Source organism: Amborella trichopoda, chromosome 4 (assembly GCF_054954075.1).
Source record: "Amborella trichopoda isolate Santa Cruz 75 chromosome 4, AtrichopodaSantaCruz75HAP2 v2.0, whole genome shotgun sequence".
Taxonomy (NCBI): Eukaryota; Viridiplantae; Streptophyta; class Magnoliopsida; order Amborellales; family Amborellaceae; genus Amborella; species Amborella trichopoda.
In genome coordinates this window covers 57,097,857-57,150,940 of record NC_142339.1, presented here as the reverse complement: position 1 = coordinate 57,150,940, position 53,084 = coordinate 57,097,857, and the positions used below count along the sequence as shown (strand labels likewise).

Sequence of the window (53,084 nt, the reverse complement as noted above, 5' to 3'; positions counted from 1 at the left end):
ATGTAAAATGTTTTTAGGATTATTTCAAAATCTATTTTTATACCTAATTATAAAATTTTAAATTTCAAAAATGGTTAAAAATCAAGTAGATCTATAAACATATGAAAATCTTGAAAATAGATGGTGTAGATAATATATTGTAAAATGCACTATTTCAGAGACTTAAAATCTTTTTATTTTTCACAATCGTACATCTCGATGTCGAGACCATCAGTCGAAAGGTTTTTCAATATTAAAACTACCGTTTCCGATGAATTTTTGAGGGGCATCCATAGTTCTACATTATAAGGTAGCATCCTTGTATAAACTTTGTCCTTTCATTAAAACATATAACGAATATGAAGGGAGCAACGGTCCAAAACAACCGATTGTGAAAAATTAGTAGCAATAAAAAATTAGCTATCATCTTCTAGGAACTTTTATCCTCAAATTTCATGAAGTTCCACCAGATGCCTGTGAAGATTTCAAGAGTTTCTCAAGCAAAGCGTCGTTGGCATATGGCATATGAAACTTGGATGGGCTTTTGAAATTTGCTGAACTTGCAGTTAGTTGATTCCTTTGGCGTGCAAACCCAATAATTTATTGATAGCCATCATAGTAGAAGGCTTTAAATTGAAGAACCTGTACTTTTGCTTGAGATCCCAATTTAGGAATCAAATGCGACCATGGATCTTGATAGAGTAGAATGACGGATCGTGATTCATGTAGCAATTCTAAATAGTTTGGAAAAGGTTTTGAGATGATGTTATTAGATCTTGGTTATTGTCAAGTACTCCTTCCTAAAGAATTGGATTGTAGACTAGGGAATGAACTATAACGAATGGAAGCAAACTAAAGTATAAGAAAAGAGATTGTATGGTATGAGACCATTTACTTTTGTCACAAGGTCATGACTACTCCTAGCTATCAGATGTAAAATTGGACAATTGAGGGTATATGACAAATTTGGAGAATTTTTGCCGAATTGAGTCTAATCAATGACACGTTGACAGCTATCCAATTTAAAATCCGAATGATTACAATTATTATGACTTCCTCGTACTAAAAATAAATGTTTTCTTTGTATATATTTCCATCAAAAGAACTAGCTACGTACGCCCTAAGATAACTAATACGACACTTCCAACTCCAGACAGGCATGTAGTGTTACTATTCTCAGGGTTTAGGTATTTAGCATCTAGGATTGGCACTTAAGGCACAAGTATCAGTATTCTAAAATCCACATGTTTTAATCCATTACAAAACAGTTTTAAATTGCTTAGATTAGATGTTAGCGGAAAGGACCACCATGCCAGTGCTTGGAGTTTAAAATTTCAATTGAAGAAAACCCAAAGTAGTTTGGGCACCTTTTGGGGCATCTCAGCTCCCATTGATAAGCTAACCCCCTAATAAGAAGGTATCAATTCATATTTAATAGATAAAAGTTCAAAGCAACAGATCATCTATTTTTAGTTCTGAAAATTTAAGACAATTCAATCCTGAAAGGCTTATTTGATGCATCTTCAAAAGAAGAACTAGTTTTTTACTTCCAAAGCATGATTCACAAGCCCAAGGTTGAGGAAAAGAATCCCAAACCACTAACTACAAATAAGAGATTTACAAGTTACCAAGAATGATTGCCAGTAGAAAGAAGCCCAAAGACTCAGACTAATAGAAAAATGCGCATCTCCTTGCATTTCCATTAAAAGAACTCACATATTCATTTAAAAAAGAATACAAAGTGAGCATGAATCCAAAACAGCTTATTATGAAAAATTACCAGCAAGAATAAATTTGTTGTTATCATTAAAGAAACCTTTGTCCTCAAATTTTACGAAGTTCCAGCCGATTCCTGTGAAGGTTTCTTCAAGAGTTTCTCTAGCAAAAGGCGGTTTGCATATGAACCTTTGAAGGGAAATTCAAGACACAATAAGTTCTCAGATTCACTTCTAGGCATGGTAGAATCCAGCCTATGTAGTGGACCCATATATTTTAATTGCTTTCCAAATTTTTCTGTTTCTTTAAAAGACCCAAATATATTAGATATATTAACTATAAATTTGAAAACTTATGCATTTAATATGATACATGGTTCTCAAAATTTAGCAATAGTATACCGAATGTATTATAAAGTAATGAATACTCTCTGTCCTAATATTATGCAAGCTGATAAAAAGGATCAAACTATATTATTTCAAACAAATGTAGAAAAATCAAATACGATTGTACCAAAAACCATTACTTGGTCCGATATTATTCTACCTCAATCATGGGCATTGCAAAATGCACACCAGCCCAGGGAAGTCCCTGTGAATAATAATCCAAACCAAATAATAGAACATCAGGATGGAAATATTGAAATAAAATTCCAACAACCTATCGTACAGGATGATATATATATATATATATATATATATATATATATATATATATATATATATATATATATATATATATATATATATATATATATATATATATATATATATATATATATATATATATATATATATATATATATATGGAAAAAGGTGGGGTTAGCCCTCTAGTTCATATGAACATATGAGCCCAACAATTTGGGCCGATCCGACGATCACAGATGTCCGGTAGTGTTTGAATTTTTTTTTTTTCTACAAATCCAAATCCCTTGAAATTTTAAATGTATGTTCATCAAAAATAGGTGAATCTTCGAAAAATATCAAAAAAATATTTTACATGAAATAAATTGACCAAAATGCCCCTGAAAAATTTTGAGGGGTATTTTTGTCATTTTGCTTTTGGAAAATAATTTTTTTATATTTTTATTAGATGCGCCTTGATGAAAAAAACATACAATTAAAATTTCAATTGATTTGGATTTGTAAAAAATAAAATAAAATTCAAGCACTACCAGACATACGTGATCATTAGATCTGCCCAGATTCAATCACGGCCGTTGGGCTCATATGTTCATATGAGCTAGTGGGCTAATCCCAACATTTTACTATATATATATATATATATTGTCTGATGCATTTCAGAGTCTACAAACAAAATTTGCTCAACATAATACTTGCACTAACCTAGATGAGTACCATCTCTACTTCATGGCAATATATCAAATCCCTTGGATTCTCAAATGAGAATACTCCATTTCTGAAAATAATACTAACAACTATGAGTATATTCCCCAATTAGGCAAAACCTTGAAAGTCAAATGGTGGGACATTTTCAGTACCAATCCTGCCACACTACCTTTGAAACGAATGCCTCCACAACCTGCAACCTTCAATCCAGTGTCAAATAATACAGTCAGTCTTCCTACATTTTCAGCGTACCTCAAAAAGCTGAAACAATCACATCCCAATGCTACGTTTGACGAAATAGAGCAAACACTACTCCATGTGTTGCTCCCGATACAACTATGCCAGCAACTTCAGAAGAAACAGTCCAATCAGGTAATCCCCTATTGGATGATTTCAGCCAGAAGCCTACAGACTGAATGACCCGACCCAACGGTTCGATTCCCTTCTTCAACACCGATATGACTGCTACAGCATAAAGAAAGATAAAGTATTCCTTTTTCCAAATAAGACAAAATAAAGACACGACATTGCACAGGAAAGATTCCCTTTTCATATGAAGACAATTCCACGTTGCATAAAGGACAAATCATAAAGCAACATCGCCCCTTCACAAAGATGTTCCTCACCGACGTGACCAATATGGGGTCACATCAGCGCATATCAACGGCTCCCTTTCCTTCTTCTCCCGCACAAACGATACTTACCTACCGACGATCGCACGAATTTCCACTATGCAAGATTCCTCCATCACTTCATCAGCCACCAGCATACCAGAGCTCGCCACGTCTCCCTCATCGACATGACATGTCCCCTCTTCGTACTATCTTCTTATCCTGAAGAATCCTTCTCCAGCAAGCTATCCATTTTCGATCACAACTTCCTTCCACCAATCCCACACTTTTCTTCATCAGCAAGCTACTGATTTTAGCCACTCGTCTAAGTTACAGCCCTCTATAAATACCTCTTCATTCAAGCAAAGAAGGCAGAGCATATTCAAGGAAAGACCAGCAGCAGCAGCAGCAACCAAAGTTCTTCTCAAATAGTTCTCAATAGTTCTCTTCTCTTCTCAGATTCTCTTCTCTTCTTTTCCCTCAGATAGCTTTCTTTCTCAATTAAGCTTTCTCTATCTTCAACCTTTTGTACATCAGTCAAAGTCGGTAACGTCCCTCTGGCTTTGTTTATTATACATGTGTGATTGTCATCTTTCTGATTTACCTTCTTATTATCCTTACGAATGGCGAAAGTTTGCAAGTCTTTATATCTGTAACCAGTAAGTCATTTTGTAATCAGCTCTGTAATAAATAGTGATGCAATTTAAATTTGTATTTACATTCAAAATCCAAGAGTATACTCATACTTCGTGGATTATATTTGATATTTCTGTGCTTCCTATTTTCATTATTATCTTCGTGTTTTTATATTATGTCACTATCTTACAAAAATTAATAAATGCTAACTCTGTAATTTTTCAATATCTTCTGTAACTTTCTGTAACTTCTAGAAATAAGTACAGTAATTCTAGCAAAATTCATAGAGTAGATCTTAGGCGTAAAGATCTACCCTATGACTTTTGCTAGAATTACTGTACTTATTTCTAGAAGTTACAGAAAATTACAGAAGATATTGAAAAATTACGGAGTTAGCATTTATTAATTTTTGTAAGATAGTGACATAATATAAAAACACGAAGATAATAATGAAAATAGGAAGCACAGAAATATCGAATATAATCCACGAAGTATGAGTATACTCTTGGATTTTGAATGTAAATACAAATTTAAATTGCATCACTATTTATTACAGAACTGATTACAAAATGACTTACTGGTTACAGATATAAAGACTTGCAAACTTTCGCCATTCATAAGGATAATAAGAAGGTAAATCAGAAAGATGACAATCACACATGTATAATAAACAAAGCCAGAGGGACGTTACCGACTTTGACTGATGTACAAAAGGTTGAAGATAGAGAAAGCTTAATTGAGAAAGAAAGCTATCTGAGGGAAAAGAAGAGAAGAGAATCTGAGAAGAGAAGAGAACTATTGAGAACTATTTGAGAAGAACTTTGGTTGCTGCTGCTGCTGCTGGTCTTTCCTTGAATATGCTCTGCCTTCTTTGCTTGAATGAAGAGGTATTTATAGAGGGTTGTACCTTAGACGAGTGGCTGAAATCAATAGCTTGCTGATGAAGGAAAGTGTGGGATTGGTGGAAGGAAGTTGTGATCGAAAATGGATAGCTTGCTGGAGAAGGATTCTTCAGGATAAGAAGATAGTACGAAGAGGGGACATGTCATGTCGATGAGGGAGACGTGGCGAGCTCTGGTATGCTGGTGGCTGATGAAGTGATGGAGGAATCTTGCATAGTGGAGATTCGTGCGATCGTCGGTAGGTAAGTATCGTTTGTGCGGGAGAAGAAGGAAAGGGAGCCGTTGATATGCGCTGATGTGACCCCAAATTAGTCACGTCGGTGAGGAGCATCTTTGCGAAGGGGCGATGTTGCTTTATGATTTGTCCTTTATGCAACGTGGATTTGTCTTCATATAAAAAGGGAACCTTTCCTGTGCAATGTCGTGTCTTTATTTTGTCTTATTTGGAAAAGGGAATATTTTATCTTTCTTTATGCTGTAGCAGTCATATCGGTGCTGAAGAAGGGAATCGAACCGTTGAGTCGGGTCATTCAGTCTGTAGGCTTTTGGCTGAAATCATCCAATAGGGGATTACCTGATTGGACTGTTTCTTCTGAAGTTGCTGGCATAGTTGTATCAGGAGCAAAAACATGGAGTAGTGTTTGCTCTATTTCGTCAAAAGTAGCATTGGGATGTGATTGTTTCAGCTTTTTGAAGTAGGCTGAAAATGTAGGAAGACTGACTGTATTATTTGACACTGGATTGAAGGTTGCAGGTTGTGGAGGCATTCGTTTCAAAGGTAGTGTGGCAGGATTGGTACTGAAAATGTCCCACCATTTGACTTTCAAGGTTTTGCCTAATTGGGGAATATACTCATAGTTGTTAGTATTATTTTCAGAAATGGAGTATTCCCATTTGAGAATCCAAGGGATTTGATATATTGCCATGAAGTAGAGATGGTAATCATCTAGGTTAGTGCAAGTATTATGTTGAGCAAATTTTGTTTGTAGACTCTGAAATGCATCAGGCAATATTTGGGTTTGAGATCCCCATAACAAAAACCAATGGCGAAACCAACTAGGGAATCTTTCTAAGACAAGGAGTTTGAATTGGATATACCAGGAATGAGTATTATTTGGATTTTGGTAAGCAAATACTTTATGCCATGCTTCAATGTATTCAGAATATTTATAAGATTTACATTGGAATTCTGGATTTAGTAACCTTTTTCCCTGGAGGGGATTACATCCCCAATCCTCGTAAGAAAGCAATTTTTTGATTTGGAATTTCGAGTATGCGTATAATTTAGTAGTACCTTGGTAGAAGTGAACAATAGAAGCTGAACCAGTTTCCATGAGAATGGCTTCATACCATTCACGGGTTTTAATGCCATAAGATGGATTCAAGTGATTTGCAAGGTAGAGGGGAGCTATTTTATATGGGTCGAGTTGTGCATGAGCATCAGAAATGGTTATATCTGGTAAGAAAGCAGTATCTATGTAAACGGATTTGGCAGAGGTTGAGGTTTGTTTATGTGGGTATGATGCCGGGGAAAACGCCGGACTTGGAGCAGATATTGGACTCTGCGGAGGAGTCTGTATTAAGTATTTTGGTACATTCGAGGATCGAAGGGGTGACATGAGTGTCAGGTTAAGAGAGGAATGGGTGGGCATTAGAGGCCCATACCTATTACTTGGGACTAAATCCATTGGATGTTTTCCTTTGGTATCTGGAGATTGAGGATTCATATTGATATTCTTATTTGAGAAAAAGAGTTGCAAACCGTATGTTCATATGAGCTAGTGGGCTAATCCCAGCATTTTACTATATATATATATATATATATATATATATAGTAAAATGCTGGGATTAGCCCACTAGCTCATATGAACATATGTGTTCATATGAGCCCAATAGCCCAGATTGAATCTAGGCCGATCTGACAGTCACGACCTCATTCGTATTTGAATTTTAATTTTTTTCTATGAATCCAAATAAGTTGAAATTTTAGGCGTATATTCTTCAAAAATAGGAGAATCTAATAAAATTATCAAAAAATAATTTGCAAGAAATAAATTGATCAAAATACCCCTGAAACGTTTCGGTAGTATATTGATTAATTTATTTTTTACGAATTATTTTTAAAATATTTTTATTAGATGTGCCTTGATGAGATGAATTGATGCCTAAAATTTCAAGTTATTTGGAGGCGTAGAAAAAAGATTAAAATTCAAACATGAAATGAGTCATGACCGTCAGATCGGCCCATATTCAATCTGGGCCATTGGGCTCATATGTTCATAGGAGCTAGTGGGCTAATCTCAGCATTTTCCATATATATATATATATATATATATATATATATATATATATATATATATATATATATATATATATATATATATATATATATATATATATATTTATATATATATTCTAGCTAAAGAAACCATATCAATCTGTGATGCGTAAAGAGGAATTCTCAAACCCTATCAGTCTGTCACAATTAAAATGGACAATAACCACGCATCTAAAATACCTAAGATTCAATAACCACGCATCTAAAATACCTAAGATTGGATGATATTGGAGGTTGTAAACTTGTTATTATCGTCTAATAGTTGGCTTAGATTATCGGGAAGATTTGTTGTCTTGCACCCCAGTATTATATGATTTTGTCAAAGACAATCGCCTTAAGTGTTGCATTGGCAGCCTAGACATCATCCATGGTTTGCTAAATCATGAGGAGGACTGAACTATGTGAGCCTCGACATCACCCATAGTTTGCTAATTAATTTGTCAAACCCCATATCCTAAGTGTCGCATTGCAGCCTTAATATCATTCATAGTTTGCCAAATCATGAGTCTAACTGTGCCAAGTCCAGTAAATTGTGTGAGTTACAGAGGTATGCTGATTAATTTTTGAGAGATATATATTCTTATATATTTTTACTCAAGGTTAGTAAAACTCTGGGTATGCTGTGTGAGGAAGTGTGTTTTTAAAAACCTTACAGAAAATTGACTCCGATCATAAGGAAAACCAAAGCATGCACACAAGAAAGAACTCACAGAATGCTCATAAAGTTTTATGGATTCGGGGACGAGAACCAGGTTGCTCATGAGCAGCCCGTTACAGTTTATAGCCACGAGCTTTTACCAAGTGGAACACCCTTCATGGCGCTTTCAAGCAGTATAAAAAAAATCGAACCGGAACGGTTAACTAGATGTGGGGCCCGAAGCGGTTATGCGATATTAACCGGTAAACCAGCCAGTTCAACCGCCCTAACCGGGCAAGTCCTGGGTGATCAAAAAAGTGTTGAAAAATAAAAAAATACCAAAAAAATCTAATAAAATATGAAAAATATATTTAAAGCATGATAAAACAAAGCACATCCAAAAGAAGTTGAAAATTAATGAAAAACATGGGATTTTAAAGATTCGACTTGTGCCCAAGGGTATTTTTTAAATTTTCTAAAAAAAGATGGGAAAATGTAAAAATAAGTATTAATGGCCAAAAAATTTCCAATTTTTGCTAAAATATGAAAACATTAAAAACTGCATTACAAACAAAATTCCTTATTTGTTGTGATTTTATGTAATTTTTTTAAAAAAATTTTAGAATACCCAGCCGGTTCACCAAAACCGGCCGAAACCGGAACTGTCCTATCCGGGCAGTTCCGGTTTGAACTGCCCGATTTTTCCTGCATTGCTTTCAACACAGTACACTTAGACTAGATTGGAAGGTTTAGAGTATAAAACATGGACTTAGATAGAACCCGACAAATTATATGGCTCCATTTGCTCTTGTGGATATAAGAACATGAGGGGGACTGTGCACTTCTACCGTTCTCTCCTCCTCTTTCTCCTTCCTGCTCAAAATGGGCTGAGTATGTAACTGCCCTTCTTGGCTAGATGATAATCTCAAGAGGTGAATTCACAAAGTGAATATCTTCAGCCTCGATCCCTTCACTTACCTCTGATCTTTTTGTAGAAATCTTTATTTTCCTCAAACTATCTCTGTGCTCCCAATTTGAGTAAAATTTCCACTCCAAATTCATTCCTCTCTCTCTCTCAGCACTTACTCTCCACCTCAAGGCTTCAAGATATGAAGAAGCTCTCCAAATGGATAAAGCATGGGGTATTTATGAGCCAAGAGTGACAGCTAGGGGGTCTTTCCACTCAAGATAAGCAAGGAAAAATTTGGATGGAATTTGGGCAGACTGCCCTAGATAATACATAAGTTGAGTGGTGTCTCAATCCACTGGCAGGGTAACAAGAACTGATATTTTGCGGTCATTTCACCCCACATTTTGATGTCTTTTCGTGGCTTCTTATCAAACTCCCTTTCGTGGGTTGATAGGGCATTGAATCTGGGGTCCTTGTGACTTAATTTCCAATAGAACACCTTAAAAATGGAATCCCGGGCCAATCATGATCGATGGCTCATGTGATGGTTATATGCAGCAGCCTTTTTAATAACCTATGATCTATGGCTCAAACCGCTTTCCAATCTGGATTTCATATATTTGAGCTCTTGTGTAATCTCGTATGGCATTGAGGAAGATTATTTTGGAAAACATTTCAGCTCGAGAGGCCCACAGATGAGGGAGAAACCATGAACAAAAGCCTCAGAATTCCTGTAATCTAATCCCAAGTAGTCCTCTCTGATTCATTCTAGGATCTTGGAATTATTGCCTAAAACATGCATACGATCTTATCAGGCAGAAAGTGAGGACAGAACCATCCAAATTTGAGCTTGGATAGGCTTTCATAAAATGGATAAAAAAGGACAGGTGGCCAGGTGGTCAGTCCGTCTACTGATGAATAGGGGGTATTTCAAGCCACCAGCAGGGTGTTTGATCCACTGGTGGCAACTCTATTCTAGCCCCAGGACATGGTATTATTAGAAGCTGGGTAAAACAGGGTCCAAATGATTAGAGTTTGGAGAGTCGATTTGAGACTTGCCATATTAAAATCCCACAAAATTTCACCCTGGTTAAAGATCGTTTCAATCAAAGACCCATTTTCCGGTGATTTTATCTCATCATTTACGTTTGACTATCAATCATTTTATATTCTGATACTACTGTACCTCTAACTTTCCAAATAAATTTTTGTTTCTTCATTTTAAGTGAATTCAAATTCAGTTTATCTACCTTCTATTTCCAGTACATGTTAATCTATTTCTTGGTGGTTTGCCTACTCTATGTTATGGCTGCTAGGAATTCTTATTTTTCATTTGTTTTTATTTTTAGCCTTGATTTTTAATTTATGGATTTTTTTTCTAGTTATAGTGCTTAATTATATTTTTAAGTTTTAACATTTTTATTTTCGACATAAAAGGACAAAGAACAAACAGCTTGGGGTTTCCGATTCCACAAATTTAAAGGCTAACACAATGCACCATTCACCATAAACATCTTGATTATTTAAAAAAATAAAGGAAAAATAAAATAAATCTAAGCTTAGTTAGCCTAGATTGTCCTTGCCAAGAATCAGTGTGCATCTCATCATCATTCAAGGCAATGATAGCAAAACTACGCATAACGGCTGATTGCTGACATTTTTAACCAAAATTTTCTTTTCAGAAAAGTAACTAGACAGGGATTTTTCAGCTCCCATATTTTAAAAGGTTAGCCTAGTTAAATATTGGCCTTGAAAACCCAGTATACTGCAAATATGACCGAAATGTTATTGGCCTAGTGCATCGTTGATCAGGAAAAGCGAGGATTTCAGCCAACTTAAACTGCAGCTCATGAAAACTGATCATGATCAAAATTCCCAATGAAAATTCACCTAATTATAAACCAAAAAAAAAACAGAACAGGGTTTCAGATTCCACCAGTTGAAATTCTAAGCCAGTGAAGACCGCTGTAAAGATCTACTGTTTTTAAATATAACCCAAGTGGTAAACACCTGGTTCATCTTTGTCAAGGAGAAAATTGACCACGATTTAGAAAAATTAGAAGACATGCATATCAAAGTTGCAAAAAAGAGCGAAGACACAACTGAAGTCGATAACGAATACATCAAAACAGCAAATGAGAAACTCACCCTCGAAAATCACTGAATTTCCAACCAGAGAGGTAACCTGTCTTCTGCAAGAAAAACTTCCACTCTTCTTTTTGCATAGATTTCTCAGCCTCCTCGAAAGGAGACCTGAAGACACCCTGCTCTGTTCTTCTAACCTCTGAGGGCCTCACATCATAAAATATTGGAATCATATGAACCTTGCTTTGATGCATCAGCCTCAGCTCTTCAAGACAAAGGGCGTAATTCGCAAAATCCCTTGTTAAATTACTATACAAACAGTTGCCTCATTAATGGCCTCCCCATTGGGGATCGAACAATCCCTACTGCAAAGAGTGGAGATATTGAGTTTCTGAAGGTGTAAGAGAAGGTCCTTTGCAAAGCCATTTTGGACCACGAGAAAAGGGGAATGACATATGAAAATCTCACAATTCGTCGAATCCACATTACATTTATTCACTTCCATTGTTGAAGTATCTGGCCCGAACCAGCGAGAGAAAAGCTTCCGCGTTCGTGAAGAAGAAATTCTCGGCATCTTTTATCGAAAATTTTCTCAGAATATGAGATAAATACGTCGAGAGCTGCAGAGCTAAGGCTTTTGCAGAAGAATGTGTTGAAAGTTGCAGAGCTAGGGTGTCTTTTGTACTAAATGGAATGGAAGGGGAAAGTGGATTCATCAAAATTGAAGGATTAGGGCTTTGAAGAGGCAATGGTGGAAAAGTCAATGATATCAGAAAATGATCCATTTTTTATATATTAGGATTCCGATGAAGAAGAGGAGTTTTGTGCTAAGGTTGAGAGCAAGTGGGAATAGAGAGAGATTTTGGAAGAATAGAAGAATGGTAGAGAGAGAAACAAAGAGATTTGCAATAGAAACAATGGCGGGTTTGAGTTTTGAACCAGAACGAGCCAAATGTTTGCACGTCTTCAATTTTGAAAGGAACAAAGGTTCGAAAAATACCTAGGCCTTATGGGAATGGGTGCAGTTTGTATACAGCCAAGGCTCTAAACACTCAAAGTAAAGCACAACTTCAAGTGCCGAGAAATGGGGTTTTAATAGTCAAAATTTTTGTGATAGTGTAGATCCAGCAAATCTATGAAAATATTGAAAATTAACAATTCAAAATATACTATTTTAAAAACTTGAAATCTATTTTTTTTTCATGTTTATGAATATCGATGTCGAGATAATCAATTTGAAGATAGTAAATCTTCAAAACAACCTCTTCTAATGAATTTCTTGGGTGGGCTCTAATTTGATTGTTTAGAGCCTTGCCTTTATATAAACTTTTTCCTAGATAAAGCCTAAGCTTCAAAAAATTATCGAATATTGCAGCGACGGAAAAACCTTCGGATAGCCCTTGACTTTTGTCGAGTATAATGATTGCGTCAACCTTGACTTTTATCGACTATTATGAATGCGTCGACCTTGACGTTTATCAACTATTATGATTGCGTCGACCTTGACATGTACCGACAATTATGATTGCGTAAATTAAATGAAGTTTCTGTAAGACTTAGGCTTTATGAAACATAATAAAGCCTCACCTCAAGTCCTTATCTAAAAAGCACTTTCAACAATGGAAATCTCCATGATGGGTCTAAATCAATTTCCAGTATTGACAATAAAATTTTGAAACTCAAAAAAAAGTACAGATCTTGTCGCTCCATGAACACTTATTTTTAGTGTGAAATAGATGGTCTAAATAATTTGTTACAATAAACACAATTTTTAGGGCTTAACATCCTAGTTTTTTTCACAACTAATATGTTCGGGCTGAGATGGTCAATGTAATGGTTTTTCCAATGCTTGAATTGTAATTTTCGATGAATTATGAGGTGAGGCTTTACTTGGTTTCGTAGGGTTGCAACCCATCAAACCATCTTCCTAAAAAGAAATGTATAATTCAAGCCCCAAAAAATAATGTATATTGTAAAACATGATCTAGATCATTCGTTTCAATTACTACAAATCTGCAAAATATATACTTTTTTTTTATATTCAAATTTTATAGTTGGTATTGGAAATTAATTTTAGAGCTATTATACATATTTTCGATGCTCAAAAGTACTTTCTCAATGAAGATTCGAAGTGAGGCTTTACTTTGTTTTCATAAAGCCTTGGTATTATATAAACTGAATAGGTTTTAAAAAGCTTCCCTTGTTTTGGAGTCTCTCCATCTAAATCTGTAAATTATTGATACTTATGGCACCTAGGGCCGTCTGTGGGCTCACCAACCAAGCAATGTCATGAAAATCTTTTGTCACCCCTATTTATAAATTTAGAGTTCCAAATATGGTGCCAATCATGCACATCTATATACTTGATAATCTTGAAAATAGATGGTCCATATATTGTTTTAGAAGATCATTTTCATATCAATGAATCTCGAAATCGAGATGATCAATTAAAGAGCCTTCCAGCATAGAAAGAACTTCTTAGAAGATCATTTTCATATCAATGAATCTTAAAATCGAGATAATCAATTAAAGGGCCGTCCAGCTTAGAAAGAACCTCGTCCAATGGTTGTTTGGGTGCACCTTTCTTCTACATTATACAATTGATCGCATTATATAAATTTCTTCCCCAAAAAATGTACTCCTATATTTAGACAAGCTATCTACATTGAATTTTATTTTTAAATTCTAAAACCCTAGAGCACATTATCCTAATACACTATAGGACACTCTCAACCATAGTCCACACTCAAACCAATGTCGAGCTAGAATATTTCGTGAATATACCATATATCCTAAATAGATATCCCAAATATCCTAATTTAGGAAATTAAATAATTTTCAAATATTCCCTAAAATATCCCTTAGATATTTATCATATCCTCCATATCTAAGTTAGGAAGCCAAATATTCTCAACTCCTAAGATGGGTAGATCAATATTATTAAATCTCCAAGTGAAAAAACCAATACCCAAAATAGGCAATTTCAATAACCAGAAAAAAAAAAAAAAAACTGATAGGCCGCGACTTTAAAGAAGTATCTAATTTCAATCAAACCACCACTAATGAACTCAACGCAATCTCTGGAATAAGCTTGTAAAGGTCCAAGAAGGAAATATTTCTCACCGTATGACGTGAAATTTATCTATCGTACGCCATATATTGTGACGCAATCCACATGTCACCTCTGATTTGCTCCACACTACCGCCTTCCAATTTTGGGTCTATTTTTCTTATAAAAGAGCATTTTTCCGATCTTTTTAAGAGAGCTTGATACGAACAAAAACCCTAACCCTAATTGCTAGTCACAATAACCTACAACCCTCAAGCCCTAACTTAAGCCATTCAAGCCCTAGATCTAGGACCCTGATTCAACCAATTATGGATACAAAAAGTAGCTCTTTTAAGTCATTTAAAAAGCCATAGAGGTAAATTCTAGGTATCTCTCTTCTCCAAAGTGCATTCAATTAGGGGTGGCAATGGACTTAGACCAGACTTGAGAACCAATACCTGACACGGCTTCAGGTATGGGTCCAACATTTGGACCCAGTGGATCCGGTGCTCGGGTCCAAAGTCCCTACCCATACCCATAAACTATTAGAGATAAAATAATTCAAGCTCTATTCATTTGGGTGTATTAAGGATCATATACAATAAGAACTCCTAGTCATCTTTTAACTTATAAATAAATTAGATGGCTTGAAATCTAATGGGGGGCGATTGTGTTCTTGTTGTCAATAATATGAGTATATGATAGTAAAAAAAAAGGCTTATAGTGAGCGTGTTAATGGACCTGATTAGACCCGAGACCCGATTTTGGACCCTAAATTCGAATACTATTCGGGTTTTGGTCCAGGTCCCAATCGGACCCAACTCATATCCGACCCGTTGCTACGCCTACATTCAATCATCTGGGATCCGCAATCTCGAAGACAAAGAAGTAAGAATTTCAACTTCACCATATGATTTGGGCCCAACTCAGGGGATCATGCCTAAGGGTTTGGACTTCCAAGTCCTTTCTTTCTTTTCTGATTTATTTTATTTTTAATTTGTTGTGCTTTATTATTTTCTTTAATTGTTTTGTTTATCTTCTAGTTAATTTGTCATATCTACTATTCCTTTCATTTCACTTATTCCTTTTGTTAGTTTTTTTAATTTAATTGTGGGATTGTATACAATGAAACCATTTACCTTTGGTACAATCAGATCACAATTACATACAAATATCCGATGTAAAATCTGATAGTTTAGGTGTATCACAAAGTTTGAAAAAATTTATTTTGAACTTCTAGCTTGGTCAATAGAATAAAGGCACGTTTGGTTGATGCATAAATATTTCCCCAAAAAAAATTTACATATGTATACACTTTACAGGAAAAACTTTTGCAAACTTTATTTTCACCATATTTGTTAATACATTTAAAAAACATTGTGTAATGAATTGCATATGTTTGGTAACTTGTTTGGTATCTCAATATATTTTGTAAATATATTAAATTTATACATGTAATATTTAAATACTATAACTAAATATATATAATTATATTTATTTTATAGTTTATTTTTAAAATATATTATAAATAAAAAATATTATAATATTATATTATACTAATATATTATCTATTTTATATAATTTAGTGTAATCTAAAATAATATATTACTTATATAAAATGTTATTCATATATTATATATTATATATTATTGAAATATCATTCATATATTAAATATATGGGAAATTTTCGTTCAGAACCTAATTTCCTCATCTTATTTCATTGTAGACCCTCTTTCTATTTTCTTTCAAGTGGCATAAACGAATCCTTAAAGATTTCACTATACCCCATCATCTATTATATCCCTTATTTATTCACTTTTGACCATAAAAATTAGTCACAACAAATCTTTTTATACCATTTCAACCAAAAAACGTTCAAAAAACGTTTCAAAAAAGTATAGAATAAATAGAATGAGACTATTTACCTTATGTACAAGGTGGTCACAATTAATCTTGGCCATTGGATGTGAAATTGGGCAGATGTATTTATTCCATTGACCAAGCTCAAACTTCAAATGAAATTTTTTCGAACTTTGTGACATACCCAAGCTATCAAATTTCACATCATATGGTTGTAAGTAATTGTGACCACCTTGTATCAAAAGTAAATGGTATCATTATATACAATCCCATAAACAAAATATTATGTAATATATAATTTATCATAAATAGTGAATAATGGGTCCACATGTGAAAATAAAGCACGGGGAATGTTTCTCCACGGGTGAGGTTTTGCTTTACCATGAATTAAACCATTTCAGGGTAAATTTTTTTACCACATGATTTATTTGCATATGCATTTCGCATCAAACAAATATATGAAACAAATTTTCATGTGAAAATGTTTTTTGGAAAATATTTATGCACTAACCAAAAGTGCCCTAAATACAACCACCTAATTTCACATCGACTAGTCAAAGATTAATTGTGATATCGATGTACCAGCAATAAATGGTATCATTATATGCTTTTCTTTCAATTATTATTTGTATTATTTTCATTGACATTCGTCTTCATTCCTTTTAGTAGATCTCCATTGCTTGTTTGCTCTTTTATTTATGATGTTCTTCTTTTTGTTTCTTTAGGATCTCATGCTAACTAAGCCGGCTCTACCGCAAATAGGGCTGCCAATTGTCCTGTCGGGACCAGAACTTTGGGCCAATTGTAGGCTTCGGGCCCGGGCCAGGAAAGGGCATCCTTTTCGGGCTAGGTCGGGCATTTGCCGAGTCAACCCAAAAAGCCCAGAACCCTCCTTACCCGTCCCCCAATATTCTCTGGCTCCCCCTGCCGGAAGCCCTCTACTCTCTATCTTCTCTCTCTCTCTATGGAAACAAGAGAAGTAGGTCTCTCTCTCCATGGGAACAAGAGAAGTGGATCTCTCTCTCCGTCTCTGTGGGAACAGGAGAAGTGGTTCTCTTTCTCTGCATCTCTCTTTCTACCTCTCTCTTCCATCCGCCATTTCTTACTGCAACTCTTCCATACGCATTTGCTTTGCTTGGTCCCACTATTCCATGGAATGGTGCCCCAAACACGTAAGACGAGAGAGAGGAGAAACGAGGAGAGAATGTAGTCATAGAGAGAGAAAGATGGTAGACATAGGAGAAAGAAATGAGAAGCGGTAGACAGAGAGACAGAGTGGACCATTAGTGACCGAATGAGGAAACTATTTTCACATTAATGGCAGGCTCTCTGCAATTGTGTAGAAGAAAACTAGAGAGAAAATGGGTTTTGGAGAGAGAGATAACGAAGCTTTAAAAATAAGCTTTTTAGAGAGAGAATAGCTGGGTTTTGGAGAGAGAGATAAGGAAGTTTCAAAAATAAGTTTTTTAGGGAAAGAGAATGGATTATTAGAAAGAGAAAGAGAGAGGGCGCCGTGGGGTGAGAGAGGGGGGAGGGTTGGGGTGGGGAATGAGGTGAGTGAATGGCCATCCAACCCCTCTTCCCAATTCTTTTCATTTCCCAATGTCATTTTAGGTTTTTAAATTTTTCTACAAACTATTTTAGCATAAGTTTTTATAGAAAAATATTGTTTTAAGCTCACAAACAAACAAAAAAGTTTGAAGAGAGCTTTTTAAAAAAAAAAAAAAACAAATAAATAAATAAAAAGGCTTTTAATTGGGCTGGGCAGGCACATATTTGGGCCAGCCCAAAACCACACTTCCGGGCTGGGATGCAGGTCGGGCCGGTCCGACCCCCGTCCGATAGCAGCCCTAACCAAATATTTGCAAAGAATAGGTCTTTTAAGGTTGATTTCTCTGTAGATCTGAATTTGATGGGATCCAGACTCTTTAAATCTTCAGGTTAAACACATCTTAGACAGATCTGCCTTTAGTTAGTCTTGTAGGTCTTGGAATCACACGTAAATACTATACAAGAACACAATTTGCACAAGGTTGCAGTTTTACAACGAAAAGCAATGCCACGCATCATAACTTCACTGGAAAATGTAATACTAACATGTAACAAAGTTGAACATCAAAACCTCAATAGAAAATGTAGTTGTGGAAATGACGCAGATAATAATACCAATAATAATCTGCTACTTCTTATAGCTAATTTGTTGCAAAGCGTCGAGATGCTTCATATCATTGTAGGGTCATGTGCATGCTTACTTTGCAGTTCCAGGAGGGAATAACTGTTACCTTTCAAAATTGCAGTCACGTAAAGAGGTAATTGTGGTTTATCTGAATTCAGACAAAGGACAGCAGTTGTTGGGAGGGTCAAGATCGAGTGTAGACCACTCATTCTTGTGGAAGCCAGGGTATGTTTACTGCTGGATTGGTCTATAAGAGAGAGAGAGAGAGAGGGTATTATGCAAAGTATATTATACACAGATCATATAGGAAAACTAAACACAAGATATGGTATATAGACTTTTTGTATCGAGAAATGGGTTGACACAATGCTCTTTACTTCCAAATTTACAAATTGCATGACACTCAGTTATATGCATTGTCATTCTTTAGAAGATAATCCTTCCCAAACTGCACTTTTTGCTCACTCCCAACCCAAAATCTATTCCCCTTTCTGAATGAGCATCCATTCATCTGCATATGCTTCGTCTGGTTGGCCTTCTATTACTCAATAACGATCTTCGTTTTGAAGAGAAACTGAAAAGTCAGATTTTTTTAGTTTTGTAAATGTATGAATTCTTGGTAGCTGCTACTTGTTAAGCAGCATGGTCGTTGACTATCAAATTAATTGGGTCTGTGGCTTTTTCGGTTGTTTTACTCAATTGCTTCTCATTCGTCATGTAAATTCTGATAAACTATTTATATGAAACGGATTGTAAATGGTATTACCAGAACATCAGAATCTGATAGCATGCATTGGATAATTGCAGATAGATGATTCAGAAAACCAAATACAGCATCCTCTTACAGAATGGAAAAAGTGTTGGTTTAGTATGTCCATTCCAAGGTTAGTTGACCCTGTGAATTACCAATTGAGTTTCCGTTAAGAGTAAAGTTGAGCACGAATGAGAGAGAGAGAGAGAGAGAGAGAGCTGTTCCATTTGGATTTCTATTTGCTCTCACGAATGCGAGAGAGAGAGAGAGAGAGAGAGAGAGGTTCCATTTGGATTTCTATTTGCTCTTAGTGGACTGTCCATGTTTGTGCAGTTGGCAAGCATGATAGGTCAGCTATACCTGTAATAACATTAAAAGTCAGCGACAAGGTTCTTTTGAGATTACAAGGTGGCACATGATACGCATTGAAATTAAGAAGTTCCTCATAGAGAAGTAAATCTTCTTTAGAGCTTGAGAGAAGATTCCAGGTTTGAATCGTTATGAAAGAGACAAGTAGCAAAGAAAGTTAGCATGAGCTAGAGATCCTAAGCGGCATCATGTTTGAAGAGAAGAGAAAGAGCCAATCCTCTTTTCTATTCTTTTTTATGCCATTCTCCTTTTTATTTATTCTAAACTCGTGCACTGGAAACTAATGATAACAACCATACAAGGTACAGCTCTCTAGGATCATTGTACAGCCTTGGCTGAAGCTTTTTCTGGTCATAATGGAAAAAGCATGTGGGTATGGTGATCACCTACTGCAGCAAAGGATCAAGTGTAGTTCGATCATTTTATAAACAATTTTAAAAGGTTCCAATCCTAAAAATGAATATAATTAGTGTTAGTCAATCTGAAAAATTTAAACATTAATATTATTATTATATATGGGGTAGATAACTCAAAGTCGAGCATGTGACTTCAAGCTTGCAGTATTTATCTTCAGGTTGAACTATGGGCTAAGCGCAACTATTATTGATAGTGGTCATGGTAGATGGCTTTAAATTGAATACCCTAGACTCATGCTTGAGATCAGTTTAGGTATCATATGTTACCATAGATCTTAATAGAGTAGAATAGCGGACCAAGATTCGTGTTACGACCCTAAATAGTAGGGAAAAGGCTCTGATGATGATGATGTCATTGGATCTTGGTTTAAATGTATCTTTGCTAAGCTACATTGCGTTAATCTTGTAAAGAACTCCCTCCTAAAGAATTGGATTGTAGGCCAGGTAATGAACTAAAACTAATGCAAGCAAACTAAAGTATAAGAAAAGGTCACAACTACCCCTAGCTATCATATGTCAAATTGGGCAACTTAGGGTAAGTGACAAAGTTCGATTTTTTTTTCGAATTGAGCCCAATAAATGACACATTGACAGTCACCCAATACAAAATCCAGCTGATCACAGTTATTATGATCTCCTTATACTAAAAGTAAATGTTCTCTTTGTATACATTTCCATAAGAAAAACTAGCTCTTCCCTCATCTAGATAACTAATACGACACTTCCAACTCCTGACAGGCAAGTAGCATTCCTATTCTTGGGGTTTAGGTGTTTAGCATCTAGGATTGGCACTTAGGACACAAGGACCAACATTCTAAACTACACAGGTTTAAAAACTTGATGTTCTCTTTGTATACATTTCCATAAGAAAAACTAGCTCTTCTGTCATCTAGATAACTAATAGGACACTTCCAACTCCAGACAGGAACGTAGCATTACTATTCTTGGGTTTAGGTGTTTAGCATCTAGGATTGGAGCTTAGGGCCCAAGTACCAACCTTCTAAACTCCATAGGTTTAAATCCAAGCTTTTATCAGACAGTTTCGGATTTAGCTGCTTGGATTAGATAGCGCAAAGGACCACCATACTAGTGCTTGGAGTGTAAAATTTGAATTGATGAAAACCGAAAGTAGTTTAGCCACCTTCGGGGCATCTCAGTTCCCATTGATAAGCTACCCCCATAATAAGAAGGTACATATTAATATTTAATAGACAAAGTTCAAGGCAACAGATCAACAATGTTCAGTGCTGAATATTTAAGACAATTCAATCCTGAAAGGCTCATCTGATGCATCTCCAAAGAATAACCACTTTTTTAATTCCAAAGCATGAGTCACAAGCCCAAGGTTGAGGAAAAGAATTCCGAACCACTAACTACAAAGAAGATATTTACACATTACCAAGAATGATTGCCAGTAGAAAGAAGCCCAAGGACCTAGACTAATAGAAAAATGCTCATCTCCATGCATTTTCATTAAAAGAACTTACATATTCATTTAAAAAAGAATATGAAGGGAGCATGAATCCAGAACAGCTTATTGTGAAAAATTACCAGCAAGAATAAATTTGTTGTTATCATCAAAGGAACCTTTGTCCTCAAATTTTACGAAGTTCCAGCCGATGCCTGTGAAGGTCTAAATAGTTTCTCAAGCAAAAGGAGGTTTGTATATGAACCTTTGAAGGGCAATTCAAATTTGCTGAACTTGAAGTTAGTTGATCGCTCCTGTGTACAAACCCAATAGTTTATCACATAGTTGTCCGTTGCAGGCTCCTCAATCAATTTTAGGCAGCTACTGCTTAGTTGAAGGTCTAGATGAGGCAACTTGTTTATGCCAGGGAAAAAAAGCTGGCGTCGCTTGAACCATCTAAAGGGTCCTAAGAACTCTTCCTGCCATATCATAATGTAAAACCAATAGAAGGTATAAATAGTAAGAACCAATGATTCAAAAAATGGATTAGTGGGGTGGATCCCCTACCAACCAATCCCAATCCAGATCGGTCGAATCGGCAATTCGAATTGTCTGGATTGGCGATCCGGAAAAATACATAATAAATAATAAATAATAAAATATATAATTTATATTCGTCAAAATATTGTCATAAATGCTTCAACGCAACATGTAGGCTAGACTTTGCGCATTAGAAGCGCAATGGGCAAGGTCAAGGCATGAATCCCCCACTGTTTTTTTTCTTTTAACTTTAAAAAAAGGCTCCTAAAAACAGAGCTCCTTAAATTTCTTTAAAAGGAGATTTGGATATAACGAAGCTGCTAAAACTTAGCTGTCCTACAATTAAATAACATATTCGATGTAAAATCAAACCTAGGCCGCTTTAAAAAAGTGGCACTCGGAAAACCTCTTGTAAAATATGAGTACATTATATGTTATTTTCTATATTGCACCACACTATATACATATATAAATAGAATCGCTGATTGCAACATTATATGTTATTTTCTTTATTGCACCACACTATATACATATATAAATAGAATCGCTGATTGCGATTCTGATTGGGAACAGACAGTCTCCGCCCCAATCCAGATAAGTGATTTCTTATCTGAATCAAGATTTTTCGAAGTTGGTTATAACTACCACCAACAGTTACGAGTCTTTTAGATTAGGAAAGTTGAATGCGGAAATAATATCACTATCAGTTGCCAACTAATGTAAATCTATATAGGATTATGCTGAAGAGATATTATCGAGTGTCAAGTCCAACTTAAAAACTTTCTAATATTTAGTGATTTAAAAGCTGGACTTATTAGATTCAAACTCGGGTGAAGATAAGCCCAATAAAATCGCCATCACTTTTATTAATCATCATAAAGGTGAATCATAAGGTCAATGCAAACATAGCCCTTATAGCCATTGGCATCCATAGAGATGATGGATGGTGATGGATAGAGGGTGGGCCCAGGTTCCATCAAAAGTCCCTCGTTTATTAACAGGGATGACCCTGAGGACTATGATCAGTCTTTAGAAGTTCTCATTGAATGTCAGGTTCTTCAGGATTATAGTTTACTATCCCCTCACTGAAAGGTCTTCACTCATAGGCCCTAAGGAATACCATTTCGACAAGCCTGCCAAGCCAATAGTAAAGAAATAGTTGAAAATCTTTGATGTAAGACTTGCTGCATATGAGTTATGAGATACCAACAGGTTTATCACTCTCTAGCTTCTTAAAATTGGACCAATGAAAATTTTCCTAGTGGCATGAGAAAGAACAATTCAGCTCATTCTCTCAAAAAACATAACATTTCTTCTGCTATAACTGTAATCTGGTAAGCCACGGATCAAAAAACAAAAGAACTTACTAATTGTATATTGGAATTTTGTCAAGTGTAAACTCTAATTTCACATCCACTAATTGATCCTCCCATGATAGCCAAAGTAGACAAATAAGTCAACAGACGGCCAATAGTACGTTCCATATAACAAACCTTAGAGCAGCAACTTGCACTCAGACATTGGCCTGTAACTATGCAGCCAGAAAGGACATTCAGATTTCAGAGCACATTAGTCACCTACCAAGAACCTAGAGCTCCAAATTTATCCCCAGAAAGAACAAGAAAAGTAAGGTAACTATGATTAACCTCTGGTGGCTACAATACTTATTATCACTGTCAATGTTCGAAAATTCGCCCGACCAGCCGTCTAGGCAGAAAAATTTCAAAAACGCCTAGACACAAGTTAGGGGGGACTATTAGGAGTCCTGCATCTAGCGCCCACCTAAAACCGTGCCTTTTAGAGAGAAAAAAACTCCCCAAATTTTTTTTGTTTGTGATTTATCAAAATATCGATAAATTTTTTATTTTTCGATTTCTTCCCAAAACAATGGCCTCAGTTCGTGGGTTTTTTTGGAACTTCTAGTAGTCAATTTTGAGGACTTTTGGTGACCCAATAGACGAGGTTTGTACCAACATCGATTTGATTGTGATATTTTAAAAGTATTATCATATTTGAATAAGGGTTTTGATTTGATTTTGCTATAATGTATTATGTTGTGAATCATTAGTTTTTTTTCTTTTACTTTTTTTTTCTTTTACGATATATTTATATGTTTGTAGTTGAAAGATTGATTTTTTTGTGATTTATTGAATTTTTTCTCATTTGGACGATGAAATTGCGCTTTTGTAAATGGTCTTAAACTTTGGATGAAATTGATGTTTTGTGAACATTTGATATCCAAAACCAAACCTTATTGAAAATAATTAATAAATAATAATTATAATATAAATTTCATCTTAGTTAATAGTCCACCCATTTGTGTTCTTGGCGAGCGCCCGGATGCCTAGGCAGCCAGGACCCCAAAACACCTAGGCGGGCGCCTATGCCTTTTCGAACATTGATCACTGTGCACTGCAATATACCAAATAACAAGTTGGGCATAATTGTATTATGTAATTACTAATGTCATTTCCAATTTGATGTTTACTTAAAATGGGCAAAAAGAAATTCCAGTTCTGAAGATGCCTGCAATAATAATGTTAATTGTTGTATTACCATGGCATGCCTCATGCTTTGACCTTAAAAGTTAATGACAGAAAGAAGTTTCGTAGCTTTGCATTTCTGACATTCTATTCACATGACTGAGGTTGCAGTCAATTCTATAAGAAGTCCTACACAGAAGGCACATCCTTTTCCGTAATTCCCATAAAAATGTTAGCTGCAATTGAAACAAATAGCGATCAATCAATCACCCGTAGCGCAAAGAAAAGACTAAATTGGACTATCCAACCAACATCCAACTAGAAATCTAAGTCTTTGAATGCCAATACACTTAAGATGTCAAGGCAAATTTATATTTTCCCGATAAATGGAGAATTTGAAAAACCGAACTAGGGATTCACCAAAATACCAAGATATTTTCTTTAGCAGTTCTGAAAGAAACAGGGACAAAACACCCAATATCACTGATTTCCAGAACCTAATTGATTCATCAACAAGTACAGAGCATCAATAACTAACTGATAGGATTTGTCCAACAAATTAATTTTCAACTATGGACTAACTTTTGATGGAATTGACATATTTTGCAAATCATAATACATGCAAAAGTTAAAATATGCATCCAAGTTGAAGCGAGACCATTTAAACTCACATATATAGAAGTATTGCGCAACATGTAGGTCCGCTGTATAACGAAGTTTGCAATGTCGAGAGCATAGACAGTATGCAAATCCATATCGAACACCAAATTTTGGACTCTCTCCCCTAGCTTCTTCTTCTCCACCTCCTCCCTCTCTACATAATTCTTATCATTTTTCTTATGAATGTTGAGCATATTAATTTGCCTAGAAATGATTTCACTGTCCAAATGCTTTTCACTCACTGGAAGCAAACAGGCCCATGCTCCATATATAAGATCAGAGCTTCCAGTGGAAAGGACAAGTTCACTTTCCTCTGCCAACATCTCCATCACCGTATACTCATCCGTGAAGATACCAATATGGAAAAATGTTCCTGAATCGTACACTCTGTACTCGCTTATTTGAATTTTGTTGGCACCATTTACCAAGTGCAAATTGATCGGCCTGTAAAATACATCTTTCATCCCACTGTTAGGCCCAATCAATATGTTTTCAGACTTCGAATGTTGACATATAAAGCATATCATGATGGTGCCCATCATGCTTCGAATTGGAGGTAGTCTGAACTTGAACTCGGATGAAGAACGCCCAAACATTTGCAGGAAATATGGGTGGATGTCTAGGTTGCTAGTCTGCAAATTTACCTCTGCAGATAAGTGTGTAGCTTGTGGTTGCTTGTTCCTGAGAAATTTCTGCAAATAAAATATTTATAACTTTAACAAATAAAATAAGTACAAAACTTTGAGGAGTTTCCAAGCAATAGGTGCATGAGCTGTGGCTCAAGTGATTATGTCCATAATGTTTTAATTTGAAAGCTCCAAAGGCACTACCACATTTTTCAAGGCAAACAAAATTTTTGAAATTCTTGCTAGATTAAAGTGTCTATTGGCTGACAACCGCACAACTGAAACAAGTATGCAACTAAAACAGGATTGCCTCATTATAGAGCATTTAAGGTCATCAAGAAACCAGAAGAATACAACTAATACAAGATTGGCTCGTTGTAGAGCATTTAAGGTCATCACAAAAGCAGAAGAGACAATTAATACAAGATCGGCTAGTTATAGAGCATATATGGTCATCACAAGAGCAGAAAAAGTTCATTTAATCATAGCGCACAATCTAATTCATAGGCACCTCTGATTGAGAATGATGAATGTAATATTTATACACTGAGTCTTTTAATTAAGTATGCCAGCCTGGAGAGTTTTGTTTATGACGTCCAAACCAGGCAACAAAAGTAAGCTGATAACCCAACCTGGTTCACACCTGTAAGTGCCATATCACCCAAACTGCTACGTGCCAAGTTTCAATGTTATTCGTTATTCTGCCATTGATCTTTTGTAAGTCTGTCCCAATTCCACCCAACTACTACCACCAAGCTGCATAATCATACTCTCGATAGTGTTGAAAACTAAGTAAAATGGATGGAGCATCAATATATAGAAGAAATTTTATCACGACACAAGATAATTCATAGGCATTTCTGATTGAGAATGATGAATGTAATATTCATACACTGAGTCTTTTAATTAAGCATGTCAGTCAGCCTGGAGAGTTTTGTTTATGAGGTCCAAACCAGGCAACAAAAGTAAGCTGATAATCCAACCTGGTTTGCACCTCTAAGTTGCATATCACCCAAACTGCTACGTGCCAAGTTTCGATGTTATTCGTTATTCTGCCATCGATCTATTGCAAGTCTCTCCCAATTCCACCCAACCACTACCACCAAGCTGCATAATCATACTCTCGATAGTGTTGAAAACTAAGTAAAATGGATGGAGCATCAATATATAGAAGAAATTTTATCACGACTGGACAATTAATTGAACTAGTGACCGACCAGTTCACTGGTTAGACCAGTTTAGAATATACCTGAACAACCAAAACTGATATGACCAGCCAGTACAACTGGTTCAACTTGCCAGTTTAGACCAGTTTGACCAACTGCCAATTCTGTGATAAGACCAGACTGGTTCCAAGTTGGTTCCCACTCTGCTCAGGTCTTAATAGTGTTGTTTAGAAGGATTAGGGTACGAATCCGCTTAGGAATGAGTCTGAGCAAAAGCAGGATCATGATCCTGGTGTGGGTTTTCCAGCCACCATATAAGGTAATGCAGCCTGGGGCTGCAAGGTCTAGCGCATAATCACTCAACCAGCTTGTGGTGGATCACTCGAAGCCGGGTAGGAGGTCCCCCTAGACTACAACTGCAGCAAAGAAGTTCTTGCTAACCAAATAAATTTTCGGATTCAAAAACCTCTTTTTCTTTCATCTCTTCTTGGATATTTATATAATTACAAAAGACACTTGGCAAACAAAAGCACCCTCAAAAAACCATGTGTTCAAGAGTCTTGTTATTTGCCCATACATTGGCAAACAAAAGCACCCTCAAACCACTCAACATACTAACAAAATACACAAGAAAGTAAGCAAATAATAAATCTTAATCAAAATACTAATCTTGTAACTATTACTCATCTAAATCTCCAACAAAAAGACTGTTAATACTTCCACAACTACCCAATAAATATTACTTGTTCTCCAAGAAAACCCAAAAACTACACTTCCACAACTATACCTTAACAAGTTGAAACTAGACCAAACTATCCCACTCGAGCCTACCACCGTCAGAACTTTCCAAACTCCCCTTGTTCGGTGAACTCGCCTTCTAACGTGGAACTTAAATTCCTAATTTCTTCTTCAATGAATCTACGGAGAGGATCAATCACAGGGGCATCCTGCTTGCTTGTGCATCACACTCCATTGGTTGGACAAAACTCATCCTTGAGTATTGAAGCAGGTTAAGATGGGCTCCATGGCAAATTCACAATCTCCATCAACCTTTTTCTTTGGTGGGCTTTAAAAGAATTAAGCGCAACATGAATAACTTACGAAATAGATCTTGATATATCAATGGAGGAATTGATTCAAACTACGGTTTAAAAAAATGGTGATCCAAATAGGAATCGAACAATCCATATTAGGATTCAGTTGGGCCGATCTGGATCCCGTAAAATATCAGGAATCAGCCGGTTCGTACCGATTTTTTGACAAAACTGGCCGGTTGTATCTAAGAAACAATACGAACCTGCTCAAAAAATTTTGAACTTTTTTTAATCGTTGAACCAGCCAGAACCGGCTCCACTTAATTTTTTTTAACTTTTTAGTTTTTTCCGGATCATAGATCCAGATCGCCGATCTACCGAACCGGATCAGAAATCTAGAGGGGCGATTCGGGTCACCAATCTGTTTTCCAAAACCTTGATTCAAACATTTAGGCGTTTTCTATTGATTATCTCAAAATCCAACCTCACAAAGTCTGACCTAAAATCAAATTCTTTGCAAACCCTAATCATCATCTGGGTACACATTAAAGATTGGTGGCAATTCCCAATCTACAAGTTCTAAATTTTGTGAAAAGGAAGATGAAAAGAAAGGTTCTCCTTGGGCTCCTCTTTCTTTATTTTTCTTTTTCTTGTTTTTCTTTGATAAAAGATTCTCCTACTTGGGCTCTAGCAGCCATAGTGCACAGTTGCTCAGATACAATTTGATGCAGGCTGGGATCTACAAGGTGTAACTGAGAAACCTCATCCAGTTTGTGGCGGAATCACTCGACTCTGGGTAAGAGGACTCAATCCTCTCCAAGAGCAACAAAGAAGTTCATGAAAACAGAACAAAATTTCTAACCCAAAAGGCCTCTCTTAGTTTCCATTTCTCTTGGGAATTTACACGATTACAAATAAACTTACAGTTAAGACTCTCTTTATAACCATATTTTCAAGATTCAAAACCATGTTTTCAAGACTCTTGTTTTTTACCCATACATTTGGGGGGGCGGGGGGGGGGATGTGGAGAGAGAGGAATTCACCCTCAAAAACTCAAAACTTGATTACAAACATATTGAAACTAAGCAAATGATAACTTTTTTTTGCAGGTAAATAAGCGAAAGATAACTCTTGACAAAAATCCACTCGAAGACTATTAAATACTTCCAAGGCGACCCCTTAACAAGTTCAAACAAGACCAGACCACCCAACTGGAGCTAACTATGGTCAGAACTTGCTGAACTGCCCTTTTCAGTGAACTCACCTTCCACGGCGAAAATTGAATAATGCCTAATGTCTTCATCTGTGAATCCTCAAAGAGGATTGATAAAGGGGAGGTCCTACGTGCTCCTGCATCATAAAGTTGTTGCAACCAAGGAGATATGGACCCTAGCCATGCTCTATGAACAATGTCATTTCTTCAAGGAGGCTATTGAGCTACATAGAGACTACTCTTGAGGAGATGATTAAGGACAAAAAAGAACAGCTAACTATGTTGTATATCTTGGACCCAAATAGCTCCCATGCTAGACAACATGGGTTCTAGGGACAGTTAAAACAAGCACTGCACATAATGTGACAATATGTTGCACCTACAATAGGAGATATCAAGCACACATTCAGTAAAATAAGGTATGATATTACCATATGGAATGGAAGACACATATCCACGACGAAGGAGTGTACTCATATGAATCCCCCTCAAATGAAGCCCAAATTATTCAAGTGGAACACGAATAAAAAGAATGACATATGAAAATAGGAGTGCTCACAAGCTTCCTGTTTATATAAATAAATTCTTTTGGAGACACTAATGAGATGATGACATGGTGCATCACTTATTTCAATATTCAGTGCGTCCACTTCAATAAATTACCATGTACATCCAAGTAATCATTCAAACCAAGAAGTAAACAATCGGACATGCACACGCACAAGAGCACAAGCATACACATGCATGCCCAGATCTGAACATGGGTGAAACTACATAGATAAAGAGGAGTAAAAAATAACAAAATGAGAAAAAAACTGAATGAAGGAAAATCTTAATAACTTTGAAACCACAATAACTGGAATAAGATCTTCCAGAACTCTCTTTCAAGTCCAAGAGTATTAAGAGCAGATAAACAATCTAAAAGAAGCATCCCCAGTAATACTAACCAGAACTCTCTTTCAAGTCCCAGAGTATTAAGAGCAGATAAACAATCTATAAGAAGCATCCCCAGTAATACTAACCTGTAACCAATCTACCTTTTCCTTTTCTTGATTGCTGCCCTCCAAAAGATACTTATCCGACAAAAACAAATGAAACTCAGTCAATTTGTTCAGCTTCTCAAGATTTTCAATGGATTGCAGATCAAAACAACCTTCAAAATTTAGATATTCCAAACTATGCAGATTTTCAATGGAGCAAACGTCAACTAGATGCTTGCAGTGACCCACATACAATGTCTGTAACTTCATAGACAACTTAGAAGCAATTATTTTCTTCAGTCCTGGGCAGTCCTTTATTTGAAGTGACTTGAATGCTCCAACTATTTCAAACTCCTTGATATTTGAGCAGGACAATATTGATACAGATTGGAGATTAGCAGGATACTTTCCAATACCAAGCATATTGGGTAGCCTTAAATTTTTAAGTTCCAATTCCTCAAGGGAAGGAAACCCTTCAAAAATAAATTTCAAGAACCCATCAGTAATAACACACTCATCAATATACAGTTTTTTTATAGCTGAAAGGTCAGGGAAAGCTTTAGGATCCAATTTAAGTTGAGGAGTGCCAGATAGGGACAAGGTGACCAAACCAGAAATATTCCCGACAGGCAACTTCATAAGCTTTCGACAGTTATAGACTAACAGAAACTCCATATTTTTTAGGTCACTCATTTCCATGGGTAAACGACGTATGCGACAGGATAAAATGGAAAATGATGTAAGCTTCCTTAAATGCTTAATGGAACTTCCCAAATCCTCAAGCAATTTGAAAAAGCCAATGGTAAGTTTTTTCAATTGAGTCAACTTTGTAAACAAAGTTGTAGGAAATGCTCTCACTTCATGCCCATTCCATAGACAGAGTTCCTCCAAACTGGTAAGCTCCCCAAAATAATCAGGGAGCTCGGTGAACTGAGAACAAGAAACCAAAAGTTCTCTGATGCATCTTTGACAGGATATGACACTGGGAAAGTAGAATGTTTTGCATGAGAAGGCCCGACAAACCTCTAATTTTTTAAAGCCCCCAATGATATCTTTCTCAACCCGCAATTTCCAACAATGTTCCAAATCAAGATATCTGATTTCTGTGAGTTTTTGGAATGATTCAGGGATTTCTAATAAGGCCCTACATCCGTTCAGATCCAAGTGTTCCAACTTCAACAGATCTCCGATTGTAGGGGGCAAATAGTCTAATCTTTCACAATGAGATAAATCCAGATATTGCAAATTTCTCAAATTGCCTATATTATCGGGCAAAGCTTGCATATTTTCACAGCCAGATAGATCCAAGTATTTTAAAGCTTGAATATAACAAAATTCATCAGATATTGCAACAAGATTAAGGCAATGATTCAAGACAAGTTTTTCCAGTCTCGTCAACAATTTTACGGATTTTGGAAAGCCCTGAAGATAAACACAACCTCTCAAATTCAGCTCCTGCAATTTTACAGGTATCTGCAAAACAAGGACACAGAATTATTATCAGCCCAAACAACTGACGCTGAAAAAAAGGGCACAATTAGCTTGACATAAAACTCTGCAAAGTACAAGTACAGCAGGCATGAATCTGTTAATTGCCTTGTCTAGAAAAAAAAAATAGAGAGCTAGACCAAATGAATGCAAACAGATCTATGAAATATGCCTGAGAGTAATGAATTTTAGCAATTGATATGGGCAAGACTGATTACTTGCCTAACACCTACTCTGTTATTGATCAAAATTTTGATATACATCATGTTAAAATGAGCAAGAGGCAATAACCTACCTCCTGGTCGTCGTTCCACAAGTGAGCAAATTTTCCTCCTGACATGTCCAAGATATGCAGATTTGTAAGTGGCAATCCAACCGGAAAAGATACACTCGGGGAGTGGCGCCAACGAAGCCACACAAGTTTCCTCGAGAGAAAACTAAAATCACCTTCAATGCAAGCATCTTCTAGTATCAGCAACTGTAATTCTGTCATGGGAGCAAATGAACTTAAAGACCACACCAAAGGTCCTCCTTTTTTCCTTATGACTTTGGATTTTGGTACAACAAAAGAATGACTCCTGTCATCTTCAACTGCGTTCACTATCAGGGTTAGTCCTTGAACAGTTTCAGAACCCTAGGGAAGAAAAAAGATTACAAGAAGAATTAGCTCCAGGATAACAGTTTACTAATTCTATAGATTACAAGCAACAATGTTCTCCAGAAAAGAAATTCATAATACTAATTATAATTACTACATGAACGAAAAGAAATAATAGGCTCCAAGGATATAGGAAAAAATTTGCAAAAATAAAATCTAGCAAGTTCCCTGAGACTGAAAATCGTTAGTAACTACAATTACCATAACAATAACCATAATTACCATAAGCATATATTATTCTATAGTTCCATATCTACATCAAGTTGGAAAAAAAAATGCAGCTTACATCTTCATGAAAATCTCATGATTAGAAATATGTTGAATTATCTTTCACAAATGTTGTTGAATTGCAGTTAAGTAGTATGCAACAATATGTTGTTATTTTGGCAATTCATTAGGTGCAGTCAATTTTACAACGATCACAATAAATTTATAACAACGATAACAAGATATCATTTTTAGATGTTGAACCAATAACATATCTTCTCTCTTTCAAATATATTTTTTTTTTATTTTTGTTGTAAAATAAATTTGTTTTTCCAATTTCTTCAATTTGATATGACCCATTACCCTGGCTATACCATAGGAAGCAGGTCATCCTATTTCTCTAACATGTTTCAACTTGATTGGATGTTTGGCATATCATTAACATAGATAGAAATCCAAAATTAATGACCCATCTAACAAGAAAATGAACCAGCCAGGTATAAAAAGAAATCAAAAAATAATATTTTTATACTCATGGGTACTGGGATAGTCAAAGATAAGTCTGAAAGCATGTAGCAAATGCATCTTTCTATGCAAGGTGTCTTCCACACAAACAGAAACCCTTTAATTTGAAAAGGAGAACTACACAAACAGGGTAAGAAACGCACACTTTCTTCATCCAAGACTTTAATAACATCATTGGGCCGCCATAGGCGAGAGCGACGTCCAGGATTGTTGAAGTCCTCCTCTTCTAATATTTTTGCCGCCATATCTCTGAGTTGGTCATGCATACGAAACTTATTCTTCTCCAATTTTACGAGGCATTTCTGTTGCAGAGACTGAACCCCAACAGACCCAAACCACTTAAATGCATCCCAAACTTTGATGGCCATGTCTTTATTTTCACCAATAAAAAAAGATGCAATATCCAAGAATATTTGCTTCTCTGACCAATCAAGAGCATCATAACTGACTCTAAGATGCCTATCAATATCTCCTGGTATAATCTCAACAATTGTTTGTAGTATTCGCTCCCAGATATGAATGGTTTCTCCAAAAACCTGAGCCCCAAGAGTTTCCAGAGAGAGGGGTAACCCATTACAGTAAGTCACGAAGTTATCGACTAGGACATCAAATCCAAGAGCAGGTTGGGGCATGAGAAATGCATGCCAGCAAAAAAGCTCCTTTGCATGATGCTTTTCAAGCCCATCCATATCATATATCAACGCATTTGGGATACACTCGACCAGTCGTCTATCTCTGGTTGTAATTAAAACTATGCTAGTGCAGTGGACAACCTCAGGAACCCGTAATGCATCAAGCTGATCAAAGTCATCAATATTGTCAAGCACTATAATGACTTCTGCCCTAGACAAACACTTTCTCAGAAGAAATTTCCCCTGATTAATACTGTGAATTTGATGGTCTATTTGAAGTAAGTCCTTTAGTAGAAAACCTTGAACTTTCTCCAATCCAGCTCTTACAACTCTATCTTTGATATCATCAACAAAGGAAAATGCCTTGAACTGCGAGCGCATAATACTAAAGAATTCTTTGGCCAGTGTTGTTTTGCCTATGCCACCCATTCCTACCAATCCAAGCACCCTTGCACCTGTACCTTCACGTCCAACTTCTAAAAGCCTCTGAAGTTTCTCTGTTTTCTCAGCCAAGCCAACTGGGTGCCTTGCAACTTCCAATACATTGGCATTCACCATGTTGATCGCATCTTGTACCACGGCCTTCAAGAGTTTGCGTGAATTCCTGCACAGAAAGATTCCTTTTAGATGTTACATGCATATATATATATATATATATATATATATATATATATATATATATATATATTTATATATAGGAAAAGTTTATATAGAGCCGAGGCTCTAAACAATCAAATTCGAGCCTACCTAAAAAATGTCACTAGAAGAGGTTGTTTTGATGCCCAAACATCCACGCATTCATCATCTCGACATCAAGAAGCATGGACAAGAGAAAAAATGGATTTCAAGTTTTGGAAATAGTGTATTTTGTAACGCACTTTTGTACCGTCAATTTTCAAGATTTTCAAGTTTTCATAGATCTCTCGATCTACACTATTTTTGAAGCTTTAAACTTTATAAATAAAGATGAAAATATATTTTAAAGATGAAAATATATTTTAAGGCTATCAAAAAGATTTCCAGTTTTGAAACCATATTTCTCAACACTAATTGAAGGTAAGCTCTAATTTGATTGTTTAAAGCCTAGGCTCTATACAAACCGTACCCTATATATATATATATATATATAGGGTTATGTTAGGGTGCTCACACTATGGAGTAATTTATCATTATACTCAACAAATTTTAGATATTTCTATACCCTTGTTTTGTACATGGAGCATTTTTTTAAAAAATATATTTTTGGTCATTAGAAGGGGTGTGACATCATCTTTTGGGTGTGATGTCATCCTTTTGGGGTGTGACATCACCTACATGGCACACACTAGTACCATTAATGCTCCATCTGGTGATGTCATATCCCATATAAATGATATCACACGCTTCCTAATGACAAAAAATACTCTTATTAAAAAAAAGCTCCATGTGCAAAAAACAAGGGTATATAAGTGTCCAAATTTGTTGAGTACAATAATAAATTACTTCATAGTGTGAGCACCCCAACATAACCCGATATATATATATATATATATATATATATATATATATAGGAAAAAGCTAAAAAACGCTTATAGGCGAAAATGAAAAGTGTTCTCCACCGTCACATACTTGCTATGTCCATGACGATTTATTGAATGGAGCCGCAACAGAAGGCGTGTGGTCCATGGCAGTTTCCGCGGATTTTTTGACCGCCACCGTTACGGACATGCTATGTCCATGACAGTCGAAAAATCCTCACCACCAAAACGGACGGCAGTGGCGCTATGGGCGAGATCACTGTACGCCCATACACGAATGGCCCAAATTGAATCTGGGCCATTTTGTGGCCAAACTGATGCTCACGAATGTCCGATAGTGTTTAAATTTTAATTTTTTTTCTACAAATCCAAATCACTTGAAATTTTAGACGTGTGTTCTTCTTATTAGGGCACACCTAATAAAAATAATAATAATTCGTGAAAAATTTGACCAAAATGCCCCTCAAAACTTTTTGAGGGTATTTTGGTCAATTTAGTTCATGCAAAAAAAATTGATATTTTTTATAAATTCGCCTATTTTTTAAGAACACACGTCTAAAATTTCAAGTGATTTGGATTTGTAGAAAAAAAAATTAAAATTCAAACACTATCGAACACCTGTGATAGTCAAATTATATATATATATATATATAGGAAAACACTACGCAATGCCTATAAGCAAAAATAAACCGTGATTTCGCCTATACTCATCACCGTGCAAAGTTCATTGCACGGTCACAATTGTCCGATAGTATTTCAATTTTTATTTTTTTTTCTACAAATCGGAATGATTTGAATCTGTGGCCAAACTGACGCTTACGGATGTCCAATAGTGTTTGAATTTTAATTTTTTTTCTACAAATCCAAATTACTTAAAATTTTAGGCATGTGTTCATCTCATCAAGGCGCACCTAATAAAAATAATAATAATTCCCTAAAAATATTTACCAAAATGCCCCAAAAACTTTTCAGGGGTATTTTGGTCAATTTATTTCAGGAAAAAAAAATTGATATTTTTCGTAGATTCGCCTATTTTTTAAGAACACACGCCTAAAATTTCAAGTGATTTGGATTTGTAGAAAAATAATTGAAATTCAAACACTATAGGACATCTATGATAGTCAGATTATATATATATATATATATAGGAAAATACTATGCAATGCCTATAGGCTAAAATGAACAGTGATTTCACCTGTACTCATCACCGTCCAAAGTTCATCGCATGGTCATAGTTGTCCGATAGTGTTTCATTTTTCTTTTTTTTTTTACAAATCAGAATGATATGAAATTTGGAGTGTGTGTTCATCAAATATAGGAGAATCTAAGAAAAATATAAAAAATAATAATTCAAAAAATATAAATTGACCAAAATACCCCTGAAAATTTAGGGGGGTATTTTGGTCAATTTATATTTTACGAAATATTTTTTTCATATTTTTATTAGGTGCGCCTCACTAAGATATACACACGTTCTAAATTTCAGATCATTCCAATTTATAGAAAAAAAATTAAAATTGAAGCACTATTGGACAATCGTGATTGTGCGATGAACTTTGGACGGTGATGTGCATAGGCAAAATCACTGTTTATTTTCGCCTATAGGTATTGGGAAGACTTTTCCTATATATATATATATATGTAAAGAAACCATATCGATATGTGATGTGTAAAGAGGAATTCTCAAACCCTATCAGTCTACCACAGCTAAAATGGACAATTACCATGCATCTAAAACACCTAAGACTGGATGATATTGGAAGTTGTAAACTTGTAATTGTCGTCTGATAGTCCCTATATACTAAGTAAATTTGGCTTAGATTATCGGGAAGATTTGTCGTCTTGCACCCAAGTATTATATGATTTTGTCAAAGTCCATCGCCTTAAGTGCTGCATGGGCATCCTAGACATCATCCATGATTTGCTAAATCATGCGGACTGAACTAAGTGTGCCTCGACATCATCCATAGTTAGCTAATTAATTTGTCAATCACACTAAGTGTTGCATTGGAGCCTCAATATCATTAATAGTTTGCTAAATCATATGTCAGACTCGTCTAACTAAGCTATAGAAGGTACGCTGATTAATTTTTTAGAGATATATATTCTTATACAAATACTCAAGATTAGCAAAACTCTGGATATACTGTGTGAGGAGAGAACACAATCACAACAAAGAACTCACATAATGCTCATATAATTTTATGGATTCGAGGACTAGCTCCAGGTTGCTTATGAGCAACCCGTTACAGTTTACAACCACCATAATTTGCCAAGTGGAACAACCTAGATGGGGCTTTCAACACATTACACTTAGACTAGATTGGAAGGTTTAGAGCAGAAAACATCGAATTATATAGAACCCAACAAATTATATGGCTCCATTTGCTCTTGTGGATATAAGAACATGAGGGGGGGACTGTGTGTACCTCTACCGATGTATCCTCTCTCCTTCCTTCTCAAAATGAGTTTATGATAACCTCAAGTGGTGAATTCACAAGGTGACTATCTTCGACCTCGATCCCTTCACATACCTCTGATCTTTCTGTAGAATTCTTTCTTTTCCTCAAACTTTCTCTCTCCTCTCCGAATTTGGGTAAAATTTCGACTCCCTCACTCCTCTCTCTCTCTCTGAGCACTTGCTCTCCACCTCAAGGCTTCATGATAAGAAGAAGCTCTCCAAATGGTTAAAGCATGGGGTGTTTATGGGCCAAGAGGGAGAGATAGGGTGCCTTGGCACTCAAGATAAGTGAGAACAAAATTGGGAAGGAATTTGAGCAGATTGCCCTAAATATTACATAAACTGCATGGTGACTCGATCCACTGGTGCGCTAACAAGAAGAACCCATATTTTGGGGTCATTTCACCTGGCATTTTGATGTCTTTTCGTGGCTTCTTTTCAACCTCCTTTTTGTGGGTTGACAGGGCATTGAATCTGGGGCCTGTGACTTAATTTCTGATTGAACACCTAAAAAATGGAGTCATGGGCCAATCATAATCGACTGCTCATGCGATGGTTATATGCAGCAGTCTTTTTAATAACCCATTATCTGCGGCTCAAACTGCTCTCCAATCTGGATTCAATATATTAGAGCTCTTGTGTAATCTCGTATGGCATTGGGTGAATATTATTTTGGCACAAATTTCAGCTCAAAAGGCCCACGGATGAGGGAGATCAAGAACAAAAGCCTCAGAAGTCTAGTAATCTAATCCTGAGTTGTCCCTTGATTCATTCTCCGATCTTGGAATTATTTCCTAAAACATGCATATGGTCTTATTGGGCAGAAAGTGAGGACGGAACCACCCAAATTTCAGCTTGGAAGGGCTTGATAAAATGGATAAGAAAGGACCGGCAGCCAGGTGGTCAATCCACCTGCTGATGAATAGGTGGTATTTCAAGCCACTGGCGGGTGGTTGATCCACTGGTGGCAACTCTATTCTAGCCCCAGGCCATTGAATTATTAGAAGCTGGGTCAAACACGGTCCAAATGATTAGAATTTTGGAAAGTAGATTTGAGACCTGCCAGATTAAAATCCCACCAAATTTCACCCTGATTAAAGATCAATTCAATTGAGGACCCATTTCCAGTAATTTTATCTCATCATTCACATTTGACTATCAATGATTTTATATTCTGATACTCTTGTACTTATAAATTTCCAAATAAATTTTTATTTCTCTTTTTTAATTGAATTCGAATTCAATATATCTACCTTCTACTTCTAGTACGTGTTAATCCATGTCTTGGTGGTTTGCCTACTCGGTTTTATGACTGCTAAGAATTCATATTATTTCTCTGTGTTTATTTTTAGTGTTGATTTTTAATTATAGATATTTATCCATTTAAGTTTTTAATTTTTTTAAGTTTTATATATAAAAGGGCAAAGAACAAACAGCTTGGGGTTTCCGATTGCACAAATTTAAATACCATAAACATGTTGATTATTTCCCCCAAAAAAAAAGAGAGAGGGAGACAGAAAGAAAGAAAATCAAAGCTTCTTTAGCCTAGATTGTCCTCGCCAAGAATCGGTATGCATTTCATCATCGTTCAAGGCAATGATAGCAAAACAAAACTATGCAGAACAGCTGATTGCTAATATTATTAACCAAAATTTTATTTTCATAAAAGTAACTAAACAGGGATTTTTCAGCTCCCATAGTTTAAAAGATTAACCTAGTTAAATATTGGCCTTGAAAGCACGGTATGCTTCAAATATGACCAAAACTTTATTCGCCTAGTGCATCGCTGATCAGGAAAAGCAAGGATTTGAACCAACTTAAACTTCAGCCCATGAAATCTGATCATGACCAAAATTCCAAATGAAATTCACCTAATTATAAACCAAAAAATGTATATAACAGAATGGGGTTTCAGATTCCACCATTTGAAATTCTAAGCCAGTGAAGACCACCTTAAAAAACCTACTATTTTTAAATATAACCCAAATTGTAATCACCTGGTTCATCTTTGTCAAGGAGAAAATTGACCACGACTTGGAAAAATCAGAAGACACGCATTTCAAAGTTGCAAAAAAGAGCAAAGAGGCAACTAAAGTCAATAACGAATACTTCAAAACAGCCAATGAGCAACTCACCCTCGAAAATCGCTGAATTTCCAACCAGAGAGATAACCTGTCTTCTGCAAGAAAAACTTCCACTCTTCTTTTTGCATAGATTTTTCAGCCTCCTCAAAAGCAGGCCTGTAGACCCCCTTCTCTGTTCTTCTAACCTCTGAGGGCCTCACATCATAAAATATTGGAATCATATGAACCTTGCTTTGATGCATCAGCCTCAGCTCTTCAAGACAAAGAGTGCAATTCGCAAAATCCCTTGATAAAATTACAATACAAACAGTTGCCTCATTAATGGCCTCCTCATTGGGGATCGAACAATCTCTACTACAAAGAGTGGAGATATTGAGTTTCTGAAGGTGTGAGAGAAGGTCCTTTGCGATGCCATTTTGGACCTCGAGAGAAGGGGAATGGCAAATGAAGATCTCACACTTTCTCAAATCTACATTAGATTTATTCACTTCCATTATTGAAGTGTCCGTCCTGAACCAGCAAGAGAAGAGCTTCTGAGCTCGTGAAGATGAAATTCGGGGCATCTTTTCTTGAAAATTTCCTCAAAATAGGACATAAATGCGTCAGGAGTTGCAGAACTAGGGCTTTTGCAGAGGATGAATGTGTTGATAGTTGAGTAGCTAGGGTGTCTTTTGTAGTAAATGGAATGTAAGGGAAAAAGTGGATTCATCAAAATTGAAGAATCATGGCTTTGAGGAGTCAACGGTGGGAAAGTCAATGATAACAGCAAATGATCTATTTTTTAAGATTAGGATTCCAATGCAGACGAGGAGCGTGTGATAAGGCAGAGACCAAGTGGGAAGAGAGAGAGAGAGAGAGAGAGATTTTGGAAGAATGGTTGAGAGAAGGAAGAAGAGTTTTGCAATAGAAAAGTGGCGCGTTTGAACCAGAGCGAGCAAAATGCATATATCGATGCATTGAGAGAGAGAGAGAGCGGGGGTTTTAATTTTGAAACGCCTTTAGCCGTTTCTTCTTCTCTCTCACCCAGATGGAGCCTTCGTCGGCAGCTGGCTACCGGGCTGCCTAGTCTGCTACAAACCCGGCCTATATTCTTGCTATGGGCTCAGCTCGGGCTTCACATGTGTTGGGCTCAATCCGAATCAGGCCTGACAGTTTTGGTTTGACCCAAAATTTTGTAGGCAAAATTACGTCTTTACGTTTTATTTTACCGTTATAATAGAAATGCTAAAAAAATAAGAAAAATATCTCTATACCATTTATTTTTAAGTTTCATTCTACAGTAAACTCAATATTTTAAAAGATGTCTTGAGGCATAAAATTTGTAGAATTTATTTCTTATAAGTCCTTGAGCTAATTTAAATCAGTTTTTTTTAGGCAAAGCAAATCTAAAATAACATATTTTTTCTAAAAGCCATCCCAAACTTCTAGAGAGAGAGAAGGCTTTATAGAGGTAAGAGGTTATCGAGAGGAGAAAAAGAGATGCTTGAAAAAATATAGGAGGAGAGAGAGGTGTTTGGAAAAACATGAAAGGAAAGAGATTGAGAGACATAAGAAGAGAGAAAAAGAGAGAAGTTTAGGTATACAAGTGAAGAGAGAGAAATATTGAGTTTAGAAAGAGCGTCTTTCTCACATTTATTTAGGTTAAAAAATAGGTTTAAAGTGTTAAAAGATATTTTTTGAAATCTTGGATTTATCAAAAAATGAAATCTAAAAATAAGGGGCATAGAGATATTTTCCTAAAAAATTATGTAGTATTTACACAGAAGAAATAACCTCCTTGTATTTTTTAATTTTTTTGGACTTTACCTTGATCTGATGTTACGAACATTGAACCGCTTGATAATTTTTATTTTTTAATATTCATAAGTCATCCAATGCGAAAAAGTGGAATGAGACAATTTGTAGGGCAGTCTGATGTTTCTGCTTGTATTAAGTATTTTTTTCTCCTCTCTCTCCTCTATCGTTTCTTAACTCCTCTATCGTTTCTTAGCTCCTCTTTCTTTTTTGTTTTTGGTTGTTTAAGTCATTTTTGTGTTATGTGTGGTGGTATGTTGTAGAAGTAATGTATGGATTGTGTGTGTAAAGGAAAGTACGGAATAAGACCATTTATCTTTGGTACAAGGTGAGACATTTATCTTGACCATTGGATGTGAAATTGGGTGGCTGCAATTATTCCACTGACCAAGCGAAAACTTCAAAAGAAATTTTTTTGAACTTTGTGACACATCCAAGCTATCAAACTTCACATCAGATGGCTGCAAGTAATTGTAACCACCTTATGTTAAAGGTAAATGGTCTCATTGTATACAATCTTATAAATTAATGAATAAATAGACCATTTATTTTTTGTATATAAAGGTCACAATCATTTTCATTCATTAGATATCTAATTGAATGGCTTGGAATGGATTATAAAGTTTGAGATTTTTTTTTTTTTTTAATTTGTGTCTATTCAATGATACCTTTACAACTACCTATTTTGAATTTTAAGAGATAAGAATGATTGTAACCTCCATTATCAGACAATCACTTATTCACAAACCTCGTGTGGGACTAATAGTTCTCATTTTTCATCTCATGAAAAACCATTTTTGCTCCACTTAGATTTAACCCCTTCTAGAGGAATTTTAGTGATAGGTTTTATACATCAATGGACATCTCGAAATGCGAAACATTGACAAATGATGATTACAGGTGATGACATAGGCAGTATTTTGACACCATTATCTACAACATCAACTTCTGATTGGTTGAACTCGTCGTCAATTGCTTGACATTTGAATGTACAAATTGAACTGAAGATCTTCCATCATTACCTGTAACGAGGGTGACAATCTCGTCAACGGTACTAAGAACAACAACAACTTCTAATTGGCCACGATCATCGCCCAATGTCGAGTTTCAAGATGAACAAACGGTGACATGATACAATCATTATTACTTCGCAACCAATGTTGTCGGCAGCGTCGACTATTATGCTACCAACGTTAGGCCGATGATCTCAAACTAAAGAAACTCCAAATCTTGCCAACTCGTCATGCACCTGGCATACCACCGCCCAAATTCACGTCAACTGTAAAATCAAAGGTGGCATGTTACACATCTTGTGATTATAACGGGGTAACAAGACTACCATTATTATTGACGGGGCACCAATTGCTGTATTTGACGACCCTGATTCCCCTTCCCTCGAATCAAAGGGGAGAACTGTACGCCCAAACTCTATCGTACCAAACCTAAACCCTTGGGCCCCAAAGAGCCACGTCTAACTCGCCCGAACCAAAACCATCGCATACCTATACTCCGATAAATTCATTCACCCACACCCATCCTGCTCGACAAACCCTTGAAAGCTTGAGAGAAATCGCACCTATGTGCTAACTCCGAATAGGCACTGATTCCGGACACCATGCCTGGGGGCACGGTCTGAAGTACGCTCCAACTTCCTTTTATCAATTATTCATTTTCGGCTCTAAGTCTAAAATCATCTTCAAAACCTCCCCCTTTTGACCCCGATTTCTAAACCTTCTTTCGGACTTTCAGTTCAATCGTGTCAAGAGCCAGCTTTGTCGGCAATTCAAGCAAGAGAGGATCTTGTAGCAATCGTTCGCCCAAATTGTAATTTGATGGGACCTATCCCCCTACCGATCCCATCTCTGACGAGTTTACGATCAAAAACCAAGCGGGGGTATAGTCCCCTTTTGAAATTTTTGAGTATAAACAATAGTATACAATCCCTTTTCTTTTGGAGTGTTCTCATTAAATGATGTTTTGCATGAAATTATTCCCCCATATTTAATAATTAGTACATTATATTACATATGTAATTTAAAAGTTGAGTTGATACGAGTGATCCAAAATGCTGGCCATGCTTAAGCCCTAATGGTACCGCTCGCCCTGAGCCCGTGCCACAACTCCTAAAGTATTTTTAGGGCATAGGCCCACAGCCCAATTTGGCCCGACCTGTTGATCTAAGTTTCCAACTGCTAAACTTCGCACTAGTTTGGAGCCTATTTTCACTGCTCTTTGCCCTAATTTTCACCACAAGAGCACATGTTGAATACAAATGCCTTGAAAGTAGCAGAGTTTGGTTTAGAAATTTGGAGCTAAGATAAAAAGGAAGCATAAATTTGATATTCACCATTTGAGACACATTCTTTGATCAACAAAGATGAATTCTTTCTCGATTCAACGTTCCCCTGTCTAAGCCTTTGGATTAAACAGGGTAAAGTCTCTTTTAGAGCAAACCATTATCTTCTCCATTTAGCCTCTACAATCTCAAGTTTCCAGCCATCAATCTCTTGAGACTAGCTGAAGAACTGCTGCAGGAAATTTTTGGCTTAGCAATCTGAGTTCACGGTTATCGATTTTCAGATGTCTAAATATTTGCTTATTGAGAATCTCCCTACTTGATGCCTTAATTCTTCATGAGCCATGCTTCATCTGTTTTTTTAAGAGAAGGTTAACAAAGCCATGCTTCATCTGTCAGGGTTTGCAATCTGAGTTGACCGTTATCGATTTTCAGCTGTGTAAACATTTGCTTATTGAGAAATGTTCCCTACTTAATGCCTTATTTCATCATGAGCCATGCTTCATCTGTTTTTTTAAGAGAAGTTAACAAAGCCATGCTTCATCTGTCAGGGTTAATTTGTTGATCTTCATAGATAAACTGAATAAGTATGGAGTTTTCCTCAAGCACCATATTTGGGAGCCATCCACAGCTTGAATGCGACCTCATGCAGGAACCTGTCTGCAAGTATGACCAGATTCCCCCCGCGCTGCATGGTATGATCCAGAAAAACAACATGAGGGGACACAAATACTCTAGTCTGAATTTTCATCCCCCCTAAGATTACATAGCACAAGAGAGAGAGAGGGAGGGAGGGAGGGAGGGAGGGAGGCAGGGATAGAGGGAGAGAGAGAGCATTTGATGGAATGTACATCAGCCATGTGCTTGAAGGAAAAACATATTATGAAAAGTCAAGTTCTAAGAAATACATCAAAATTTGGGTCAAAATAAATAAATCTAAGCTATGGGAATTCAGAGGTAGGTGAATGTTGCATGATATTGGAAAAGGAAACTGGACAACTCTATAACACAAGCCATCATATAATACACAAATCATTACTTCAAAGAAGGAGCATGAACTATATGATATGCAGACAATGTATGATGTAAAATGTATTGTACTAAATTCATTACATTAGCTACTGCAATTTACAAACAGTACGGGTGTTAGGGAGGGCAATGAGGTACCACGACTGATTTAATATTTGACACTCAAGACATGTAGCACCATCATTACATACTAATTTCTCGATTAGATATTAGGTGTATACTTGTACAAATTTTTTTTAGTTCCTCTTTTTGGCTAATTTTTATCATATTACTTCACCAGTCAAAAATGTTACATGTAAGTCCATCATGATTCCTGATAGCTCCACAAGTTGTTGGTCATGTTCCTATTAGCCTCGTCCAATTTCTTTCCAAAATTTTAATGCAAGAATGAACATCTAACACTTGATGTGCATGCATTTGTGCATTTTCCTCGCTCTTAGCCACTCTCAGCTTTCCATTCAGTGTATTAGGAGGCCATCTGGATTGCATGAATGCATGATAAGTCAGAATTCAAACAATCCATCACATGCAGAAATTCATTATTTCTAACATAAGATTACCAAAACTTTTTACTCACCTTTGCCAATGAATTGTTTAAGAAACTAGTAACTTACATGTTCTATTGAAGATGGCCTATTATTTTATGGGTGTGATTTCCATAAGGTTGCAACCTTAAACAATCAAATTAAGGTGCACCTCCAAACTTTGTCATGAGATATAATTTTAGTGTCAAAAATTCTTAGGATGGTCTAGATAATGTGTTATAAGATGGACTATTTTTAGAACTTAAACTCACTTTTTTTTCCATATCTACACATCTCGATTTCAAAATGATCAATTAGATGTTTTTCCAACATCAAAACAACATTTTTCAAAGGATTTTAGAGGTGCACCTTAATTCTACATTTTAACGTGTCAACCTTATATAGACTTTTTCCTTCTCTTATTGTGGAGGGATATGGTTGGCCTCTAATTTATAAAAGTAAACTGGATGACATTGCTCATTGAAATGGGAGCCTTTTCTAATTTCTTAAATGCTACCCAATTTTGAAAAGAAAAAAGAGAAATTGTTTCTGCAAATCATATTAGTCCAAGAAAATACGGTAATCAATCTACCTCAAATTGTAGAGATGTAAGGTATTGGGAGGGAAAAAGGACGTCCCTGCTGCATGAATAGATGATGATCGAGGTTGTAGAAAAGAGGGGCGTGGTATGAGAGGATAGAATTGATAAAGAAAATTCGTCCCCTTTCTACAACCACGCACGCGACCATCAAAACATTTCATAACCTAAGGATTTAGGTTTGGAGAACTCATGTTTAATTATGTAACATGTGTCGAGAGAGAGAGAGAGTCATTCCCTTAGGACTTTCAGACAAAAGAACTTCAAGAACAGATAAACTCATGCTCACTCATTCTATCTATACACATATCTATATATATATGGAAAAAGCTGGGCTTAGCCCACTAGCTCGTATAAGCATATGAGCCCAACGGCCCAGATTGAATCTAGACCAATCTGACGATCACAGATGTCCGGTAGTGTTTGAATTTTATTTTATTTTCTGTAAAATCCAAATTACTTAAAATTTTAGGCGTGTATTCATCAAAAATAGGTGAATCTTCGAAAAATATCAAAAAAATATTTTACATGAAATAAATTGACCAAAATACCCTCGAAAAGTTTTGGGGGGTATTTTGATCATTTTGTTTTTTACGAATAAATTTTTATTTTTATTTTTTATTAGGTGCCCTTGATGAGAAGAACACACACTCCAAATTTCAAGTAATTTGGATTTGTAGAAAATAAAATAAAATTCAAGCACTATCGGACATCCTTGATCGTCAGATCGGCCCAGATTCAATCTGAGCCGTTGGGCTCATATGTTCATATGAGCTAGTGGGCTAACCCCAGCTTTTTCCTATATATATATATATATATATATATATATATATATATATATATATATATATATATTTATAGGAAGCATCTACAAAACGCCTATAGGTGAAGTTCTACAGTACTTCACATGGTCACAGTTGTCTGGTAGTATTTGGGTTTTTATAATTATTGTACTAATTAGATTTATCTAAAATTTGGGGCATGTGCACATATGATTAAGTCACACCCAAATAAAATATTAAAAAAATAATAGACATAAGCTGAATAATGAAATTACCCCTGATACTTTATAGGGGCATTTTGAATAATTTGTATCATTCAAAATACTTGTTTTATATTTTATTCATGTGCATCTCACTAAGGTGTACACATCTACAAAATTTCAGATCATTATGATTTGAAAAAAATAAATTAAAATTCAAACACTATCAAACATCTGTGACCATGAGATAAACTTTGAACGGTGATAAAGCTGTAGGTGTTCACCTATAGGAATTTTGTAGTGTTTTCCATATATATATATACACACACACATGCAAGCACATATATTCATGAATGCATACATAACAAGCAAACATACGTACATGAATATCCAGATTATGAGTCAAGCAGAGAGTCATGATCATCACGAACATGACAATTAAGAGTTACCAAAAGTAAAATATCGGGGCAGGAATTCTTCAAAAAAAAAAATCGCTACAGGAATACCAACGACACATGTTCACACATAAATATGAAAAGAGTCACACTTTACAGAGATTCTGTTGAGACAAACAATTTTTCCAATTTGGCATATGGCTTTCCAAGTATGTCACTAATTAGTCATTCACTTGGAGCTAAGTGTGTCCTACTGCAAGTCTAAAAATAATTTGTTCAGCATGTGTCCCTAACATGATTTCGAAATGTGGACACGAACAAAAAACGTGATAAGGTTTATGATCGAAAGCAAGACAATGTGATGAATCCAGCAAATTAATTGTTAGGGGTCAATCCGAAATTTTATCATGCAGGAGTATTTTATTAATTTAATAATGAGATACTACTTTTTATCATTAATACAAGGGTTTTCAAGTAAATTTGGTCATAGAAAAGGTTTAAAAAGGTATTGTTGGAATAGGCACAATTAGAGTAGGCTCTAGAAGGGTAAGCTTTTAGTCATTCCAAATGCCTTATCCTATTCAACCACTTTAGTGAGGACTCTAGAGCTGAGATTAAGGATTCTTATGGATTAGGGGCATCTAGAGAAGCGCCAACTAGTGTAGAGGTATCTCTTTCGGGATTCAATTCCTCTACAGCTCTATATAAATGCATGAGTTCCCGACCATATACACAATGGGAAAGGTCACAGTTTTAAAGATGTAAAGCCTAGGGTTCGCAGACTAGAAGTCTAAAATAACGTGCAATGGAGTATGTCAGTAGAACTCAAAGAAGCCTTAGACATTTGAGACTACATAAGGCCATGACAGAGTTTATTTATTTAGGAAATTTAAGGCGAAAATCTTCAGCTGTAGTAGGGTGTTTTTCTTCAACTATAGGTTTTCTCCATGTCTCCTTGTTGTACAGAATTTTTTACCTTTTGGCAAATGGTCATTTCTAGAATCTGCATCTTGATAAAATTATTGGCACCTTTGTCACATGCACTATAAATTATGGTGGTCATTAACTCCAGTTTTGTTCCAATTATAAGACATCCGGTTCATATGAGGGAATTTCCCAAAACAAAATGACTTGGCCTACCCTATTTCATAAATCTTAGTTTTGAATAATATAATCTGAGACAGATTTCCTACAAACTCTATAGGAAATGTGAGAATTATGTTTCATCATATTTGATAGTTGACACTCAAAATTAGAGCAGAATGGCGGGCCAGAATTCGTATAGCCGACCCCAATTAGTTGGGAAGAGGCTTTGATGATGATTATATTTAATAATCTAAAACATATGCCCAAATTGAAGCCTTTTATTTCTAAATGAACCCCAGAATTGTGAGAATGGGTCATCAAATATGCCTACTTTCACTGTATCAACTTGAGCTCATTTGCAATATTTCCATGTCCAAAAGAAAAAATCTCATAGTAACAAGCTAGACAAAATGTTAACCTTCGTTCAAATAAATAGATAAATAAATGACAAACTAGTGCAAATTTCAGTTGCCATGGACAAAACATCTTTGAACCAGAGGGATCATGCCAGGGTCCAATCATTTATCAAAGAAGAAACAAGACTGAGAAATGGTTCTGTAAAAAATCAGTAGAAAAGGGAAATCAAGCCATTCCATCCACGGTAAGAGTAAAAACAGGGCACATTCCATTTCTCAGGAACATTAACTACAATATCCACAAGATTCTTGAAGCCAAATAATCACAACTCCCCATAGCATACAAATTAGAACTAAATGAAGCATGTACCTCCTTAAATTCTTGAAATGAGAACAGACGAGCCATATCCTTCCTGGTAACAGCCTCCTGCCACTGCGCTACTAGCATTGGATGATGATGCCTGGAAAGACCATAGCATTACCAAAGGCAAAACAAAACTTTTTTGTTATTTAGAGAAAGGTTATATTTACCCAAAAAAAGGTCATGATAATGAGAAAACCAAGGTTAAGCTCTAAAGGATTCATACCTTATGCCATTTAATATGCGACCTCCTTTCATGGTGTAACTTTGGCAAGGACGAAGCAATGAAAGATTGGGGTGCATCTCCTTTAGGGCAAGTGAATTCAAGGAACTAGAATCTCCGTTTAGGAGAGGAGACCCATAACTTAATACAAGAGACAAGTGTAAATGAGAAGCAATGGGTGATCCAGGTTCAGCAATATGCGTTATCTCACCAACCAATTTATTGAGCCATTCAAGCTCGTCATTGAGATTTTCCTTCTTGATGGTTGCTGTACCAGCTCTTCTCACATGCAAAAGCACCAAATCATATTCACTTGTTTCTGCTACCTTCCTATCTTCAAGCCCTAGCAACATTAACAATCTAGCTGCAGAAGACAAAGAGCTAGGAATATTTTCAGATTGGAGATTGTCTGAACCAATCTTCATCAACTCATCAAAATCTTTTACATTGAATCCGAGTTTTGTTCCAAAAGATTGGGTGGTCGCACAATTTGTAAATAAGGTAGCTCGCATACCCATAAACCTACCAAAGGATGTGAGATCACAGAGTTCTATTAGCATTTCAAGAAGTATAGAGAAGTATTCTTTGGCACTGCAGTTTACCTTTCTGATATTGTTGGTACAGGGAACTGTTTAAGAAAGTCAACACTGGGATTTATAAAATCATCATCCTTTATCTGGAAATCCAAGAAAGACCACTATTTAAGACTTACATTTATGCATTACACAGTCAGGATTTAATGAAGAAAACGAATCTCATTTACATAAATGCCAACCTTTACCCAAGCATTTCCTTACATTATAGATGTCATACACATCCAGCAGCTGTGCTAGATCTCTAATTACTCTATCATCCTCGCTTTCTGCAAACCAATAACAATACTGCTCAAAATCGCTTGGTGTGGGGATGAAATTACTAATTTCTATAACCTAATCAATAAAGTGCAATTACATAAATTACCCATTGACCCATATGATGGGACTAATGCCTGAAGTGAAAACATGTTTCCAACTGAAGTCAAAATTTATAGTTATACCAGTTTTAGTTCCAATGAAACAGAATAAATAAAGCTGTAGATAATGATGACATCTATTAGAAGCAGATCGGAAGAGCTCTGCCAATTTGCTTCCAGTCTTAAACTTTCAAGTCAAAGGTATATGCTTCATGAAGTTGAAATGGTTTTTACCACCAATGCCTCATTCCACTTTATCAGTATATCTTTTGCCACACTATAATACAATGAGACATTCAGAATAATCGCAAGCACTTGAAGGAACACATGATCCAGCATATGTCCTCTGTTGAAAAGGGATCAACAATGGCAGCATGAAATAGAAGCCATCTACGTCATATAAAATAGGCCAAATTCCTTGATAGCATTCTGCATGCCTTCATGAACACAACAAAATCGCATATGAAACCTATCATCCTAATAAAGTTGCACGTTATGCAGCTGGTTCCGCATTTCATGTAAAGCAAACAGTCTTTGTGCTTCTTCTCTCTCTTAGAACACAAAGAATTCATGACAGAACTTACGGGAAAAGGCTCAGAAGCGTTGATGATCAGAAACAAATTAATCATATCCATTTAAAACTAGTTTTAAGCCTTCATCTCAACCAATTACTTTTATAGTAAACCTACTCACTGCAATCATCAGTTTCATGCCAATAACACAAAACAAAATGAAGACTGGCATCCAGATCAGTTTATATCCAATAAGCCTGCTTTATAGGAATGCATACTGTATCTCACTGCAATATGGATGAGAAATTCTGAAATGAAAAATAAAGTACCATTACTGTGCATAAATGTGATGCCACCAGAGCATATCGGAACAAGTCATTACAGGAGCTTGGAAGCATTCCAGTGTCAGTAACAAAACTTACGTTCATATGTTTACACACCGAAACATTTCAAAAGATACAGTTCCTGAGTCTAATTCCAAAGGAAGTTCAGCAAGAGTAACATTTTTTTCTTTGAAGAAAGTTCAGTAAGAATAACATTTTTTGCAATAATACATAGCAATGACTTCGTCGACGATGAAATTCAACTTTAAGTAAATAAATGGTCCAAATTTAGCATAGCAAAAACAAAATGTAGTTCCAATTAATTTCAAATACAAGAGAACTTTGCAAAAGCCCTAGAAGCTTGTCATTTCTTGTTCAAATATCATTACTCTTTAACCCTAAAGATTCCATCACATTAAATAGGATGAATATTAAGAAGTTTTCCGATCTCGATGTCCCCATATTTCTAAATTTTGTTTGGATTGTATACAAACTACCAGAAACAAACAAGCTAAAGATTCTGCAAGCACTTAAACCCCCAAAGTATTCCATGAGATAATAAGAACTATATCACGATAACACCTATTTCTTTATTCAATTATTACTGTGATCCCACAACCAGATGCATGGCCAAGAAATTCCATCAGTTTCTGGTTATATGTTTTTCCTTCTTTATAAGATTTTGTTTCAACATCTTCACTGAGATTTGAACCCAAAGACAACATCTTTACCACAAGGTTTCACCATTAGATTTCCATCTTGAAATTAAAGCCATCTTGGAAGCCAAGATTAACACAACAATCCAATAATAATGTAAACCATTGCCGGATATCAATGCAAAATTAAGACAGCAGACCTTGTGGCAAGGAGTTTTCCTCATTTGCTTCTTTAACCAAGAGCATAAAAACTATGGGCTCCAAAATATAAAGAAAGTGAGTCAATTTTTATGTATGATGAAAATCAATAAATTTGCACTGAATGTGTGTGAGTGTGTTCAACAAATAGAAATCAGAGCATGGAAATTGAAAATTAGAGATCCACAAGGGTTTCCACTTAAATTCTCTCTCTCTCATAGAGAAACTAGGAAACACAGATTATGTTTTTCTGTCCCTCTCTCTCTCTCATCCATAGAGAAACTAGGAAACACAGATTATGTTTTTCTGTCCCTTTTGTTTCCACAAAACACTGAATTGAATGAAAAGACAACTCCCACCAAAATTTAACTTTTTGATAGAATGTAGCATAGCTAAATCTAGAAACAATATGATCTGAATAAATTTGGATCAAATGCAATGTATTCCAAAATTTCAAAGAATTAACCAAAAAAAATGACAACTAGAAACCCCATACTGCTCTTTGATGATAATATATCATCTTACTATAAGGATTCATTCATCACATGTTATTTCTTTCTAAAAGCAAGAACCTCAAGTGACCCATTTTTCTTTTGATAAAACAACCACCTTCTCACTTCCTCTTTTAAATACAAGCATAACAAACCACAATCTATCAAGTACTTCTGAACCATAATTAGCTACTTATGCATTTCGAAACCTTTTTTGGGATGAGCTTCATTTTAAAACTCAACAACACTAACTAGTTACAGTTAGTAGCAAAGATAGAAAGACAATAAGGGGGAGAGAGAGATACCTGTTGGTGGAGGATCTCTTAGTGCGAGAAAGCCACAGGAGGCACGAGAAGCGAGAGAGTGAATGTGGGAATGAGAAGGAGAGAGAAAGGGCATGAGTCCATCTCCGTATAAAATCAATCCTCTGCTTGGCTTATCTGCCATTTTCGCTTTCTCTCTCTAGAAATCGCCCAAAACCCTGTTCGGAAGTGAGAGAATAAAGCAGAGAACGAGCAGAAATGAAGAAATAGATGGTAAACGAGAAGGATGAGAGAAGAAAAAGAAAGGGATGCACACGAAAGCGAATCAGCATACCCCCTTTTCCCTTCATTTACCGTTTTGAGGTCCCCAATATTCCTAAATCCTAACCGTTAGATGTCGAATTGGGAAGACAAAGGGGTGCATAAAAAATTTAAAAAATTTATTTTTTTAATTAAAAAAAGTTTGTAACCTAAAAAATTTAACTAAATAAAAGTGTTTCGATGCCAAAAAAAATCTTCAAATTGATATTGTCGACCTCAATATGTATGGACATGAAACACAAATGAATTTTAAATTTT

The 53,084-nt window shown here is 35.9% G+C and overlaps 2 protein-coding genes and 2 long non-coding RNA genes across 11 annotated transcripts; 1 reads left to right on the top strand and 3 right to left on the bottom strand.

Annotated features, from left to right (window-relative positions):
- Positions 1 to 10,283: 10,283 nt before the first annotated feature.
- Positions 10,284 to 12,229, bottom strand: LOC148782626 (uncharacterized). Its single transcript, XR_016055040.1, has 2 exons — positions 11,227 to 12,229; positions 10,284 to 10,968 (listed from the first exon to the last, which is right to left on the bottom strand). It is a non-coding gene; the product is annotated as an uncharacterized LOC148782626 (long non-coding RNA).
- A 5,852-nt stretch (positions 12,230 to 18,081) lies between these two features.
- LOC110006940 (uncharacterized) lies at positions 18,082 to 40,421 on the bottom strand. 6 transcript variants are annotated; one of them, XR_016055016.1, is made up of 7 exons: positions 39,518 to 40,421; positions 32,916 to 34,008; positions 31,678 to 32,016; positions 29,937 to 31,367; positions 24,887 to 25,567; positions 21,336 to 21,671; positions 18,082 to 18,495 (listed from the first exon to the last, which is right to left on the bottom strand). XR_016055016.1 is itself a non-coding variant. In XM_088865934.1 (7 exons), exons 1-6 carry the CDS (start codon positions 40,027 to 40,029, stop codon positions 24,320 to 24,322), a joined length of 4,188 nt encoding a protein of 1,395 aa, XP_088722060.1. In that variant the 5' UTR covers positions 40,030 to 40,421; the 3' UTR covers positions 21,073 to 21,671; positions 24,289 to 24,319. The 6 variants fall into 6 exon arrangements, 3 of the variants coding, with proteins under 3 accessions (XP_088722061.1, XP_088722060.1, XP_088722059.1); XR_016055018.1 differs by lacking the exon at positions 18,082 to 18,495 and adding an exon at positions 24,289 to 24,451 and having other exon boundaries at positions 21,073 to 21,671; positions 31,334 to 31,367; XM_088865934.1 differs by lacking the exon at positions 18,082 to 18,495 and adding an exon at positions 24,289 to 24,451 and having other exon boundaries at positions 21,073 to 21,671.
- Positions 19,063 to 28,960, top strand: LOC148782625 (uncharacterized). The gene is made up of 3 exons (XR_016055019.1): positions 19,063 to 19,132; positions 28,433 to 28,497; positions 28,811 to 28,960. It is a non-coding gene; the product is annotated as an uncharacterized LOC148782625 (long non-coding RNA).
- A 3,202-nt stretch (positions 40,422 to 43,623) lies between the features above and the next one.
- On the bottom strand, positions 43,624 to 52,827 carry LOC18422404 (rhomboid family protein). Of its 3 annotated transcripts, XM_088865936.1 has the most exons (7): positions 52,548 to 52,827; positions 51,754 to 51,804; positions 49,908 to 49,972; positions 49,713 to 49,786; positions 49,114 to 49,632; positions 48,897 to 48,987; positions 43,624 to 44,244 (listed from the first exon to the last, which is right to left on the bottom strand). In XM_088865936.1, the coding sequence occupies exons 1-7, from the start codon at positions 52,687 to 52,689 to the stop codon at positions 44,158 to 44,160; spliced, it is 1,029 nt and encodes a 342-aa protein (XP_088722062.1). In that variant the 5' UTR covers positions 52,690 to 52,827; the 3' UTR covers positions 43,624 to 44,157. The 3 variants fall into 3 exon arrangements, with proteins under 3 accessions (XP_088722062.1, XP_088722063.1, XP_088722064.1); XM_088865937.1 differs by lacking the exon at positions 51,754 to 51,804; XM_088865938.1 differs by lacking the exons at positions 49,908 to 49,972; positions 51,754 to 51,804; positions 52,548 to 52,827 and having other exon boundaries at positions 49,114 to 49,474.
- Between the last annotated feature and the right edge of the window lie 257 nt (positions 52,828 to 53,084).

Bases quoted from the DNA above. Each gene is read 5' to 3' on its own strand.
- LOC110006940 (XM_088865933.1), bottom strand. From the start codon at position 40,029: ATGCCCCGAATTTCATCTTCACGAGCTCAGAAGCTCTTCTCTTGCTGG. The intron at 25,568-29,936 runs GTTAGTATTACT...TTTTATTTGCAG, and splicing joins AAAAGGTAGATTGGTTACAG to AAATTTCTCAGGAACAAGCA. The intron at 21,672-24,886 runs GTGAGTTTAAAT...ATGATATGGCAG, and splicing joins TGCGCAATACTTCTATATAT to GAAGAGTTCTTAGGACCCTT.
- LOC18422404 (XM_088865936.1), bottom strand. From the start codon at position 52,689: ATGGCAGATAAGCCAAGCAGAGGATTGATTTTATACGGAGATGGACTC. The intron at 49,787-49,907 runs GTAAGGAAATGC...TTGGATTTCCAG, and splicing joins ATGTGTATGACATCTATAAT to ATAAAGGATGATGATTTTAT. The intron at 44,245-48,896 runs GTACATGCTTCA...CATACCATGCAG, and splicing joins CATTTCAAGAATTTAAGGAG to CGCGGGGGGAATCTGGTCAT.